The 72089-nt window shown below is 41.4% G+C and overlaps 1 non-coding gene and 1 pseudogene across 1 annotated transcript; one reads left to right on the plus strand and one right to left on the minus strand.

The window, feature by feature from the left end:
- The first annotated feature begins 12631 nt into the window (after window positions 1–12631).
- On the plus strand, window positions 12632–37713 carry LOC122121604 (annotated as a pseudogene).
- Window positions 16362–16525, minus strand: LOC122121607. The gene has a single exon (XR_006149975.1). It is a non-coding gene; the product is annotated as a U1 spliceosomal RNA (small nuclear RNA).
- Window positions 37714–72089: the final 34376 nt, after the last annotated feature.

Here is a 72089-nt window from a genome sequence, read left to right on the forward strand (position 1 = left end):
GTTCATGGGGCTTAAACTCTGGGCTTAGGTGCTGTCCCAGCGCACTTCAGCTCAAGGCAAGCACTCTACCGCTTGAGCCATAGAACCACTTCCAGTTTTCTGGTGGTTTATTGGAGTTAAGAGTCTCACGGACTTTCCTGCCCGGGGTGGCTTGGAACTCTTCCTCAAATATCAACCTCCTGAGTAGCTAGGATTACAGGCGTGTGCCACTGGTACCCAGCTTATTTTACTATTTTTAACCATCTCTTTCTTGCCTTCAACCTCAATACTTTTTTAAATTTTGTCCAGTAGACTTGATCTTTGGGCCACATTGCTGTTTCTTAGTTATTTTGAAGGGAGGTAGGGGTTGAACTCTCAGCTTGGGTGCTGTCTTTGTGCTCTTCAGCTTAAGGCAAATGCTCTACCAGTTTACCCACAGAGTCACTTCAGGTTTTCTGGTGTTTAATTGCAGATAAGAGTCTCATGAACTTTCCTGACCAGGCTGGCTTTGACCCATGATCTTCATATCTCAGCCTCCTGTGTAGTAGGATTACAGGCTAGAACCAGCAGTGCCCTTCTGTTTCTTAGCTTTCTGACTCAAGGATGATGTTTTACAACTTCAACTACAGCTCCACTTCTAGATTTTTTTGGTTTATTGGACATAAGTTTCAAATGTACTTTTCTGGGTAGTCTGGCTTCAAACCATGATCCTCAGATTTCAGCTTCCTGAGGTGCTCTGATTATACATATGAACCACAAACCCATTGATCAATTAAAAATATTAATATGTTTTATTCACTTTTATTTTTAAAATTTTCCTTGCTTTTATTGTTGTATATGTTCTAGTCCTGGGACTACAAATCAGGGCCTGATACAATGCCAGAGATTTATTTCAAGACTAGTAGCTTACCACATGGGCCAAACTATAATTTGTGGCTATACTTGTTTTGTCTTCGTGCTTGACCTAAAGCCCTGGGTGCTGTACTAGAAAGTGATTGCCCAGTTTGCATCTTTGGTCACAGCTCAACTCCAGGTTTTTGTTTTTTTTACTTCTTGGTAGTTAATAGGAGATGAGTTTTATGCAAAGCCCAGCATGAATCAGTGGGCTGAATTCTGAGGATCATGGTTCAAAGCCAACCAGGGCAGGAAAGCCCATGAGACTCTTAGCTCCAATTAATCAATGAAAACCTGAGAGTGGTAGAGCTCTGTCCTTGAACAAAACAACATAAGTTCAAGCCACAAGATAGCACACAAATGCACATACAGAGAAAGCTTCATGGACTTTCTTGCATGGGCCAGCTTTGACCCATGCTCTCAGATTTCAGCCTCTCTTCATCCTCTCTCCTTTGAAAATTTTATTGGTCCTGTAGCTTGACCTCTGACTCTAAGGCCTATATGTTAGCTTTTAAACTCAAGGCTGGTGCTTTACCACCTCATCCACAGCTCAAGGCTTTGTGCCATGTGGCTAGAGATAAGAATGTCAAGCACGTTCCTTCCTAAGCTGACTTGACTCTTCAATGCTCAGTTGTCAGCCTCTTGTGTAGTAAGGATTACACACATGGCCATCAACATTTGGGTCATTTTAAAACTTTAATATGTGCTTGCTTCCACCTTTTTTTCTTTTTCTTTTTCCATTTTTGCTTGTCCTGGGAGTAGAAATTGAAGCTCAGATGTTGTCTCATGGCATACATGGGACCAACCATAACATTTGGCTTTTGAGGGGAGGTTAATTGGAGAGAAAAGAATCATATAGAGCTAGGCCAATTTCAGGAGGCTGAAAATTTAGGAGAGTTCATGACACTCCTATCTCCAAGTAACCACTAAAGTCTGAGAGTTGTAGACCATTGAGCAAAATAGTGCAAGTTCAAGCACCAGGACTGGCAAACCCACACACACACACACACACACACACACACACACACGTATCTTATGAACACCTATACCTGAGCTGCGCTTTAAAGAGTACCCTCATATGTCAGCCTGAGTATATAGAATTACAGACATGAGCCACCAATGATTGTCTCATCAAAACCTCTGTTACTTGGTCTTTCTTCTTCTTCTACCCTTCTTTTCATTTATTTCACTCCTTTTGTGTGTGTTGGTGCTGGAGCTCGAACTCATGCAAGGCCTGGCCTAATTCAGAAGCCTGAAATCTGTCCATCATGGTTTGAAAGCAGCCTGAGCAGGAAAGTCCATGAAGCTCTTATCTCCCTTCAATCAACAAAAACTTATCCCCAGTGTGGCCACCACACACAAAACAGTTTACTGTAATTTCTTGATTGGGTTTGCCTTTACACAGGATCTTATATTTCAGTCTCCTGCATTTCTAGAATTACAGACATGAGCCAACAGTTCTTGGTTCTCTACTTCCAAGCATTTAATTTTCTTATTGTGATCCTGAGGCTGAATCTCTGAGCCAGGGCACTGTTTCAATAAGTTATTCTTTCAAGGCTGGTGCTTTACAACTACAACCACAGCTTTATTTCTGGCGTTTTTTGCTGGTTAGTTGGAGACTTATGCGCTTCCCTGTCCAGGCTGGCTATGAACAACAACCTTCAGATTTCATTCTTATGAGTCAGTAGGATTACACATATCGACCAAATATTCTTACATGGATCATTTTGAAAATTTAATTGGATTTTCTCACGGGGGGGGGGGGGGTTCGTTTTCCTAATCCTGGGGCTTGAACTCAGGCCTTGGGCACTGTCCTTGAACTTCTGTTACTCAAGGTAAGAACTCTACTACTTGAGCCACTGTGCCACTGCTAGCCTTTTTTATTTATGAGGTACTGAGGATACAAATCCAGGGATTAAAACATGGTAGGCAAGCACTCTGTCACTAAGCCACATTCCCAGCCATTCTTACACCTTTCTATTTGTATTTTTATTTTCTTGTGTATGCTGGTCCTGGGTCTAAAAATCAGCCCAGTTGCAGTCCCAGAAGTTTTTATTCAAGACTAGCACACTAAGACATGAACCACAGCATAACTTGTGGCTATTAGTTTTTGTTTTGTTTTAAGTAGCTACTTAGATTTGAGTCAATGAATTCTCCTACCGGGGCTGGCTTTCAACTGTGATCCTCAGATTTGAGCCTCCCGTGTGGCTACCATCACAGATGTGTGCCACCTATGCTTGGCTCATTTTAAGCTCTGGAATTGGTCATTTATTCTCCTAACTTTTCTGCAATTATTTATTTTATTGTTTGTGTGTATGTTGGTCCTGAAGTTAATATCAAGATCTGGGTGCTGTCCCAGAAATTATTTTCTCATTTCTGCCATTGAAGCCACAGCTCAATCACCAGGTTTTATTTTTCTTCCTTTTGGTGGTTAATTGGAGATAAGAGTATCATGTAAAGCCCAGCAAGACACAGGAGGCAGAAATCTGAGGATTGAAGTTGAAGCTATCCTGGATAGGAAAGTCCATGAGACTATTTGCATCAACTAAATACTCAAATTCAAGCCCTAGGCACACAGTAAAAAAGCCCCATGGACTTTCCTGTTTGGACTGGTCTTAAAATGTATCTTCAGACTTCAGCTCCATGAATAGCTAAAATAATAAGCAGGAACCACCAGCCCCAGGCTTATTTTCAAATCTCAAATGGTCATTTCTCCTCTTCTTTCAGTTTTGTTTTTGGTCGACTTTGGGCTGAATTATGGACCAGGGAACTATTTCCCAGTTTTTTTTTTCATGAAATTTCAGTACTTTACAACTACTATCACACCTTCATTTCCAGCTTTTACTGGGTAGTGGGAGAAAAGAATTTCAATCACTTTCCTGCCCAGGCTGGCTTTTAGCGGTGATCCTCATATTTCATCTTTCTGAGTAGCTAGGAATACACACATAAACCAATAACTCATGACTCATTTTGAAACTATAATTTTCTCATTCTCCCATCTTTTATAATTTGTGCTTTTTTTTCTTTTCTTTGTAAGTGTCTGTGCTAGGGCATCAGCACCAGGGTCTGTGTGCTGTCCCAGAGCTTTCTGTTTAAGACTAGCACTCTACCACATGTGCTAGAGCACAGCTAGTGGCATATTTTTGGTGACAAGTGAGACATAAGAATCTCAGGGATTCTCCTACCTGGGCTAGCCTTCAACTGTGATCCTAGGCTTTCATTCTCCTGAGTAGCTGATAGAACATCAGTGAGCTACCAATGTCATTGGATCTGTCATTGAACTCTGTCATTGGATCTTCCTTCTGCACTTCTACCCTCCTTTAATTCTTCTGTGATTGTCCTGGGGCTTGAACTCAGTGCTTGGTTGCTGTCCTAGAAACTGATTGCCCAATTCTGCCACTTGAGCCATAACTCAATTCCCAGGTTTTTTTTTCTTTTATTTTTGACAATTAATTGGAGATAAGAGTCTGAGACAAAGCCTAGCATAAATCAAGCTAGCCTGGGAAGGAAAGTCCATGAGACTATGACCTCCAATTAACCACTGAATAGTTGGGAGTGGTAGAACTCTATCCTTGAACAAACCAGCACAAGTTCAAGGATGGCACACACAAGCTGCAGGATGGCACCGAGATGCACACACACAAAGTCTCATGGATTTTCTTGCTTGTGTTAGCTTTGAACTCTGATCCTCAGATTTCAGTCTCTCTTCTTCCACTGTCCTTTTTATTTATTGTTTTTATTTGTAATTTTTAGTGGTCCTACAGCTTGACCTCTGGCTCTGGGGACTATTTCTTAGCTTTTTAAACAAAGGCTGCTACTTTATCACCTCAGCTTCAGCTCAGGGCTTTGTGCTAGGTAGCTTGGATAAGCATCTCAAGCACGTTTATGCCCAGGCTGACTTGATATCACAATCCTCAGATGTCAGCCTCTTGTGGAGTTAGGATTATACACAGGACCAACAACCCTTGTGTCATTTTAAAACTTTAATATGTGCTTTCCACTATCTACTGTTGTTTACTCTTTTTTTGCATGTGTGTGTTGTTACTGGGTCTACAAATTGGGGCTCATATTCTGTCCCAGAAGTTTTTATTCAAGGCTATCCTCTATTACATGAGACACACTATAACTTTTTGTCCCTTTTTTGGGGAGGGTGATTAATTACAGACAAGATTTTCATGAACTCTCCTGCCAGGGCTGGACATAAACCATCATCCTCAGATTTTAGCCACTTGTATAGCTAGTAGAACATGTATGAACCACCAATGCTTGATTCATTTAAGCCTTTGTCACTCACTCTTCCTTGGTTACTTCTACTCTTCTTTATTTCTTCTGTGCATGTCCTGGGGCTTCAACTCAGGGTTTAGGTGGAGTCCCAGAAAATATTTTCCCAGTTCTGCCACTTAAGTCATAGCTCAAATTCCAGATGAATTAGGTGGCTGAAATCTGAGGACCACGTTTCAAAACTAGCCTGGGCAGAAAATCGATGACACTCTTATCTCCAATTCACCACCCAAAATCTGATAATGCTAGGGTACTAGCAAAGTATGGTACACAAACACACACATCACAAATACAAACACACACACACACAAACAAACATACACACACACACACACACACATACACCCAAAGTTTCCTGGATTTTGCTTCTTGACCTGGCCTTGAAAGTTGATCCTCAGGGGTTGGGAAGATGGCTCAGAGGTAGAGCGCTTGCCTTGCATGCATGAAGCCCTGGGTTCAATTCCTCAGCACCACATAAGCAAAAAGCAAAAAGCCAGAAGTGGCGCTGTGGCTCAAGTGGTAGAGCCTTGAGCTGAAGAGCTAAGGGACAGTGCCCAGGCCCAGAGTTCAGGCCCCACGTCTGGACCCAAAAAAAAAAAGAAAAAGAAAAAAAGAAAGTTGATCCTCAGATTTCTGCCCCCACGATCAACAAGCACCAGGCTTATGTTTCAATTTACAATTGGCCTTTCTTCTCTTCTCCTACATTTTTTTAGCACCAGGAATTGATCCCTGGATCAATAAACAATTTTTTTTTTTAGCTTTTTCAACAAATACAATGTTTTACAACTACAATGATATCTACACTGGGTAGTTGGGTATAAGAGTCTCATGTACTTTCTTGCCCAGTCTAGCTTTGAACCTTGAATAGCTAGGAATACACATATGAACCAAAACCAATGCTCATTTTGAAACTGGCTTTCTCTTTTCCCATCATTTTTAGTTTGTGTTTTTTTTTTTTGTTTTTTGAAATATGTGTCTAGGATTTCAACTTAGTGCTTAGGTGCTGTTCCAAGCTTACTGTTTAAGACTACCACTCAACCGCATGAGCCAAAGTACAGCTTGTAGCTTATTTTTGGTGGCAAATTAGATAGATGAGTCTCATGGGTCTCATGGACTCTCCTGCCTTGGCTGGTCATGAACTGTGATCCTTAGATTTCATCCTCCTGAGTACCTCGTATAACATGTGTGAGCAACCAATGTTTGATTCATTTCAACCTCTATCACTGATAGAGGTTTTGTACTTCTATCCTCCTTTTCTTTTATTTCTTCTGTGTTTGTCCTGCAGCTTGAACTCAGGGTCTGAGTGCTGTACCAGATACTATTGCCCAGTTCTGCCAGTTGACCACAGCTCAATTCCAGGGTTTTTTTTTTTTTTTTTCTGTTTTGGTGGTTAATTAGAAATGAGTAGAGCCAGTCCACATTCATGAGGCTGAAATCTGAGGATCAACGTTTGTACCAGCCTGGGCAGGAAAGTCCATGATATCTCCAATTATAACAACTAAAAAGCTGAGAATAATAGAGCCTTGAGAAAAACAGTACAAGTTCAAGCAACAGGACTCTCACACAGACATACAGACACACACACACACACACACACACACACACACACGTGTCTTATGGACTTTCCTAATTGGTCTGGTCTTTAAATATTATCCTCATATTTTAGCCTCCTGAGTAACTAGAATTACAGTTATGAGCCACCAATGATTGGCTGATTGGCTCATTGAAGCCTCGGTTATTGGTTCTTCTTCTACCCTTCTTTACATTTATTCATTTCATTGTTTTGTGGGTGATGGTCCTGGAGCTAGAACTCATGCAAGGCTTGGCCTGTTTCAGGAGGCTGAAGTCTGACCATCATGGTTCAAAGCCACGCTGAGCAGAAAGTCTAAGATCCTTACCTCCAATTAACTGCCACAAATCTGGGAGTAGTACAGTTCCAGCCCTAGGATGTGCCACAAAGAACTGTCTTCTGGGCTTTCTTGCTAAGTTTGGTCTTTACACTGGATCCCCATATTTCTGCCTCCTGAGGTTCTAGAATTACAGGCATGAGTCACCAGCCCTGGGTTCTATTTTTCTTATCTTTTTTTTTGTGATCCAGAGGCTGGATCTCTGAGGCACTCAGGGCACTGTTTTGTAGCTTTCTCACTCAAGGCTGGTGCCTTACAACTCCAATCACAGCCTCACTTCTCTTTTCTTGTTTGTTTGTTTTGTTGGTGATTTGATGATGAGACACCATAATCCTCAGATTTCATCTATCTTAGTTTCTAGGATTACACACATGAAACAAAAACTCATGGCTCATTTGGAAAATTTAATTGGATTTTCCAATACATTTTTTAATTTCTATTTTTTATTTCTATATGTATGCTGGGCTTAGGGCTATAAATCAGAGCCTGGGTATTGTCCCAGTACTTTTTGTTTTTGCCGGTCATGGGGCCTGAACTCTGGGCTTGGGCACTGTCTCTCAACTCTTCAGCTTGAGGCTAGAGCCCTACCACTTGTTCCACAGTGCCACTTCTGGCTTTTTTTCTTATTTTTTGCTGAGGAATTGAACCCAGGGCCTCATGCATGCAAGGCAGCACTCTACTACTGAGGCAACTTCCCAGCCCCGTCCCAGTACATTTTTAATACTAGCATGCTAATACGTGAGCCACAGCACAATTTGTGGATTTTTTTAAAAACTGTAGTTGACTAATTAGAGATGAGTCCATGGACTCACCTGCCTTGGCTGGCCTTGAACACTGAGTCTCAGATGTGTGACCCTTGAGTAACTTTAATAACAAGTGTAAGCTACCTCAGTTTTTATTTTATCCTCTGAAATTTGCTCTCCCTTTTCTTCTTCTACCTTTCTTTTCATTTATTTATTTTATTCTTGTTTGTACTGGTCCTGAAGCTTATCTCAAGATGTGGGTGCTGTCCCAGAAATCAGTCTCATTTCTGCCATTGGAGCCACAGCTCAACCTCCAGCTGTTTTTTTTTGTTCTTTTCTTTATTTTTTTGGTGGTTCATTGGAGATAAGAGTCTCATGCAATGCACAGAATACCTCAGGAAGCTGAAATCTGAGGATCACAGTTTTGAAGCCAGCCTGCAAAGGAAATTCCATGATTCTCTTTATCTCCAGTTAGCTGGTAGTGATCCCACCAAAAAGCTGAGATTGATAGAACTCCAGCCTTGAATAAAGTAGAACAAATTCAACTCTCATGACTGGCACACACAGAAAAATGGCCAATGGGTTTCCCTGCTTGGGCTTGCCTTTTAAATGGTATTTTCTGACTTTAATCCCCTATGTAGTTAATATAACATGTGTAAGCCACCTGTGATTGATTAATTTAAAACTCTGTCACTGTCTATTACTTTTCTTCCACACTTCTTTATTTCTTTTGTGGTGGTCCTTAGGCTTTAACTTGGGGCTTTGGTGTTGGTCTTTTTATGTCTTCTATATAACTTGTTCCAGTTTTGTTCTAATGTTTCATTTGTTTATATTGCTTTTTATATCTTGCATAAGTAAATTTTTATATCTCACAAAAGTAACGTTTAGCTGGTGGCTCATGCCTGTTATCTTACTCAGGAGGCTGACATCGAGGATCACAGTTTGAAGCCAGCACAGGCAGAAAAATCTTGGAAATTCTTATCTCCACTACACTACCAAATGTACTAGAAGTGAAGATATTACTGAAGTAGTAAATTGCTAGACTTGAGCAAAAAACTCAGAGCCCAGGTCTCAAGTTCAAACCCTTGGACTGGCACAAAAAGAAAACTTTCATTAACTTATATTATACTAGGATTACTGGTGTGAGACACCAGTTGGTTTTAAGAACCAACTTTTGTAGCAGCTGCCACTTTTGATGTTTTCCCTAGGAACTTTTATGTTGTTTTTTTCCATGCCTTACATTTACATTCCATTAAATGGCATTCTTACTTCTTTTGTTTGGAGGGACATATCAATAATTCAATGACAAATCAAAAAAGGCATGTCTTGAATTTTTCTTTAATTTAAATAGGAAAGGGAAACGCTGAGTCTAAACCTAGCAGAGAGTGAATGACGGTTTGTTTAATGTATTCGTGAATGTGGGAACCTGCCATTTTGGGTGCTTTCATGGTGGGGTCATCCTGCAGCTTCACAATAACTTCTATGATGTCACAACCTCTTTTTCCATCACAACGGATAGGTGTCAGCCACTGATCTCACCCTTATGTGGACTTAGATACACAAGGAGGAAAAAAATAATTAGAAGAAATGACTATTAACTACAAGACCACAGCTTGATGAGTTTTCCTGACTGAATTCTGATATTACATGAGCAGAGCAGGCTCACCTCTATACAAGAGTACTAAGCACTAAGGCTCATCTCTACACAAAGCTACTAAGCCGTAGGCAACTGGAGAAACATGTGAATGCAGCTATAAATGGCTTTCTCCATGCAAATTTCATGCTGAAGGAGAAAACCAGAAATCCCAATGATAATATCAATGAATCAGAAAGATGGTAATCTGGGGAGACAACTTCACATTGAGGATGGGAGGAAGAGACATATGATCTAACAGCAGGGGACTTCATCCATGCTGGCACCAATCTCAATCCCAGATCTCATCCTTCTGAGTAGACAATTATAGGTATGAAGTACCTGCAGTGGGCTCTTTGATATCAATATCTAACCAATGTGTGCTAAGTTTCTTGGAAGTTTCTTGAGAGGAAGGTTCAAAATTAAGCATATTATGTATCCTAAACATTCATTTCATTATCTTCTAATTATTTGAATATGAGCTGTATTCCTCACTTTTTGGAAAAACCAAGACAATTTTTTTTTCATTGTTCAAATCCTGGGGAGGGAAGGAAAATCACAGCTTCTTTGCCAAACTAGAAAGTAATAGTCATTTCAACTTAACAGTTTTTCCAAATAGTATGTCTTGTCCTTGATGGATTTTTCATCTTCAACAATGTTAGATGGATGAAATTATAAATGGGAGAAAAGCAACCACATAGTAGCAAGTTTATCACAATGACATATAATCTGTCCACTTTCTATCCAATGAAAACATTTGCCACAAGAATTAAAAAACTTGAATAAAAACTTGGAGATTCTACTCTTTATACAAAGTTGTTTTTTTGTTGTTTTTTGTCAGTCGTGGGGCTTGAACTCTGGGCCGAGGGGCAGTCCCTTAGCTATTCAGCTCAAGGAAAGCACTCTAGCACTCGAGCCACAGCACAACTTCTAGTTTTCTGGTGGTTATTTGTAGATAAGCTTCATGGAGTTTCCTGCACAGGCTGGCTTTGAACTGCAATCTTCATGTCCCAGCCTCCTGAGTAGATAGGAATACAGACATGAGACATCAGCACCTAGCCAAACTTGTATTTTCTTCAGTTTTGCTGGCTTGAATGATTACCAAGGAAAAAATAGAACCTAAAATTATTATTTTGTGCTAAAATTTGCAATAGTTTTACCACGAAGAATAGTGAAATATTTAGAATTACATATTTTGAGAAAATGTAGCTTATTAGCTTTTATTGTTCTAAAATAATAGAATTTCTTTTTTTGTAGACACTGTACTCTGCGTTCAGAACTTGTACATGTTGACAGACACTCTATTCTGTGAGCCACATCCTTCTCATTTTTAAATCAATCATCATTTAAATAATTTGAAGCTCACAGGCATCTTTTGTTAAGATTAAGTAAAATAAGCCTAAACTCCTGCCTTTTGAGTAACAGAAGAAATCCTAATATCTAGAATATATAGACAAAAAATGAAACACCCTAAGAACAAATAATCTAATCAATAAATAGGCAAGTGAATTGACTAGATAGTTCCCCAAAACTGATGTAGGTGTCTAAGGAATACATGAAAATATTCAACACCGTTAGTAATCAAGGAAATGCAAATCAAATCTATGTTGAAGTTCATGTCTGCCTAATCAGAATGCCTATTAAAAAAGAAAACAGAAATACTTGCAAGGAGGTGGGGAAAGATACCCTACACAATGATGGCAATTAAGTGAATCATTGCAGCCCCAACAGAAATCAGTGTGGAAGTTCCACACAAGAAATCCTACATATACACCTGAAGAAATGTAAGTCAGCCTTATAGTACAGCTATTTGCACACACATTTTTTACAGCATGATTCAAAATAATCACATTCCAAAATTGGCCACCACAGGCAGAAAAGTGTGTAAAACTGTTATCTCCAATTAACAATTAAAAATCTGGGAGTAGGACTGTGTACCAAGTCGCAGAGTACCAGCCTTGATGGAAGGAAGCCAATCAAGAGATTAATGTCCTAGGTTCAAGCCTCAGGACTGGCAAACACACACACACACACACACACACACACACACACACACACACACACACACACACACACACACACAATGCTTACTATATTTTTTAGCCAAGTTTCTTATTCCCCTAAGATTCATACATCTATGACAGATCTAAATGTAATGGGAAAGAGATATTTATAATGATAAACTTCTACTGAAGAACCCAATTTTTTCTTGTTTTTTTTTTTGTGGTCTTTGGACTTGAACTCATGGCCTGAGTGCTGTCTGTGTGCATTTTCCCTCAAGGTTGGTGCTCTACCACTTAGATACAGTGCCACTTCCAGGTTTGTGATAGTTTGTTGGAGATAAAGAGTCTCAAGAACTCTGTCCTCCACACACTGATTTCTAACTGCAATTCTCAGATTTCACATTCCTGAATTGGTAGAATTAGAGGCCTGATCCACCAATGCCGGGCTAGAACCTGAGTATTTTCACCTTTGCTCATTAGAAGAGTTCAATTCTTTTTCCTCCAGAACACTTACCAAGCACAGTTCTCTCTCGATGGTAATCAAGCAAATACTGAGGCACCAGTAGCTCACACCTGTAAATCCTAGCTACTGAAAAGTCTGAGATATGAGGATAGTGGTTCAAGGCCAGCCCAGATAGGAAAATCTGGGAGACTTTTAGTCCCAATTAACCACAAAAAAATGCCATATGTTGAGTTGTGGCTCAAGAAGTAGAGCTCTACCTTGATCAAATACCTCAGGGATAGACCTCAGGCCCTGAGTTCAAGGCCCAAGACCAGTGCACATGCAAACACACACAATTTAATAACATGGTTCTCAAACCTAGCAAGGTGCCATCCTAATCCATTAATGTCATGCTTTGTTATGAGAACTGGAAAAGTCTAACGTCTGGCGTGGGCTGGTAAACAGCATCTGGACATAGTAATTAGCTCACAGCCAGTCAGACCAACCCAGACCGGAAGCAAGATTGAGTTGGTACAGGCACATGGCCTCTACTCCTTATTCACCCAGACTGGAATCAGGAGTGAGGTGACACAGGCAAGCAGCCCCCACTCACCAAGACCGGAAGACAGAGTAAGGTGACAAGGGCACCAAGCCCAGACTTATCCAGCCAGGAAGCAGTAGTGAGGTGATGCAGGGACATGGCCCCTACCCACCCAGACCGGAGGTTGTCGTGAGGTGACACAGGCAGCATGGCCCTTACTCCCCCACTCATGCAGACCAGAAGCAGGAGTGAGGCGAAACAGGCACGTGGCCCCCACTCACCTAGAGTGGAAGCAGGAGTGAGGTGAAACAGGCATGCAGCCCACACTCACCCAGACTGGAAGTGGGAGTGAGGTGGTGCAGGCACACGGCTCCTACCCACCCAGACCAGAAGCAGGAGTGAGGTGACACAGGCATGCGGCCCCTATTCATCTAGCCAGGAAGCAGAAGTGAGGTGATGGTCGCATGCCACACCAGAGGCATGATCCTAGCATTCCATGGCAGCTCTCTTCTCTCCCAGCCTTTGTGAAGGGCTGCTAGGTTCCATGATGCACTCCGGAGGTCAAGGGGCTGGAGCCAAGGTTGCTGCTGCCTCCCCCAACTGTTACTCCACCTGCTGCAGCTATGGTAGCAAATTTAATAAGTTCTAATTCACAGACCATATACTATGAACTATTAGTGTCTTCATGTACCATGTTCCACTTGCTAGTCACTTAATTGTATAGTTGCCAATGTCTTAAGTGTTCACTGACTTGTAAATATGCTGGAATGGAAATCCTAATATCACTGATGTCTTTTAATTTCTAGGAATGATGATTTTGAAATGACCCTTTCTGAAGAGAAGAGGAGGGGACATAGACTCAACTGTTCAAGAGTGCCTTTGGTTGACATTATTGGCCCAAGAATGAGTCGACACAGCTGGTATCCAGTTGTTTTGTGTTAGTCTTTGGGTCATGTTTTCTGTTTGGCCTTGGAGTCTTAGGCTTCTCTTTGTAGACACAGAAGATGGGAAAGTAATTGCCAAGGCTTATATAATCAGGAGCCATTTACTTCCTGCCCTTCTGAAATGGCATCTCACTACATAGCCAAGATGGCCTTGAACTTATTTTGCTTCTGCTTCAGCTTCCCAAGTGATGGAATTACAGGCTTACCATACCATGCCGAGCTATCTCTCATGGACCATTTGAAATAGAAAAATCATGACATGTGCGCTGTATCTACTAAGAGACTTGTGCAAAGACCAAATAATTTACAACCCTGTTGTTAAGAATATAGACTCATATTCAACTGAATTTCAAATTCAATTTTGGTTTCTTACCTGCTTTGGGTTAAAGAGGTAGACACTATATCACTGAGTTTTATTCACTTGTACAGAAATGTGGATGGTGCCAGGGACAGGTGGCTCATGCCTATAATCTTACTCAAGAGGCTGAGATGTAAGGATTGTGTTTTGAATCCAGCCCGGGCAGAAAAGTCAACATTAGAATAGGAGGGCAAGAGCCAAACTGATGAGCCAGATACTCTTCTGAAAAATGGTTTAATATGGTACAATGTTTCCCATATGTCAGTTTGTCATTCTGCTTCTAGTCAGAAAATTTATAAGGCTCAGAAAAGGATTCAAGCTCTCTGTTAAACCATACTGTAGCCATTTTGATTTGTATTAAAGGAATAATCAATTTAGACATTGGTAGCTCATGCCTATAATCCTTGCTGCTTAGGAGGCTGAGATCTGAGGAACATGATTTCAGGCCAGCCCAAGCAGAAAGTCCATGAGACTTGTCTCCAATTAAGCAGTGATAAACCCAGAAGAAGAGGTATGCCTTAATACAGTATTATTCCTAAGGAAAAAGCTTTATTTAAGCTGGCTTAAAACTTTGGGTCATATGTTGGGACATTGCCACGTACAATGCTGCTGGACCCTGCCTTCCTTTGGTGTGTTTGCCTAGAGCCTGGCTTTCACTCCTGTGGATATAGGCTGTTTAGCCCACAACCTTGGGGGTGGCATGATCCGTGTATGCCATATACTGCCCAGACAAAAACCTATGATGGAAGCAATGATTGACAAGGTGTTAGTCCAAAGTTACAATGGTAAGGATGTATTCTGTTTAGCTTTTTTCTTTAGTTAATTGCTTTTTAAAGTTTATCTGCTTATTTAATGTACTCTAGGAAATCAAAAGTTAATATTTGGAATTTTTGGTGCAATTTGCAACTAGGCAAGTAAGAGCACCCATTGCCCCCAAATTCAACATTTAAAATTATTAAAACTCTGTTCAGATGTTTTAGTCATCAGAAATTTGAGCCAGGGATGGGAGCTCACACTTGTAATGCTAGCTGCTGGGTCTTGACAGATACAGAGAGGATTATGATTTGATGTTAGCCCAGGAAAAACATTCAAAATATTGGATCTCAATCAATATTGAACCCAATGCATTGTGCTTCTTATTTCATCTACTCAGAAAGGGTAAAAAGAAGGATTATGGTCCATGCTGGTCTGGTCATAGACATAAAACCCTACCACAAAAATAGCTAAAGCCAAGCCAGGCGCAGGTGGCTCATGCCTGTAATCTTAGCCACGCAGGAGGCTGAAATCTGAAGATCACAGATCAAAGCCAGGCCAGGCAGCCCAGTGAGACTCATATCTCCAATAAACCACTAGAAAACCAGAAGTGGTACTGTGGCTCAAACAATAGAGCTTTCACCTTGGGCTGAAGAACTCAGGGACAACTCCCAGGCACAGAGTTCAAGTTACATAACCAACAAAAGAAAAATGAGGGCTGGGAAGGCGGTCAGTGGTAGAGTGCTTGCCTTGCATGCCTGAGGCCCTGGGTTCGATTCCTCAGCACCACATAAGCAAAAAGAAAAAAGCCAGAAGTGGCGCTGTGGCTCAAGTGAAGAGTTGAGGGACAGTGCCCAGGCCCAGAGTTCAGGCTCCACGACTGGACTCCCCCCCCCAAAAAAAAGAAAGAAAGAAAGAAAAATAACTAAAGCCAAAAAAAGCAGGTGTATGGCTCATCTGGTAAAGTACCTACCTAAAATGCATGAGGCCCTGAGTTTAAGTTCTAGGATAGAAAGGGGGAAAGGATGTGAAGGAATAGAAGGAAGAAAAGAAGGAAGGGAAAAGTTATTCTGTATATTGTACTTGCCTAGCTATTTCATTAAGGTGGCTTCTCATTCCTTTTTTTTTGTTTTTTGGTCGGTTGTGGGGCTTGAACTCAGGTCCTGGATCCTGTCCCTGATCTTTTGTGCTCAAGGATAGTGCTCTACCATTTTGAGTTACATTGTCACTTACGGTTTTCAGTGGTTAATTGGAAATAAGAATCTCATAGATTTTCCTTCCTAGGCTGGTGTTGAACCTTGATCCTCAGATCTCAGCCTTCTAACTAGCTAGAATTACAGGTATGAGCCATTGACTCTGGTCACTCATTTGTTTTCTTTCTTTTTATTTGTAAGTCATAGGATTTGAACTCTGGGTACTGTCCCTGAGCTCTTCAGCTCAAGTGAAGTGCTCTACCACTTGAGCCAGAGCCCACTTCTGGTTTTCTGGTGGTTAATTGAGGATAAGAATCTCATGAGCTTTCCTATATGGGCTGGCTTTGAACTGCAATCCTCAGATCTCAGGATTACATGTGTAAGCCACCTGCACCCAACTTCCTCATTTATTTTCTCATGGTGAGTTGTAGCTGATTTCCCTACTCCTTGTAGTTCCTAGCAACTACAAAGTAGTCCTAGAGGTACCTCATCCTTTATAGTAGTCCTTAGGACCAAGTGACTGCTGAGTGCAGGAAAGCAGATGAGGCCAATATAAAATACAATGCTATCTATCTATCTATCTATCTATCTATCTATCTATCTATCTATCTATCTATCTATCTATCTATCTATCTATCTATCTATCTATCTGTCTATCTATCTATCTATCTATCTATCTATCTATCTATCCAGTGGAGAGAACTAACACAGTCCCCCACTACCACAAATTATACAGTCGAATTTCCCACATTTGGGGAAATCTCAGGGGTCAGCACATCTGAAGTGCAATAGATAAGCCTGGCCCTGGGAAAACCATCTTCATGATCATAGTATCTCCCCTGCCAGGTAAGTAACAAGTGCCAGGTAAGTAACAAGGCTGACTTGGTATTTAAAAAACTAACAAACACATGAGAGTAGTTCACATTTGTAATCCTAGCTACTCAGAATGCTGAAATCTGAGGATTAAGCTTTAAATACTAGATAAATTTTGCTGAATTTTTATTAAAGCTCCTTTGGTGTTTTTAATTGAAGGTTTTATTTATTTTCTTATTTTACTGTTTCTTACTGTGACTACCAAAAAGCTGAGTGACTTCCGTGGCTTGTATTCCTGGATTACTTTGGAGGTGCTCTAAGACTTCATCAGAGGCCAGACTTGTTCTACTCAGTGGAGTAGCCAGCCACAAAGTTGTAAGTGACAATACTTACAGTAAGCAAAATTACATAAAATTAAAAATTCAGACACACATTTCCACTAGCCATATTTCAAATAAAAATAGAATTCAAGTTTCAGTGAATGTTAGTAAAGTTATAATGCATTCATTTTATGTGTCCCCTGTCACACTGCCACAGAAGAATGGAATACTTAAGGCATATCATGTGACTCCCAAGGCCTGGATGTACTTACTCTGTTCCTTTACAGAAAATGTTTGCCTGACCATGTACCCTAGTGAATATCATTTATTATGCAGAGCTACCCTCTTTTCTATATGCTGTTATTTCTCCCTATACTTTTCTCCCTCCCTCTCTCTTCCCTCACCCAATCCCTCCCTTTCCTTGTTTTAGGGATCAAAACTCATGCATGGTAAGTTGCTAAGCTGAATCTCAGCCCTGTGTATGATTTTGTGTTTGGTGAGGGGGTACTTTTTCAGGGTTTGAACTTTGGCCCTGGACACTATCTCAACTTTCTTCCTCCCTCCCTCCCTCCCTTCCTTCCTCCCTCCCTCCCTCCCTTCCTCCCTTCCTTTCTTCCTTCCTTCCTTCCTTCCTTCCTTCCTTTCTTTCTTTCTTTCTTTCTTTCTTTCTTTCTTTCTTTCTTTCTTTCTTTCTTTCTTTCTTTCTTTCTTTCTTTCTTTCTTTCTTTCTTTCTTTCTTTCTCTCTTTCATTTTGTCAGTCATGGGGCCTGAACTCTGAAATCTGGGCCTGGTCACTGTCCCTCAGCTCTTTAGATGAAGGATAGTGCTTTACCATTTGAGCCACAGCACCACTTCTGGCTTTTTCCGACTTATGTGGTGATGAGTAATGGAACTCAGGGCCTTATGCATGCATGACAATCACTCTACCCCTAAGCAACCTTCCCAGCCCTCATTTTATTTTAAAAATAAAATTCAAAACATGCCTTTTATGAATCTTCTTTCAATTTATTGAAACATAGTATATATTCTTTAAGCTGTTTTTAAAATATTTTTAGTGTAAAAATATTGTACAGAAGGTTTACAGTTACATGAGTAAAGTAGTGGGCACATTTCCTAGTGAGCATTGTCACCTCCTCCTTTCTTTTTCCCCAAACATCCCTTCCCTCCCCACCTTCCCAACACCTCCCATCCACCACAAATGTTGTAAAGTTTGTTTTCAACATAGTGTTTTGTACATCTCATTGTTACAATGGGTTAAACTGTATCCTTATTTAAACATCTTGTTATGTACATATAAGACGCAGGTCACCAGAAACAAATACAGTGAATACAGAGTAATACCCTGGAGGAAGAACATACCAGAGAAACAAAAAAAATCACATAGTACATTATAAATATGTTAAAAACAATAGCAAGAAAGAAAAAAGCACTTGAGTTACTATCTTGAGGTTTATTTCACTTAACATCATCCTATATGGTCATATGTACATAGCTTTTGATTTTTTCTTCTTGTCCTAGACATATACTAGATATTGAAAAAAAGGGAAACTATAAGACCTACGTTTTGGGGGGGCCTGGCCTACTTCACTTAATATAATTTTTTCCAAGTCTTTCTATTTCCTAACAAGTGGGGTGATGTAATTCTAATGGAGGCATAGAATTCCATTGTGTACGTGTGTATGTGTGTGTTTGTGTGTGTGTGTGTGTGTGTATTATATATATATATGTATATATACATATATGTATATATATGTATATATACATATATATGTCACATTTTCTTGATCCATTTATCTACTGAGGGACACCTGGGTTGGTTCCATATCCTAGCTATGGTAAATAATGCTGCAATAAACAATTGTGCTGGTAGCTTTAATATAGCCTTGTTTGCGATCATTTGGGTAAATGCTCAAAAGTGGTATTTCTGGGTCATAGGGAAGCTCTATGTGGAGTCTATTGAAGAATATCCATACTGCTTTCCAAAGTGGATGAACAAGTTTACACTCCCACCAACAATGCAGTAAGGTTCCTTTTTGACCACATCCCCTCCATCATCTGTTATTATTAGAGTTCTTGATTATAGCCATTCTAACTGGGGTGAGGTGGAATCTCAACATTGTCTTGATTTTCATTTTTATTCTTCATGTGTCTATTGGCCATTCCTATTTCCTCTTCAGAGACCTTTCTCTTTAAGTCTTTAGCCCACTTATTCATGGGGCAGTTGTTTCTTTGAGGATTGGTTTTTGGGGAATTTAATTTTTTGAGTTCTAAATATATTTTAGATATGAGACCCTTGTCCATTGTATGGCTAGTGAAGATCTTCTCCCAGTACTTGGGCTTTCTATTGATCTTGCTAGCTATGTCCTTTGCCATGCAGAAGCTCTGCAGTTTCACGCAATTCCATTTGTCCAACCTTTCTATGATTTTATGTGTTTCTGGGCCTTTATTAAGAAATTTTCGGTATGTGCCAAGGAGACCTAGAGGTTTTCCTCTTCCTTCCTGAAATGTTTTCAGGCTATCTGCTTTGACTCCAAGGTCTTTGATCCATTTGGAGTTGATTCTGTTGCAGGGTGCTATATAAGGATCTAGTTTTAGTTTTCTACAGGTGTGAAATATAGTATATATTTTATAAGTCTTTGTCCATCTCTCTAGAGGCCTCCACAAGTTTATATGTATTTGTAGCTTGGGAAGGGAAATAAGATTTAAATCAGGACAGTAGGAGGCTATGGTTTATAAGACTCATTTGAGACCCTTTTGGAAGAAATGTTGACTTTTTCCATCTGATATCCTACAGATGACAATCTTGGTACAGGTATTGAGTAGTCACAGGATAGGAAGCTTGTACTGATTTCTCCTGACTTTCCCCTGGGGACAAAGAAGGTGAAGTAGCCATAGGCATGAATCTGTAGGGGGATTGCAATTTATTTGTACTGACTGTATATTTCTAATTACTGTTGCCACAGGCCAGTGGGTGAAAGGTTTTTTTTTCCTTTCCTACTTTAGCTGTAACTAGTTATTTTTCATTTTTTAAATTTTATTTTATTGTAAAGAGTCTATAGAGGGGTTAGAGTTACATAAATAAGGCAATGAGTACATTTCTGGTCAAGCATTGTTACCCCTTCCCTTGTTTATCTTCCACTATCCCTTACCTCCCCCACCTCCCACACTCCTCCCCTCCCCACCCGAAGTTGTAAAGTTCATTTCCAACATACTGTCTTATGGGTGTCATTGTTGCAACGGGTCATCCTGTGTCCTTGTTTTAGCATTTTGTTATTTCCCTTCCCCTCCCCAAATTAGAAAAATGTATCTACAAGATGCAGGGTATCAAAGTCAAGCACAGTGACAACAGGGGATATACCACAGGGGGAAGAATATACAAAGGAAACCAAACACTTACATAATAAATCTAAAACAACAACAACAAATGAACCCCAAGATATAGTAATTTGTTTTTATAGGATATTTATTCTAAAACTCCCTAGACATCTTAAGTTTGGACTGTTTCTTTTTTTTCTGCCAGCCTGTGGTTTGAACTTAGGGCACTCTACCGCTTGAGTCCCAGAGCACCACTTTGAGCTTTTTCTGAGTAGTATATCTTATATAGAGTGTCATAACTTTCCAGCCTAGGCAGGTTTCAAATAATGATCCTTAGTTCTCAGCTTCCTGAGCATCTAGGAGTACAAGTATGAGCCACTAGGACCTGGCTTGAATAATCCCATAGTTTTAACTAGCTGTTTTCATATCCCCTACCAACAATGCTTTCTCATACTTTTTAAAGTTATCTCTAAATAGCTTAGGAAGGAGTTTGAGCATTGCTTAATCATTTTTTCACTTTCATTAGTATATACTAGTTGCACACACTGAGAGGTTTGATGGAGTTACTTCCACACACGCATATGATATACTTGCTCACATTCATCCTGACATCCCAGTGCCCAGCCCTTGAATTCAAGGCCCAGAACTACTGTGTACATGCAAACATTCACGGAGACACACACACACACACACACACACACAGAAGAACAATTAGCAAAGGTTATACTATTGATCAGGAACTGCAAGGAAACATGGGAAGGTAGATTGTCTTTTCCCAGTTTCTCTGTCTTCCTCCATTCTCTGCTTTTCCTCAGAACAACTCAAGCCCTCCACACCTCGCTTCTGTCTGTTTGAACACCCTGAGCCTGGCTTCCAGTATGCCATTCATAGGGAGCTGCCCTTGCCTGGATAGATGGTCCTCAAAGTAAGCAGAGTGTCTCAGGTTATATTTTATTTTTCCATTTGGAGTGTGAATGCAGGCCCTGGGACCATAAGCAGCATCTTGAAGTGTATGGACAGCTGTTTTGAGCTACAAAACTCACCTCAGAAAACAAGCAGAGGAAGTGGGATGCAAAATACACAACCTGAACCAATAGATCTATAGGTGACTGAGAGCCAATTTCCACATTAATGTGAATACAAGGGTGAGTCCATTTGAAGACAGGTCTCCAACGATTTAATGGGACCCCATGGACAAGCCTGGCAGGAAGACACGTGTGTGTGTGTGTGTGTGTCTGTGTGTGTGCCTGAAGGCTGGGCTGGGGCTCAGGCTGAGGCTGAGTGCAACCTGCCCTTATGCCTTTTTTGCTGCTCTACCACTTCATCCACAGCTCCACTTCTGGCTTTTTTGTTAATTGATTGGAGATGAGATTCTGATGGACTCTCCTACCATGGCAGGCTTCAACTCTGATCTTCAAATCCCCGCCTCATGAGTAGCTAGTATTAAAGAAGTGAGGCACTGGAACCTGTCAGGAAGCCTCTTAAATAACAGAGCTATTTTTAGGGAGACAGGAAACACCTCAGTCCAAAAGATGGTGTTGCGTTTTCATGTTTTAAAGGAAAAAATGCACTCAATATTGAAGTGTGAAGTAATATTGAAGGAAAGAAGACAGCAAACTTTCATAAATCTGGTGTTGTGAAAGCCCATCAGACATGAGTGTTTCATATAGGAATCAAAATAATATCCATGTGGCAACATTGAGACTCACCCATGTGGTCACTTGAACTGGTTGAAGACCTATTCTCAGACTGACTAACCTTCAAAAGTCTGGGATTCTGCTCTGTGGAAGATGTTTTCCAGTCACACTTGTAAGTCTCTTAGTTCTGTTTTTCACACTTCTCATCCCTCATTCTTAGTATTCACCAAGTATCTTTTCCATTGCTGCTCCAGAAGATGCTTTCAATGTCACTGTAAGAAGTGGCGCTGTAGCTCAAGTGGTAGAGCGCTCGCCTTGAGCTGAAGAGCTGAGGGACAGCGCCCAGGCCCAGAGTTCAAGCCCCACGGCCAGCCAAAAAAAAAAAAAGAATCTTTGGGGCTGGGAAGGTGGCTCAGTGGTAGAGCACTTGCCTTGCATGCCCGCGGCCCTGGGTTCGATTCCTCAGCACCACATAAGAAAAAAGCTGGAAGTGGCGCTATGGCTCAAGTGGTAGAGCACTAGCCTTGAGCTGAAGAGCTGAGGGACAGCGCCCAGTCCCAGAGTTCAGGCCCCACGACTGGACCCCCCCCCCAAAAAAAAGAAAGTAATATCAATGTCACTGTAAGGATTCATCTAATAAGAGAAACTTGTTTGAAGAACTTTAATACTTATATTAATAATATCATTACTAATAAAGAGTATTATTCAAGAACTACTTTAAGATAAATAAAACATGATTCAGAGCAGGTATGTAGTTTGGATATTAAATCTGATAGCACACATATATTCCTAGGCCATTACAAATCTGTAGTTACTTCAATCTTACAATACAAATGTTCTTAAGAAAGAAAGTGTTGATAATATAAGCAACCCAGTAGTTGTTGAATGATATAAATATAGTGAGGACTTCTGTTGAGCTAGTACACACTGGTTCTTGCTCTGAAAACATCACCTATCTGTTCTGAGAGCCAGTCAGGCTTAAGTAGGACACATGCTTCCGGATGACAGACCTGCCTGGCATTCACTGCCTAAGTCCATTCAGGCCCACAGCCCATAGGCAATATAGAACAATCTTCAGAACAGTCATCCTGACTTTAAAGTTCAAGCCTCTAATCCTAGCACATCAGCAGACTGATGTCTGAGGATTGTGGTTCAAAGTCACCCTGGGCAGCAAAGTCTGGAAGACTCTTATCTCCAGTTAACCACAAAAAAGCCACAGTGGAAGGGATAAACTGAGAGCAAGGGAAGGGGTGTAATTGTCCCCCAAAAATGTATTCATTACCTGACAACTGTTTAATTTAACTGACTTAACTGTTACCCCTCTGAACGTCATATTCCTAATAATATTTTTTTAAGAAAAGGAAAGATGAGTCTGGGAAGGTGGCTCAGTGGTAGAGTGCTTTCCTTGCATTCATGAGGCCCTGAATTCAATTCTTCAGTACCATATAAGCAGAAAGAAAGCTGGAAGGCACACTGTGGCTCAAGTGGTAGAGCACTAGCCTTGATCTGAAGAGATGAGGGACAGTGCCCAAGCCCAGAATTCAGGCCCATAACTTACAAAAAAAATAAAGAAAAGGAAATAAAAAAGGAAGAGTATTGCTGCCAGGCTCAGTGGCCAAGCCTGTAATCCTAGCTATTCATGAGGCTGAGGATCAGTGATTGAAGCCAACTTGGGTTGGAAAGCCTATACGACTTTTATCTCCAATTATGTACAAAAAAACCTAGAAGTAGAGTTGTGGCTCCAGTGGTAAAGCAGTAGCCTTGAGGGAAAAAACATAAACTACAGGGATAGTATCCATTTCCTGAGTGCAAGCCCCAGAAAGGCACAGAATAAAAGAAGGAAAGACACTATGAACTTGGTTTATCTGTACCTGAGATGTCCTTGTTAGAGACGATTATGGACTGAAACTCTGAACAGGGCATACTAGGTCTGGCATTTTTTCTGCACAAACTGTGTGCACAACCACCTTAACTCCTTCGCTATTCTATAGTTGCAGGTTGCATTATCTTCTCACCATGGAAGAGGTCCAGTATTTACTTTCCCTAGGGTACCTGTTTCCTTGTCTTCTGCTCTTTATTCATGGACAGCAGTATTTTAACTGAGAATGCAAGGAGGAGGATTGGCAAGGCCTTGAAAAAGAGAATTTGCTAGAAGTGGGTGAGACAGTGGTGATAATGCCCAGGACCAGGTGAGCATTTTGGTGATGATTTGGCATGGTGTGTCATTCTTTATCAATATGCTGAGGGGCCATGGGCATGAAGAGGAGGCCTCAATGCCTCCTGGGGTCATTCAGATTACACAGATATAAGCCAGCTAATCTTCCTCTCACTTTCCCAGCATGGAGTTATGGGTCCTGCCTGGAAGGGGACTCATGCCCAAGTATGGACAGCTATCCACACAACATCCAGTTGTGTCCTCTACATTGTTACTACATTGAGAGCAGTGCAGCACAAATCACATGGAGCATGTCTAAATCATTAAAGGGATGGGAAAGTGGTTCTATGTTATATGGACCAAGACAGACAGAGAACACCATATAAGTTCCCTTTCAGAGACCCCACTTCTGTTCAATGGCCAAGAGAACATACAGGAAAACCTCCAGAAGGAGGAGCTATGTTCCTAACCTGGACCTTCACTGCATGATTTCCCAAAGTTTATGGATACAATAAAACTAAATCTCTCCAAGATCAGGCATGAAGTCTCTCAGAGACCATTGCCCACATCTGTGAGGAGAGCATAGGAGGTAAAATGGACTGTCAGGGAGGGGAATAGCCACAGAGTGTCTCCGTGACATCTCTGGCATCCAGTATTCAGATAATTAGGGAAAGGTTACGAAAGCCTATTTGGTGTGGATAATGAATCATTGCAGCAGGTGGCACAGAGGATGGGAAAGCTAGTTGAAGAATACATGGGTCCCATCAAGTCCCAAGATGTGCAGATCTACCATCAAGAGAGCTGGACTATATGTTGGATATGTTACATGATAGCCTTTGCTAATGCCAGGTCTTAGACATGTGTTATACTACAGTGACTCTGCTGTCTACTACCACAAAGGCATGTAAGAGAGAGAAACTTGATACAGTTGCTGACGTCACCAAGATCATCCTAAGGAAGAACTTCGTAGACATTATCATCTGATTGTGTGTGGGGTCTGGGGAGGGGGGGGGTGTATGTGTGGACACTAGAGATTCAACTTTGGGTCTGGACAGTGCACCTGAGCCTCTTTTGCTCAAGGCTTGTACTATAGCTCTTAAGCCACAGCTCCACTTTCAGCTTTTTTGATATTTTATTGAAGCCTCACAAGTATTTACTTACAAGATAAACTTTAATTATGAGGTGATATGATTTTAAGGATGATATACTACTATGCAAATGCAATAAATAAAAATAGGAGGTAAAAAGACACTCTAAGGACTATATAGGAAGTTTTATGAAAGCCATGAAAGTATATCTTAAAAAAGTGTTATTAGTGACTTAAACAGCAGTGCTAAATTTTTTGTCCTGTATAAATGAATGAAGTCAGTTATTTCTGTTTAAATGTATAATGTTATTTTTCTCTTTTTACTGTTTGTAATCCATACTATTAATATTAATAGGTGTAGGAGACTCAAGCTTAGCTGTTGAACCTGGAAAAGGTTTGAGAGGTTGGAACATCACCTGAATAGTACTCAGAAAGCTGAGAGCTGACTATGCAAAGGTTAAAACACAGCTCTGTGAAGTAAGCCAGGCCCAAAGAAATATAAGTCCCATGGTTTCCCTTATTTGAAATAACTAGTATATGTCTGAGACAAACAGAAACTGTCAGACAAGTTGATGTTAGGTGAAATGAACCCCAAGATAAGGATTCAAATGTTTTTTTTTTTCTTTCTTGAGATTGTTTCCAACATATTTATAAAATGATTTCTTTGTTGCTTTGTATGTACCTCCCCATGGAATTAGCCCTGCTTTCACTGTAGTTGATGTTGGTATAATTTGTGGAAAGGAAGGAAAAAAAACAAATTGTTTAAATAGGGATACTGGTGGACCCATTGCATGAATGAGATGTACAACACGTTATGTCGAAAAGCGAACTTTACAACTTTGAGGGGGAGGTAGGAAGAGCTGGAGGGAGGGGTGGGGGGCGCGACATGGGGAGGGATGGGAGATGGGAAGGGATAGGAAGGGAAAACAAAGGAGGAGGCAGCAATGCTTGATAAGAAATGTACTCATTATCTTGCCCATGCAATTGTAACTCCTCTGTATGGTATTTTCACAATAAAAAAAAAAAAACAAATATATAAATAGGGTTACAGGTGACCCCATTAAAACAATGAAATGTATAAGATGTTATGTTGAAAAATGAACTTTACAACTTCGGTAGGGCGTGGGGATAAGGAAGGGGGGTTGAGAGGGGAAGGGATGGTAAGGGGAAACAAAGGAGGAGGCAACAATGCTTGATAAGAAATGTACTCACTATCTTGTCAATGTAATTGTAACTCCTCTGTATGGTATTTTCACAATTTTAAAAAAAAGCACAGCTGTGGAGAGTGTTAAGCTATTGCCCCCTTCCATGGTGCTTTAAAGGCCTTGAAGCCTGGGAGGTAAAAGAATTGACAACTTAACCTAGGAAGCTAGATAAAATAGACCAAATGTCTGGATTTTCTCTAGGTTGCATTCTCCTTTCTCAAAACAAAAAGGGAACCAGTGTTTCTCTCTCACTGTGGTGGTTCTGATTGCAATATAGAAGCTTCATTTTTGCATGTATCCATGGTAACCTTCCCAGTGTGAATCCAAATAAATATGATTGCTTGTATGACCTGGGGCCCAAGTGCCAGTAAGCCTTGGGACCCCAGGTCCTCATTGATTTTTTTTTCTTTTTCTCTATACCTGTCCGTGTATTTTCTAATTTTCTTCAGCTTGGTATCCTATTGCACTGCCTTGGGTTGCAATTAGCAACAAATATGAATATTCTTGAGTTGTAAAACATAAAGGACTTACAAACTTTCTTATCCCAGATGGCTTCAAACCACAATCCTCAGATCTAAGCCTTCTGAGTAGGATTACAGGCATAAGCCACTGGCAACCAGCATGCATCTGAAGACTTGATGTCAGTGAGATCTTTCTTGGGGAATGTCTGCACATCTCAGTCCTCCTCAGCTCTGTTCCTTCCTGTTACCCAAACAGAGTCAACATTTTCACTCCTTTATGTTCAAAATCCTTGAGGTTAGTGAACTGACTTGCCTGCCATGTACCTCCTTTCTATAAATACAATAGTGGGTTTTACTCCTTACCATCGATTAACTAAATTAACTGGGATCCACACAGAGGTGACATGTCCTTTTCTGGATTGCACACCGTACACCTATGTTTTACTTTATCTAATAAAGTTAACATAACTTACCTTGTTTGAGGGTTCTTAGTTCCCATATTTCTTCCTTCTCATCCCTCTTTCCCTTGCACAGAGGGAAGAACCATTTGGAATTGTGAAGAGTGAGTTTTTAGTCATTTTCTGAAAAGCTTTGCCAATGCATCCTGATTTCCAAGTCCTGAGTAACTGGCCTGTAAAGCCTTGTTCTTTAATCTCTCCTCAGCTGACACAAATGACCACATATATCTAAAAAAGGCTTTGGGAAATGAGTTCAGGTTATCAGTTAGGAATCCTTATTACCTGGTCACTGTGCATAAGTTGTTTTTGTTTTTTTGTTTTGTTTTGTTTGAATAGTGTACAATTAGTACCAGAATTAGACTTCCAAGTATTTTTTTTTAATTCAAAGCTAGCAGGCACTCTTATTTGAACCACAGATCAACTTCTGCCCCACACTCTTTATCTTCTGGTGGTAAATAGGACAGAAGTTTCCCACAGGAAGCCAAGGGCACTACACAGTATCCTCAAACCTGAAGACTGTGGTTCACAGCCAGCCTGGGCAGGAAAATCAATGAGCCTCCTATTCCCAACTAATCAGCAAAAAGAAGTGGAACTGTGGCTGAAGTGGTAGAGCAGCAACCTTGAGCATAAAAAAAGCTAAGAAAAAGCTAAGAAAAAAAGTTTTAAAAAAGGTAAGTGAAAAACAGATCTAGCACTAAGACAACCACAAAATAAATTTTTTTAAAAAGTGCAAGAGAGCACAAAGAGTCTTAAAAATGATAAAAATTAACAAGAAACTGGTGGCTCACACTTGAAATTCTAGCTACTCAAAACACTGAAATTGAGCATTACTATTCCAAGCCAACCAGGACAGGAAAGCCCATTGTGTGTGTGTGTGTGTGTGTGTGTGTGTGTGTGTATGAGTGTGTGTGTGTTCCTTTCTGGGATATGATCTACAAGTTTTTGCTTGACCATTTCCAATCTTTTGGAGGTTAATTTGAGATAAGAGTCTCATGAACTTTCCTTGTCTCCTGACAATGAACCGCAATCAGTATAAGTCAGGACTTTGTGGGAGTGTCTATACTTACCTCCTACTAACCACCAAAACCAAAAAATGAACCAAATTGCAACTGTTACTAAAGTTTTAGAGCATTCTATCCTTCAGCAGGATTGGTGAGGCCCTAAAAACAAGACAGAGAACCAACAAATAAATAAATGTATTTGAAGAAGAAAAGAGCCAATTAGTTTTTTATAATATAGACTCATATCTTTAATCCAAGCTGAAATGTAAAGATCACAGTTCGAATCCAGCCTGGGCAGGAAAGTCCAACTAACTTCTTTTTGAGTGTGCTAGACATGGGCTTGAACTTGAGGGTTTTTACTCAAGTTTAAAAATACTACTTCCTGTATCATGTGCTGAATTGGAGATGAGACTGATGGACTTTCTAGCCCAGGCTGGCTTTAATCTGTAATCCTTAGATTTTAGGATACTGTGTAGTGCCTTGGTTCCCATGGGACTCTTATTTACTATTAACCACTAAAAGAAAAATAGAGGCGGAAGTTGAGCTGAGGCTCAAGTAGTAGAGCCTGCTAGCTTTGAAATGAAAAACAAAATACCCACAACAAAACAAAACAACCCTCAGCGAGAGTCACTAGGCCTTGAATTCAAGCCTCCTCTCCCCCCAAAAAAAGACCTCAGGAGTTGAGTTTTTGTTCCTGCTAGCTTTGAGCAAAAAACAAAAGGCCAAAAATCTCATGGACAGTGAAGTAGTGTGGCCTAAATATAGAGCCTGCTAGTTTTGATCTAAAAAAAACAAGCCAGGTGCCTCTGGCTCATGCCTGTAATCCTTGCTACTCAGGAAGCTTAGATCTGAGAATCACATTTGGAAGCCAGCCTCGGCTAAAAGGTCCCCTGGTGACTGTTTTTTCCAACTAAGTAGAAGTGGCACTATGTCTGAAAATAGTAGTGTCCCTGCTGTGTCCCTGATGGACAGTTCCTAGGCATTGAGTTCAAGCCCCAAAACTGACAATATCAATAAATTGATTAACTAAATACTGAGCATAAATGAGTAGGCCCTAATAATAAAGGACATGAACTTTAAAAAAGGGGGAAGGGACAATCAAATAAATGAAAAGGTGGAAAGGGAGCATATTAAGGCCTTCTAAATCAAAACTGTAATTCTACCTGCTCAGATTACTGAAAACTGAGGACTTTGGTTCAAGCCAGCCCAGGCAGGAAAGTACAGGAGACATATTTTACTGTGTTCAGTATGGAGGCTTGAACTTGCTATGTTTTGCTCATGGCTACAGGTCTACTTCTTCCAACCTCTAGGTGGTTATTAGAGATAATTGTCTCATTGACTTTCTTGCCCAAGACTGGCATTGAAACATGATTCTCAGATTTCAGTCCTTTCTGTAATGCTCTTGACTTTCTATTGATATTCTAATCTCCTATTAACCATAAAAAAATGCAAAAGTTGAGCTGTGGCTCAAGTAGTGAAACCAGCTACTATTAAGGTAAAAATAAATAAACCTCAAGGAAAGTCATCATGACTTAATTTCAAGACCTAAGAACCACCACTCAATTAAAAAAAAATAGAACCTCAGTCACTGTGACCTGAGTTTAAGCCCTAGAAAAACAGCTGCAAAAAAGAAAAACAGCCTGTAGTTTACCTGTGGTCAAAGTTGTAGGTCATGGTAGTTTCAAGGGAAACAAAAAATCAGCATAATAGCTAGTGCCTAATAACAAATGCCAAAAAGAAAGAAATAATAAATAACTGAAAAGGTGAAAGAAGAGGTAATTAAAGATTTGTAAATGTTGACTCACACTTATAATTCTGAATGCTAAGGAAACAGAAATCTGTAGGTCATGGTTCAAAGCCATACTGGACAGGAAAGTCCATGAAACTTGCTTCAGTATGTTCAGTCGAGGGACTTAAAATTGAAGTGTTTTGCTCAAGGCTACAGCTCTACTATCTTCCACCTATTAGGTTGACTGGAGATAAGAGGCTCATTGACTTTCCTGCCCAGGCTGACTTTGAACTCTGATCCTCAGATTTCAAGCCTCTCTGTACTGCCCTGGACTACCCATGGAATTCTTGCCTCATATTAATCACTTAAAAAAGGCAGAAGTTTAGCTGTGGCTCAAGTAGTAGAGCCATCTACCCTTCAGTTAACTAAGTAAATCAATAAAACCTCAGAAAGAGAGGAGAGGAATGAGAGTGAAAGACAGAACGTCTTACAATAAGCAAAAGGAAAGAAATGTATATATCACCTGGAAGAAATAATTGTATTGTCAAAGCTTATAGAATTGTATTGTCAAAGCTTATAGAATTCACAAACTTTATCGACCATAATAATGACAATTTGCATTGTGAAGGTTAAAGTATGTTTGTGACTTCAACTAAATATCACTATTCCACAATATTCTGAAATAAGAGAAATTTAGGTAATCACCTAATCTCAATAATAGTAAAAATCTCAGAAAGAGTCACCAGGCCTTAATTTCAAGCCCTAACACCAACGTGCCTAACTCCAGCCAAACACACACACACACACACACACACACACACACACACACACACACACACACACAGAGCAGGAGCTGAGTTCTCACTCTTGGAGCAGAAGCCAAATGAAACAAAAAGTAGACTGTAGTAGACCTATGGCTTAAGTAATAAAGCAAGCTGCTTTTAAGAGAAAAGAAAAGAAAACTTGAGTATGAAGGCAAGGCCCTAAGCCCCTGACTCTTCCCAGAATGGAAATCAGTCATGGAATCCAACAGAACGTGCCCCTTCAGTTCTAGGCCCTCCTATCAAAAATAGATGGTAGGCTTGTTCTTGGCTTCTGGCACAAGTACCTTGTGTAGAGGAAGCCCCTCCTCTTGCTTCCTGGATCCCAGGGTTCAGCCTCTCTTGTGAGTCAGGGTGGGAGGTGGATGGCAGTGTGGCAAGAGGTTCCAAATAGAGTGGCAGCTGTGCTAATTGACTTGAGGCTGACAGCTGGATGCCAGGGCTAAGTGATAACAGGTAGCTATCTCTGATTACCCAGCAGTAGGCAGACTGAGTTGGAGCACCTGCTGGCTCTGCCTATCAAGTCCACCCCATCTCCTCTGCCCCATAACAACCAGAGGTTTAAATGGGGATCTGAGTTGGCTGTGTCAGATTCCTGCTCCCCAGCCCTACCTGTTTTCCTCGGTGTACACCACTGCTGAGGACACGCATCCAACTGCTTTGCAGCCCTACACCGTGAGGGAGATCGTGTACATACAGGCAAGCCACTGTGGCAACCAGATTGGCTCAAAGGGGAGCATGACACTGGCCTAGGATCCTAGTCTCAAATTTAGGGGGATAAGGAGGAAGAGGACGGGGTTGGAGGGTGCAGGTGGTGGTGGTCATGTCTAGGCTGAGGTAGGTGGGGCTCCATAGTAGTCCCTAACCTCCTAGAAATCAAGTCCCCCAGATAGTTTCCCCAATTTCCCTAATTTGTGTGGCCCAGGTGGGTGTGGTTTTTTAAGCAAGGCTGGGGTGGTTTCAAATCCCTTGCATGTCTTAGTCTTACCTGAGACTCAAGTCATTGTACTTAGTTTCCTGGGAATAGACTAATGCATTTTTGGTCTGATTTGAAAGAAAGGAGTGCAGTGTCTTTGAGCTGACAGATACAGAGGATTCCCTTTTTGTCAACTGATGAGTATTAGATAATTGAGAACAGTTCATCAACCTTAATGCAAATTTCTCTGAGTTTTCATGCCCTATCTCAGTTCCCTTAAGTTGGGTGTTTTCTAAATCCGTGGTTGTCGGTGTATGCTCTGAGGACCCTTGGGGTTCTGGAGACCCTTCTAGCTGAGTCTTCAAGTTACTGCTTTGGCAATTTCATGTCCATATAAGGCCAGGTTCTCATCATAGAATCCAAACAGAATATTGTATCCCGTAAGATAGAATAAACATAGGAGAACCCAGATGTCTTCTATTCAGCCAGATAGCAAAGAGATTAACAAAACTAAAATACCATCAATTTTTGTGCTTTTTTTAATTTAAAAAATTAATTTTTTTACAAAAATATTTGTGTCAACAGGACTTGGATTTCTTATAGTTATTTTAAAATCCATTGTTTGGACAGTTAACATTCTAGGCCATAATACACTTCTAGTTCCATCTCAGTTTTGGGAAATGCTAAGCGATGAGCACAACATTGACTGCACTGGCAACTATTATGTAGACAGCAGCTTAGAGAATCGAGGTATATTACAACGAGGCAGCTAGTGAGTGTCTCCTGTCTGGCTTCCAATACTGTGGCAGAATAGGTCCCTGGGGAATACTAATGACAAGGAAGGAGTTCCTGCCTTTCTTAGGGTGGTATTGTAGTTCGAATTTGGGGCCTCAATCTTGTAAGTCAAGTGCTGTATCCACCTGAGCCCCTCCACCATATATTTTGTTTTAATTTTTGAGTATACACTTGTGAATTTCCTCAGGAAAGCCTTTTACTGAATTCCCCCTACCTGAACTTGCTGACTAGCCACACCTGGATTTTTTTTTTTTTGTCATGGGGCTTCAACTCTGGGCATAGGCATTGTCCTTCATCTCTTCAATCTTTCTTTTCCTTTTATTACCAGGGGTTCCTTTTTTTAGAACTCTCTGGGCTTCTGGGATAACTCCTTCTAGCTTAGTTTAATTCATTAATTCTGCTTGTTGTAACATATTTGGAAATTTTAAGTTTTTATGTTTACTATGCGTGAGCCGCAAAACCGCTTGTGAAGTTGTAGGAGTTTTTGGAGGCAGCGTCACATCAGATGATTGATTGGGGCATCGCCCACATTTAATCTTTGGTCCTAGTCTTTATTATTTAGAGAAGTCATCTCTATTGGACTGGAAAGAAACAACATGCTCTGTTCACGGATCAATAGAAAAATAGCCAAAACGAGAATAAAAGCAATGAATGTACAGCCAAGAAGAATATAGTAAGAATAAAGGTAGAGGCTATAAAGGTGCAGCCAAGTGTATGGGAAGCCTTGAACCAACACCCCCTTCCTGCAGGCATGCTTCCTTAAAGCTCTTTGTCTAACGCGATCTCATGCAGACTCCGCAGGAGGTGGCATGACACCAACTATTTCAGGTAGTTTCTTGGAAATGAGAGTCTCCCAGAATTTCCTGCCCCAGCTGGCTTCAATCTGCGATCCTAAGATCTCAGACTTTTGAGTAGCTAGAATTTCACCCTTCAGCAACCAGAGCCCAGTTGCATTGCCCTCTTTAAAATACAGATTAAATTTCTAAAAAAAAATTTTGAAATTGAAAATTTTAAAATTTTAACGAGGGATGTTCAGTCACTAATATATATGTGAATAGTCCAAATCATAAAGCATAAATAAAGTGTCTCACCCTGAAATCTATAACACTTCTGGACTTTAGCATTTTGAATATGAATACTTAGCCAACAATAAATTCTTTTTAAGGTTTTTAAAGTAAAAAACATTGTTGTGATGTAGAAAAACCCAATAATAATGTGTAAACACTGCTTTTAAGTGATATATATTGTCTTTCCTAACACAAACAACCTTACTGAAGTCTACAGAGTAGATTGTCAGTTTTTGTAACTGTCAATGTGAAATTCATTTAATTTTATATAAAGAGTTTCCATTCTACATCATTGTATACAAACAGAATCGTAGATAATTGGTTTTCCTGTGTAATAAACCAATGAAAAAGTGCAAACAAAAGGACAGAGCTATTTAATGTATTTGAGTTTTATAGATCTACATTTGGGGATGTCCTCACCTTCGTATTTTGTGGTGATATTGCTTAAGTAAGATATAAGACTTTAATCTTGTGGTTCCTTGGTTGAGAGTCGTTGTGTGGAATTGTATCACTGCTATGAACAGTATTTTATGTTGTGTCTTTATTAGATCCTGTATATCAGGCAGGATGGCCAGTTTTCTTCATGTCATTGTTTAGGAAGGGGGCAGTCTCAAACTCATGTTTATATCATTTTAACTGATATCCCTTTTGAAAAATCAGGTTAAATGGCAAATTGCAAGTAATTGCCCAAGGTTGCTCTGAGTATTTGAATACAGGGAAATGTGCTATTTGATAACAATTATTGAAAAATTATAACACAAGAAATATGAATTTTATGTATTTTCCCCAGGAAAGCATTATACTTGAATTTCCCCTACATCTACTTGCTGAAGAGCCACACCTGGCTCTTTTGTTTTATTTGTTTGTTTTTTTGTCGGCAGTGGCACTTAAACTCTGGGCCTATGCACTGTGCCCCAACTCTTCTGTTCAAGACAAGCAGCTCTACCACTTAAGCCACAGTGCCATTTCTGGTTTTCTATCAGTTTATTGGAGATAAGAGTCTCACAGACTTTCCTGCCCAGGCTGGCTTTGAACAGTGATGATCTCCAACTCCATAGTTGCTAAGATTATAGGCATGAGCCACTGGTGCTCTGCACCTAGCTACTTTTAATTGGGGAATGGAAGGGATAGTGGGAGAACAACAAAGGAGTGGGTAACAATGTTCGACAATAAATGTTCTCATTTCCTTACTCATGTAACTGTAACTCCTCTATACAGCACCTTTACAATAAAAATAAAATTAACAAAAAAGAGAAAGCTTCTTGCTGATAGGCAATGATGACTCACACCAATAATCCTAGCTACTCAGGAGGCTGAGAAATGAGAATCATCGTTCAAATCCAGCCTGGGCAGGAAAGTCCCTGAGACCTTTATCTCTAATAAACAACTCAGAAAACTGAAAGTGGGACTGTGCCTCAAGTGATAGAGTGCTAGCCTTGAGCTGAAGAGCTGAGGGACAGTGCCCAGGCCCAGAGTTCAAGCCCCACCATGAACAACAACAACAAAAAAAAGGTGTTGTCATCTTTCTTTTGCCCCATTAGACTCAAAGCCTGATGCTCATCTTTGCCTCCTGAGTAGCTGAGATTTCAGCCACCATGCCCAAAGCAAAGGAATAAAATGCATGGAAATAGACAACTGCAAACGTCCTTAAAGTTGCTGAAGCCTCTTGCATGGTGATTCATTCTCAAGATATCTTTTCTGTTTCCATGTCTGAAATGCTGTAATTTCTATAATGAATGCTGAGAGCCACTTAGAATCATAAGCTCTGCTCCTAAGTTCCTTGTCAAGTATAGGCCCAAGTCAACTCTTGTTCCCACAGGCAACAAATATGTTCCTCGGGCCATCATGGTGGACCTAGAGCCTGGCACCTTAGACTTAGTAGGATCGGAACCATAGAGTTTCAGACCAGACACTTCATATTTAGTACGTCAGCATGGTCCATAGAAGATGGCTAACAGGCACCCCTCCTTCGTAACATCCAGACACTCCAGTTCCCAGAGCTGAGCTGAGCCTTTATTCATCTAGATAACATCCTCACCTAACCCACCTATTTCAGTCCACGGGAGTCATGTCCCTGTCCACTCAATCAGCACAGATAAATACCAGTCTGCAAACAGCCTCTGAAGGGAATGAACAGCGAGCAGGGAATGCCTCCAACAAGGTTTCAGCGCTGCTGGCCCTTTCAAATACCTGGCAATAACAGGGAACCATTTCAGGACACCAGAAATCAAAGCACAGCTATATGTGAGCAAGGTGCAGACAAGTGCCTTCAGCTTAGCTTCCCTCTGACCATTCTGTTCTCCTGTTCCTCCTGTGAAAGTAAGTACTTTTCCAGTATTGATGCAGGCTCTGTTCATTTTTTTTGGTCGGTCGTGGGGCTTCAACTCTGGGCCTGAGCACTGTACCTCAGCTCTTCAGCTCAAGGCAAGCACTCTACCGCTTGAACCACAGCATCCCTTCTGGCTTTTTCTGTTTATGTGGTGTTGAGGAATCGATCCCAGGGCCTTGTGCATGTGAGGCAAGCACTCTACCATTAAGACCCCTTCTCATCACCAGGCTCTGTTCATTTTTAGAAGTACGTGGTTTGGGTTAAAATGTATCTTCCTCCACATTGTCTTTACTTTCTTTAGAACCTGGTTGATTTGTAGGGTCCCAGATACATTGAAAACATTTCCTGGGGGCGAGGAAGGTGGCTCAGCAGTACCGTGCTTGCCTTGCATGCATGAGGCCCTGGGTTCGATTCCTCAGCACCATTAATCAGGAAAAAAAGCCAGAAGTGGTGCTGTGGCTTAAGTGGTAGAGCACTAGCCTTGAGCTGAAGAGCTGAGGGACAGCTCCCAGGCCCAGAGTTCAGGCCCACAACTGGACCCAAAAAAAGAAAACATTTCCTTTATTTCACCAGTGTATCTAAAATAATAGCCAAAGTTGCTCAGAGGAGCCTATAGTCTTCACAATGCATATAGCAAAGTCATTATTCCTGGAGTATGTGTCTCACCATGTCTTTGTGTCTGATAGGCCAGAACAGAGCAGGCAATAACTGGGCCAAGGGCCACTACACAGAGGGAACCGAGCTGGTGGAGTCAGTGCTGGAAGTGGTGAGCAGAAAGGTGTGTCTGTCTCCAGGGTTTCTAGCTGGCCTACTCCCTGGGAGGTGGCACCAGGTCAGGCATGGGCACCCTGATTCTCAACAAGATCCGAGAGGAGTTCCCAGACAGCATCATGAACACCTTCAGTGTCATGCCCTTGCCCAAGATGTTGGACACTGGCACCTTAGACTCAGTGAGATTGGAACCATTTGGCCAGTGTTTCAGACCAGACAACTTCATATTTGATACGTCATCATAGTCCATGGGAGATGGCTAACGGGCACCCCTCCTCCCTAACATCCAGACACTCTAGTTCCCAGTGCTGGGCTGAGCCTTTATCCACCTAACCCTATCATCCTCACCTAACCCTACAACACCATCTTGTCTGTCCACCAGTTGGTGGAAAATGCAGATGAAACGTTCTGCATTGACAACAAGGCCCTGTATGACATGTGCTTTTGCACTCTGAAGCTGCCCATGCTCACCTATGGAGAACTGAACCACCTGGTGTTGGCTACCATGATCAAGGTCATCACCTGCCTGCGCTTCCCTGCCCAGCTGAATGCAGACCTGCGCAAGCTGGCTGTGAACACGGTGTCCTTGCCCTGCCTGCGCTTCTTCATGCCTGGCCTTGCACCCCTGACTAGCCGTGCCAGCCAGCCATACAATGCTCTCTCAGTGCCCAAGCTCACCCAGCAGATGTTTACACCAAGAACACGATGGTCACCTGTGATCCCCGCCATGGCTTCTACCTGACAGCGGCTGCCATCTTCCGAGGCCGCATGTCCATGAAGGAGGTGGATGAGCAGATGCTCAACTTGCAGAACAAGAACAGCAGCTACTTTGCAGAATGGATCCCCAACAACGTGAAGACACTTGTGTGTGACATCCCCACACATGGCCTCACGATGTTGGCCACATTCATTGGCAACAACATGGCCATCCAGGAACCCTTCAAGCACACCTCAGAGCAGTTCAGTGCCATGTTGCAGCACAAGGCATTCTTGCACTGGTATACAGGTGAGGGCATGGATGAGATGGAGTTCACTGAGGTTGAAAGCAACATCAATGACCCGGTGTCCAAGTACCAGCAAATCAAAGATGCCACTGCTGATGAACAGGGGAAATTTGAAGAAGTCTTGTGGAAGAAGAGGTTTAAGACTTCCCATTGCTAGCAGTGCAACAGGAATGCCAGAGCCTGCCTACTGCTTCTCAAATAAATGGTGCTTTCCTGAGCTACTGTTGTCCTGCAGTGGGACCTTGCTATGTATCATCATGCTCAGCCTTCTCTGTCAGGAACTCACTGACAGTGAATGTAAAAATGCAGATTTCTTTTAAATATGATTGTTTTAAAACCCTATTTGTATAAATAAAGAAGTATACATTTTATACCCTGAGCCCTTATTCTTCTTTAGAATCCTTTTTATTCTTTCAGTGTATTTGAAATATAAATTTGGCCAGAAGGATTTAATCTTAGCAATATAGGACTGGTGCTCAAGAGGAGTATTAAATTCATGGTTTTTCTGCTATTTTGAAGAGGAGGATGACAAGTGCCAAGTTGTTGTTTTTCCCCCTGGCCCAGTTTTATAGTTTTCAATCTCTCAAAAGCATGCAAGTAGCAAAAAAGCAGTTTGAAGAGAAAGAAAACTAGATCCAGATGCTACTTCTCCTTCAGACAACCACAGGTTCTTGTCTCATGTCCCATCAGAGGGATTTCAGTCACATTCCCCAGAAACAGTATCAGGAACACTGATCCCTGTGTTTAGAGTTCAGTTGGCAATGAAGCAGCACTCACAGGATGAGTGCAAGTTCCTGGTTGCCAGGGTAGTTTCTCAAGGTGTCTGGCAGCTTTAAGTACAGAAGTGATTCTAGCTGTTTGAGGGAGTGAGAGGCTGAGAAGCTGACCAATCCCATAGTGTATCAAGAACTGCTTGACACAGTACTTCCAAGTCAAACAGAGGAGGGGAGACATGGCCTCTCCCAATGACCCATTCTCATGTTCATTTTTCCAGCAGTCAAAGCTGTCTGAGGCCCACAGGGTGTTGTAAGGATATAAGGGATGGATGGATCTAGCCTGTTGGGTATGTTTACTTTACATGAGTGAAACAGAAATCTCAATTGCTTAGAACCTACAATGGCCAGGAAGAGGGTGAACACTTCTGTTTTCACTGGAGGCCAAATCAATCACTGGTTCTTTTTGCCAGAATCTTTCACTCTTCTTTCAGTGAGGCTCCAGGCAGGTTGTCTGTGCCAAGCATTCCTCCATGGCCACCAATAACCTGTAAGAGTACCTTTTTCTTCAGAAAAAGGGCTATGGGAATACTGCAACTTATAGAAAGCTCTAAGGAAAAGGTACTTCTGGGTGAGGTGCAAGTACCTTGTTGCTAGTAAAGTTGGGAGATGGTAAGTTCCGTAAGTTTTCCTCTACCAGGCCTGAGGTTGGGGTAGGGTAGGGAGGGGTGGGATAGAGATCTTTAAGCCAAGCTGGTCTCACTCATTAGAAAGTAAACTGTCCCAGAGAGTGATCTGTGACTAGAAGCAGGTTATTTTGTGTCCTTGCCCCAGGGAGATCAAAGTGCAAATAGCTTCCATTGTGGGAGTCCTATGGAGTAAGTACTGATACCCCTGGGTCTCTAGTCCTAGAACTGACCAGGTTGGATGAACCCAAATCTTCTAAGGCTGCTGGGTCAGAACTGAAGGCAGGCCTGGCCAAGGCACTCTCATTCCTCAGTGGGTTAAGGACTGAGGCCAAGCTGTGATGGAGGCACCACCCATCCTATCTACCAGTGTTTGACTAAGAACATTTTTGTTTTCTCTTAAGTACCCATTTATGAGTCTTTTCATGAGTCTTTTCTGGTGGCTTTGGCTTATTTCTTTACACTTTTGAAGAAGTAGTTCTTGGTTCATAATTAATGACTCATGCCTCACTCCTTAGAAAACTCCTGTTGATAATTTTACCAGTAGACCACCATGTATTTCTCAGGCATGACTTTTGTTTTCTCCTAGCCAGAGCTCTGCATTCATTGCCACACAAGCTAATGTGGAGGTGATTCCTATAGATCAGTGATTTTTTGTCCAATTGCTAAGTGCAGCATCTCCCTTATTCTCATGTACCTTAGTAATTGTATCAAATACTTAATAGAGTTCTTGACAAGTATGATAAACAAAGTTCAGAGGTGAAGATGCAGCTCAGTAGTAGAGTACATCCCTGGCATGCACATGACTCTCAGTTCAGTCCCTAGCACCAAAAGGAGGAAAGGCAACAAATGTTAGGCTCAGGAGAGGATACATTAGGACTCATAGAACAGCAGCACCTAGATTGGCAATGAGGAGTTGTGAAATGAGGGAACATTGGTAGAATATTTGTAGGGGGAAAGAAGAGAGCCCCTTGATGTGTGTACCCTTTTAGAAAGCAGAGGTAAAAACAGGGAATGAACCTCTGGTAGTCAGCCTAGGCCGTGGAAGGAAGAAGCCATGACATGTATGTTACTCTATTGGGACCAGAGTGTAAAGTGGCACCACCATACCAGGTCATGGCCCAACAAGAACAAGTTTGTCAGAAACACATTCTTGCATTGGAGAGATGTCTTTTGACCACTTTGGCCATGTTAATATTTCCTTATGCTGCTTCTTTTTCCTTCCAACTTGTCATACCTATAGCAGATCCTGTCCAGGAGACCCATTCTCTCTAATCTTATTCTCTAAGTCTCCCAGTTTATAGCTCCATATATCCTAGACCAAAAAAGTAGGGGGTAGATACTCTGTCAGACATAGATTGAAACTGAAAGGTATCTTTGAAGTAGACTTTGACAAGGTTCAGGTATTGACAGTCTTGTGTTGATATGTGCTGTGATTGCAACCAGCTTCTGGTCTAATTCTGAGATGACAGTGGGAGAGAAATGGTGATAGGACATCATGGACCACTATGGTTTCAAAACCTTCGCAGGTACATCTCCATTCATGGATGTGCTATCAGCCAACATACAGATGTCTGTTAAAGGGATGATGGCCGGGAAAAGGAAATTTATTGGCCACAGATGAGACCAGCCTTTGGACAAGTGGTTGCCTTTCAGTGTGAGGCAAAGAATGCCTACCTATACAGAGATATTTTTCAGGAAGCAAGATGATTCACTCACATCTTCTTATCCACAAAATAATCTGAGAATAACTCTGGAAGACCAGGGGTGAGAGTCATGTGCTTTGTGTTTCTACACGACTGCTTTGCTTCATGGCTCTTTATGCTCTTCTGAAACCTCCTTCTGAGCTGGCCCACAATGTGCCCAGGAGGCAGGAATCAAAGGGGACTTGGAAGCTTGGCTGCTAATCACTCTGGCCACACTGACTTGGGGCTGTAGGCATGTGCTGGGAATCTGCTCCATTCTAATGGTATGGGCTCCAGTGGGAGCTTTGGTTCTTACCAGGAGAAGATAACAGTGCCTCTGTTTTTGAGCCATCTCCCAGGTCAGGATGTCTTTATCTGCAGAGGCTGGAGCTTTGCCATATCTCTCATCATGACAGGTTTTTTTCTTTCGACTTTTTCTTTTTTCTTTCTTTCTTTCTTTCTTTTTCTTTCTTTCTTTCTTTCTTTCTTTTTTCTTTCTTTCTTTCTTTCTTTCTTTCTCTCTCTCTCTCTCTTTCTCTCTTTCCTTTTTCCCTTTCTTTCTTTCTTTCTTTTACTTTTTTTTCCTTTATTTTGTCAGTCATGGGACTTGAACTCTAGGCCTAGGGGCTGTCTCTCTGTTCTTCAGCTCAAGTCTAGCTCTCTATCACTTGAGCCACAGTGCCACTTCCAGTTTTCTGGTGGTTTCTTGGAGATAAGTGTCTCAAGGCCTTTCCTGCCCAAGCTGGTTTTTTACTGGCATACTCATATCTCTGCCTCCTGTGTAGCTAGGTTTACAGTCAAGGGCCACTGGTGCCCAGTTTGACAGGTTAATTATTTGCTAAACATAACAATGGCCACATTCTGTCCTGGGAGAAGTTTCCCCATCATCCTACAACACTGATGGTCTTAGTGTTGTGGCAGAGCACACAGCAAGGGGGCTTTCTATGCATGCATATTGACTAATACCTGAAAAGGCAGCTTGCAAAGGCCAAGGAGATTGTTGTTGGAGAGATTGTTGTTCAAAAGCCCTTAGTGCTAGGAAGACTCTAGAAATGCATACATCTCAACTTGCACTGGGCATTTCCAAATTTTAAGTTCTAGTATTGTTTCTTTTCCTTTGTACACAGCTTGAGTAGGTTGTTCCAGACAAGGAAAGCTACCTACAGAAGGTCTGTGTGCTAGCTACACTCATACAGAACAAGTTCAGGGCTTGATTTTTGGTACATTTTTAGACTGCAATCTGTTCACTGGTGAGGTTTTTTAATGTTTCCAAGATCATTTTAAATGATTTTGTGCCCTCTCACCATATCACTTAGGTTTCTATCCTAAGCTAAATCAGCAACAACAATAACAAAAACAACAACAAACAGACTGGACTCACTTGTAAAGTAGTTAAAAGTGCCACCTGCTGTTCAAACTGCAGAAATACCCATTTCTTGTAACCTTCAGAGAAACAAAGGCTTTCTTCTTCTTCTTCTTCTTCTTCTTATTATTATTATTGTGAAAATACCGTACAGATGGGTCTTTCTTTTCCTATGCTATTCCTCTTGTTTCATAGTTACAGTGTATTTTGTCCCCAGCACATATGTCTCTCCTTCCAGAAAATAAGCAATGTACAGACTGTTTATTGCTGTTCTATGCAAAGCAAAGCACATCAGTCTGGGCATGAGTTTTCTGTAGTCTAGTTTGTCGACTAGTAAAACGCTTATAGTAGTCTGTACCCAAAGTGGTTCTTATCATTGGAACTTATGGTGACTTCCAGGTGATAAAAGAAGTCCAGAGTGCCCTGAAAACAGCCACTGCCGATGACAGCAGGTGTATCTCAGTGCACTGGGCAGCGTCTTCTATTGTGGCCTGGATTTAACTTACTTCATAGACCATCTCACAGATGATAGAAAGAGAAAAGGCACCAAGATGGCAGATGCAATCAGGTTTGCAGAGCCAATGTGTTTGCATCAGGGTTGGGGTTAGTTTTCCAAGTACTAGAACTGAAGATCACAGCCCTGCATAGGCTTCAATGTCAGTCATTTAAGTCAGTTGACTCGATTAACTCATCTGCTCTTTCTGTGAGTCTGATATTAATGACTGCTTATCAGAGCCCAACAACTGAAACCCAGCAAGTGCTCAGCATGTTGGCTAAGAGTGCTGTATAGATAATGTACAGCTGCATGGTACTTGTGCTGTACACTTCTCCTATGCTTCCCCAAATTCTAAATATTTCTAGTAGAGAGGAAAAAAGCTGAATCCAGCTAATGAGCACATCTTACATCTGTTGGGTTGTTTTAATAGTATTATCGTTTGATTGGACTCAAAGCCTCATACATGCTAGCATGCATTCTACCACCTCCTGCCCCCTTCTTGCTTTAAGTATTTTAAGTAATTTTTGGGCTTTGCTCTTCCCTCACGTACACCTCCCACAGAGCTGGGATTTCAGGAATGAACCACCTAGCCAGAAGAATTTGTTGAGATAAGGTCTGCTTGCTAACACATTGCCTAGACTAGCCTTGGATCTCAATCCCCCCCATCTCTGTTATTCCCCAGAATAACATACCTATGGTCTGAAATATTATAATCCCATTAAATATTATAATCCCATTATTATTCTGAGTTCTCAGATTGGAGTTTTGTGGTGCTAGAAGGCACTGCTTTCTTACTTGACTTGAAATTACAAACCTTCATCAGTGGACATAATTCTGCTCTAGATTATCAGAACCTCATATCAATGTGTGACACTGCTCATTGTTAAATCATAGTTCAGGATATGTTGCATGACTTTAAGCCTCACTTTTTACACACACACACACACACACACACACACACACATACACAAACACACACACATGCCATTGTCTTCAGTGGTGACTTTGTACATCTTCTGTGAGACCACCTGAGTCCTCTCCTGTGCATCTTAGAGCTTTTTTTTTTTTTTACCAATCTTGCTGCTCTCCAGTCTGCTCCCTCCTCAGGTATCCAGTCTCTGCCCTTGACAGTGGCTGAGGCTTATAGTACTAGTATTAGAGAAAGAGAAAAGATAGATACAGATATTTAAGTAGAAACTTCATCTCTTGCACTTTTAGGTGATTTTAGATGCTTGTTTTCATCAGATCCTCACTCCTATTATTTCTCCCAGCCTCACAATGCCATGTCCTTCTCCTAGATCCCACAGAAGGCTCAACTGATATTATAGGAAACCAAAACATTGTGCTTCTGTGAAACCTGCATTGCTGCTGCTTTGAGTAAATGCATTTTTATCAGTGATAATTTTGCTTAATGGAATATGGGAGAATCAGAAAAAACTACTTATTTAAAGCTGTTTCACTTAACCTTTCTCTTACTCAGTTTATTTAAATTAACTTCATATGCCTATGAGGGACATTACACAAAACAATCTTTCTATGCATTATATTTTTGCCTGTTTCTGTGGTATCATGACTCAAATTCCTTAAACTTTTTGAGGCAAAACTCTTCATTGTGGCAAATATTCAGAATGGAAGGAAAGGGAAGTGAGAATGGAGATCAATTAACATCTTACATCATCCACTGTCCAGGGCTGCTATTTCCACTATTGGAATTGATGATACCCAGTTTGCAGATTCATTGTCATGAAATGGCCCTTACATCATTGATAAAACTGAGTATCTTGGGTTCCCTTTATAGCATTGGACTTTTGATGTCTGCATACTATGTGTCTGAAGGACCCAAGAGCAAGCTTATCTCCACAGAAGTGAGGTCTCCTCTCATGATAGAGTGAGATAATGTGGGGACTTTCCAAAGGAAGAGGCTATTACTCAGCACTCCTATCTTACAGGATTTGGAGAGAGAACAAAACAAACCCATAAACTGGCCCTAGAACTTGACCTCTTCCTACTCATTCCTTTCTTCTTCAGATAATAAAGCTGAGTAAGCTAAGGAAGGAAGCACATTACCTCCTAATTCAAATTTTGTTGCCTGGTTTCCCCAGACAATTCCTACACCATTCCATGAGGGTTTGACCTAACATCTGATCTTGTCAAGTGTCTTCTCAGAAGGAATTCTATTGAATAATAATGTCTTCAAAAACTAACTTTGTGGAAAATCTTTCCTTCCCTTCCATATCTAAGACAGCCTTTAACTCAGTTCACAGATGATCCAGTGGGAACAAATACAAATTGAGTATGCTGCATTGTACACCTCTTAATGTTTATGGGCTTTCATTTTAAGTTTTAAAGGATAAGTATAAAAACCAGGAGCCTGCTGGTTCATGCCTGTAATCCTAGCTACTCAGGGGGCTGAAATCTGAGGATTGCAGTTTGAAGCCAGCTGAGACAAGAAAGTCCATGAGACCCTTATCTCCAATAAACTACTAAGAAAAAGCTGGAAGTGGTGTTGGGATTTAGTTGGTAGAACACTAGCCTTGAGCACAAAGAGGCTGAGAGACAGTGCACAGGCCCTATGTTCAAGCCCCATGGCTAGCAAACACAACCACATGTATACTTACTTAACAAAACTGTACACATTTCCTCTTTAGGTCCATCATGATCTCCTACCACTAGCCACACTGCCGCTGGACTTTTGTAGTACATGATCGTACAGCTTTGTGGACCGGAGAGGTCTCTCCTGACAGGTCATTTCTACAAAGATTTGGTGGGTGGCTGTGTTTTAACAAACTGAGTTTCTGTTCAACTCATGTTTACAAATGAGTTTACACATCATCATTGCACCCTTCCTCTGAGCAGGGCTGCTGGTGAATTTAGCATGGACCTCTGAAATAGAGACATAATTTCATTTGACATTATTACCATTCCAGGCAAAAATTGAAATTCCAGTTATAAAACAATATATCAATCCTATTGAAATCCTCGTATTGATTTTCCTCAAAGACTTTGAAACCAGAATTTTTTTTTTAATCTTGAAAATGTAGTACAGAGGGGTTACAATTACATGAGCAAGGTAATGAGTACATTTCTTTTTTGGGGGTTGGGGAGTCCGGTCGTGGGCCTGAACTCTGGGCCTGGTCACTGTCCCTCAGCTCTTCCCCTCAAGGCTAGCGCTCAACCTCTTGAGCCACAGCACCACTTCCAGCTTTTTATTTCTGCTTCTGTGGTGCTGAGGAATCAAACCAGGGCCTCATGCATGCAAGGCAAGCACTGTACCACTGAGCCACCTTCCCAGCCCAAATGAGTACATTTCTTATCAAGCATTGTTCCCTCCTCCTTTGTTTCCCCTTACCATCCCTTCCCATCTCCCTCCCCATACCACACCAGAGTTGTAAAGTTTGTTTTTCGACATAACGTCTTGTACATCTCATTGTTGCAATGGGTCCATCTGTATCCCTGTTTAAACAATTTGTTTTTTCCCTTCCCCTCCACAAATTATAGCAACATCAAATACAGTGAAAACAGGGTTTATACTGAGGAGGAGGGACATAAAAAACCACAAAGCAATCATCTTATAAATATGTTTAAAACAATAGCAAGAAAGAAAAAAAATGTGAGTCCTTATCTTGGGGTTCATTTCACCTCTGAACATTTCTGCTTGTCTCAGACATATACTAGTCATTGCAAATAAGGGAAACCATGGGACCTGTGTTTCTTTGGGCTTGAGATGAGAATTTTTTATATATGTACAAATATATCATGGGAGAAGCATGGAATCGTGGACAGTTTTTGATTCTTATGTGTTCATGTACCAGAGCTTTATCGTTAAACTCCATTGTGAGCTTTCAAATAATGCCTTGGGCCATCTCATTTAGAAACCTTAGATATTAGTGCAGCTTGTTCTTTTAAAGGATCAATTCTTGCATAATGCAAAACATTACTTACCTTGGGGGCAATTGGCAAGGCTGAGATGAGGTCGGCCTCACCTAACAGACAACATCTCACACCAATTGCTGGAATCTGCATCTGTAAGCCCTGTTCTCCTGTGTTCCTTACAAACCTCCCAACCTCCCTCCTTACAATATAATCTAGCTGGAAGCATTGACTCACACTTGTAATTCTAGCTACTCAAAAGTCTGAGATACATCCAGAGGATTTGTGTTAAGACCAGATCAATTAGAAAAGTCTGTTAAAATTGGGCCTCCAATGATTAGTACAAACAGAACTGAAAGTGTGATTCAAGTAGTCAAGTGCCAGCCAACTAAGCAGAAGACCCTGAGTTCAACTGCAGGACTTGCAGAGGGGAGGGTGGGGGAAGGGAGGGGGGAGGGGAGATGCAGCACTATATTCCATCTGATAGTATTCAGAGGATGAGGAACTAGTAGCAAGTGCTTCAATAGCTGTTGTCAGTCAAGCCCTGGCTTAGAACTCTGCATATGAAAAGTTGTAGTTATTCTTCAATGGTCAGGCTCAAACTACCTATAAAGAATAACTTTATATGTATGTAGGTATAAGTTTATGCTTTGATCTACTGTGTGAAATCAGAACAAGAAACTACCTCTGAAAACAGAATCAGCTGTATGGTAGGGAGGAAGAAGCAGATTCCCTATATAGTATAGCATCAACCTCCCTGGAACTACAAAGCCTATAAAACAAATTCCAGCACAGCATTGGCTGTGTTTTATGGCAAGTGCTTGTCCCCTGCAAAGGCCACCCTCTCCCATGTCTGCTTTGCTCTCCAATTTCCTGTGGCAGTAGCATCCACCAACACATAATGGGATACAGGCATTGAGATGCTTGCTGATCTTTCTTTCCAACCTTATGTCTTAAATTAGCTTATCTCCATGTCCATAAGTTAATTTAGTCCAGTTTATAAGACCTTAGAAAATACGTGTTTCCAATTCAATGTGTAAAGTCTCCTTGCAGGGGCAGGTTATATCCCTTGGTCAATAACCCTTCAGTCAGTACCAGACAATCTTAGTGCCAAGTTCACTCTGAATTTTCCTTTTTCTTGGATACAAGAACTCCCTAAAAAAAAAAAAAGAACTCCCTGAAATCAGTATGATCTTTGGGTCTTCAAAGAGAAAAAGTTGGAAAGGCTATATGCAATAGTCAGAGTGGCCAAGAGCCACTGTAAATACGAAAGCCGTTCTGGCTATGTCACCTACAACCGGTGGTAGCAGCCACACCTGTGTAATATCCAGGCTGTAGGTAAGCCTTTACAACCTGCAGCAGGTAGATCCACAGTCTACCTTTTCTGGGAGGAGGCTTTTTAAGAAATCTTAGTTTTTATGATTTGCACAGTTTCTGCTTGGCAACTTCCAATCTAGAATATATTTTTGTCATCTGCTCACATATGCAATGTTTTTACTTGTTCCCTGTGTATTGTTTTTAACTTTAGAAACTTAGTGAATACTTTCATCCAGTCTAAGAAGCCTAATTTTGTAGCAGTAAAGGGCCCAGCCATTGGACTAGAAGCATCCATATTGTCTCTTTGTGATGTGGTTTGGACTAAGGAAAAGGCTTGGTTCCAAATACCCTGTACACCCGTAGGACAGGATTCAGATGGCTGATCTACTGGTATCTTTCCCAAGGATATAGGAGGCACATCTGTGAGTACCTTGGTTAAAAACTTATTTTAGACAATGTCCTAAGAACCTGTGCTTTGGGTGTTGTTCCACTCAGGGTATCTTGTGTGTTCTCTGGGGACATTTCATCAAACCTACTTGGTTCATGTAGTGCTGTAATACTTCCAAGGAGAAGGCCTTTCCTCCCATGAGGAGCCTCCAGATTTACCTAAATCACACTGATATCCAGTTTTCAATCAAGAATTTTCTTTTACTTCACTTTAAAAGCTGCCCTTTTAAAGTGGCAGTGGGAGGCCATGCACTAGTTGCTCACACACACCTGTAATACTAGCCTTTTGGGAGGCTGATACCAGAATTGCAGTTTGAAGCCAGTGTAGGCAGAGAAACCCAAGAGATTCTTATTGCAATTAGCTTGGAAAAAGCCACTAGGGATCAGTGGCTGGAATGGTAGAGTGCCAGCTTTGAACAAAAAGAGCCAGGTTAAGAGCCAAAGGCCCTGAGTTCAATCCTATTATACACAATGTCCCCCACACCCGTACCCACACACCTTCCCCAACAAACACACAAGAGCAATTAGGGAGCAAACTTGCACAAATAAAAGAAGCGGGGAGAGGGGTTCAGTATAATTTTGTGGTTCATTTTTTTCACTATTTAAATTGGTCCATTCATGATGAGAGATTGTGTTTGTGGTTTCTCAATTACATATACCTTGTTCCTTAGTTCTAGAGACAGACTGAGAGTGTTGGCAGAGAGGAGAATGCACAGAGATTGAATTCTGTTGAAGGGAGGGACTGGATGTCAGATTGGATAGGGGACAAGTGCAACTCCTCCAGCTCCACCACTGAGTGTCCCATAGTTTGACCTGGCCAATTGGCATGATGCTGTCTTTGTACCCATCAGTGTGGGGAGTGTAGGAAGACCATTGTGTCATGGAAAATGACTGTAGCTGAGGGAGTTGCAGAAGGAACTGACAGCCCACAACTGAAATAACAGGATCTCCCTTTGGGGTTCACAGCTAAGTTTACCTCCTCATGTAGAAATATCCAGTATCCAAAGGTATCACTTCCTTGGGGAGCCTACAATGAGGGGAGATAGTACAATTTCAGGAGCAATCTTGGGAGCAATTAGGGTACAATGAAAAAGAAAATGCGTGACTCCTCTCTGAAATTCCAGAGGGTAAGAGTAACTGAGGAGAGCAAGCTGTCAGTCACTGCTGAGTTGGTAGGGTTGAGAAGGAAGGCACATTGGAGCTGGAAGTCACATGTGTATTCCTAACTATTTAAGATGCTGAGATTTGGATGATCATTATTCAGGGCCAGCCCAGGCCAAAAACTGGGTGACATCTCCTCTTAAGCTAGCAATGAATATCAACTTCACTACAACAGGAAGCTTAAAATAGGTGAGTCCAGGCCCAGGCATGTACCTGGATAAGAAGCAAGACCATAACTAAAAAATGACCAGCACAAAATAGGCATATAGCTCACCTACCTAGCAAGTACAGTACTCTGAGTTCTAACACGAGTACCATGAACAAGGGTAAGCATGGTGATCTCGGTGCCCCAGTGTGATTCACTGAGATGGCTGCAGCATCTGTTGCTCTGTAGGCTCCTGCCAAAGAGGAACAGTCCGTCGACATCCCTCAATCTATGTCTACCAAGACAGCAAATGCTGAGCAGAACCCCTCACAATGGCCAAGGATGGAGGTTTGGTTGGAACTTTGGCCCCTCAAAGGGGAGGAGAGCAATGATCTGCAGGACCAGATGGCCTCCTGAGTGAGAGAAGGGCAGAAGGAGGCAATGTTGAGGTTGGTATGAGGTTTGTGTTTAATGACTAATATGGCTTCAGTGGAAATGTTCTGACTTTGAATAATATGTTTTATGACATGTGAATCAAGGGAGAGCTAGGGCAGTGAGGGAAACACACTTGTGTAAATTTTCCATAGGTTGAAACTTACTCTAACGTCTAAGTTGTTTTTGAAAACTGAAATGTGGAGAAGTTGATAAAAGAGCACAGCTCCCCAGTACTGGCACTGTTGTCTGTAGATTTACCTGCCCTATCCATCCCTCTACTGGTGGGTACTTGTCCCCAGGGTGCCTCATACCCCATCCCAGTGTGCTGCTCAATCCAGAACAGCTGCTGTTGGGCAGGGAGGATCAGGAAGCCCTGATGCACTCATGTGCCAACAGTGCCTCCTTCCCTTGGAGGCACAACACAATCCAGAGCTCTGCATCACCCTATCATTGCTATGAATTGGAGCCTCCAACACTTGGGCTTTGCCTGCATTATTCCCCCACACTTCCAGACCAGCCTTTTGGGGACTTCTGAGACCTTGAGAATACGAAAGGGAGGCCTGGAGGCAGCATCTATTCCCATTGGAGCACTGAGTTTGCCACAAGGACCTAACAGGCTGAGAATCTTGGAAATGAACAGTGCAGGGTGGCTAAACCTTGATTCTCTCTGCTAACATGTAGGCATTTACTGACATTTATATTCTAGCCCTCTGTGTCCACCAAACCATGGCCATTTGTGGTGTGTGTGTATGTCTGATAAGTCAGAAAGTGATTGGCTAGCAAACAAGAATGACCAGTGCTAATGGGTTCACATGGTTGACTGTATTGGCCCTTTATGAGAGATCTCTGGTAGATCTGAATGTGATGTTGCAGTTGACAATTCTTTCCATCAACTCATCCCTCTATCATTCAATTCACATCCTACTCCCTACTTTTCCAGCTCTCTGACCAGCAGTCCAGGTTAACACTCAGTATTGTTCAGCCCTAATACTTTGACATCAAGTAGATGACCAGTGCAGTCCCATTTGGGGTTATTTTCCTCTTCTTGTCACTATAGGATGATACTGTAAGGAAGTGGTCAGTCCCCTCCTTGGCTTGCATACCCACACTGTCTGACCACAACCAATCCATTTCTATAAGCTCATAAGTTCTTAGTAAGTATGAAGGTGTCTTCTCAGAAATTGCATGCTACGTTTTAGGCTCCTGTCTTTCTTCACCTGTAGCCTAGCATACCTTCCTTGGGCAGATTACTGAGTTTTTCTGAAACTTCGCCAGCAATTTGAGAAGAGTAAGGGTTGGACTCAGGTCTCAGCCTCCTACTTTCCTGATATCCAGGAGTCCCATAAGTACAAGAGGGTATTCTGCCCTCACCTTGGAGGTCCATGTTTAGCACATGATGGTATTGGGTCAGGTCCCATAGTGCTCCACCTGGCATTGAAATGCTGTTTTGTCCATTTTACTATGCTGTGTCCACCTATCCCTACCTGATTAAGGGTAGATCTTTAAGCTCATTGTGAGTTATTACTGAAGAAGGTGACTTGCTAACAATTAAATGCTAATTCTACCACTAAAGAATCTTTATTTCCAGGAAACTGTTAAGATCATTGTAAACAATAATCTGGGGGAATGTGTGGAGGTGCAATGGTATGGGAGGATGAGGGTCAACTAGAGGAAAGACTAAGTAAATATGGATAGGTAAACACCATCTAACCAAATGGCATTTTGGAAGTGGAATCTTTGTACTGAATGTTTCAGTGGTAGAATTCTTGATGGTTCATTGTGTTTGGAAAGATTCAAATTGGTTTGAAGTCTCTGCAACATAAGCACGTGCAACTTAATATTATCAGTGTACACAACAAGTGCATGAGTATGTGAAGTTGTACACATACACACTCATACATAAAGTTGGAATTGAAGAGATGTTATTAGTACAGACCTGGGACTAAAGGGCCTGTGCTACCAGCAGCCCAAGGTGACCTACACTATGATAGCTCTTGCTCAGATTGTATGCTCACCGTAAGCCATACTTCCAGCCCTTCTTTTGTGATTATTTTGAAGGTGGGATCTCAAGACTTTTCTGCTTAGGCTGGTCTAGGAGCCACCATCCTCCAGATTTAAGCCTACTTATTAGCTAAGATCACAGGTGTGAGCCACCAATCCTGGCCCACTGCTTGTGTGTTTAAGTGGAAAATAGTTAACAGCCTTGAATCAGCCATGTCATTCACACTCTTGGCAAAATTCAGGAACTCCTTTTATTGTCTTGCACATCCAGTCATTTGGAAAAGTGAAAAGCACAAGTCAGGAAAGACTCCCTAGTAACAAACAGATGTGTATGGAGCTAGCTGGGAAGAAGGAAGATGGACCACCATGACAGTGTGCTGGCTAGAGACAGATGGCTCCAGTTAGACCAGATGGAGAGAACCAGATAAGGACGTGAATAGAATGTAAATGGAAGAGAGCGATGTTAGAGCTATTGGCTGACTTTCAAAGGGAAGAAAACAAAAAGAAGTAATGAGGCTAGTCATGGTGGTACATGCCTATGATCTACATACACAGGGAGCTTAGCCCAAAGTCCTACTTAGATTAGACCCTATCTCAAAAAAGAGAAGAGAAGTTACTGAGAGAACAGAGTGGAACCACTATCACTGAGTTCTCTGGACCTAAACATGTTGGCATATACTATTGAGAATATATTTCTATTGGCTAGCTGGACTAGGCTGTGGCTTCCCTACTGTATGTTGAGAAAGAAAATGATGCTCTAAGATGGGAAAATTCAGTGGTCCTAGGGCCCTTCTCCTTTATCCATTCTCACTTGTCTGCCTTGAAGGACTGACTTAATATAAAGAACAAGGTTTAGTGAGATTTCTGATAAGTGTTTACTTATAGTAGATCCTTTTCCCCCAAGGAGAGGCTGCTTAGTCAACCTGTGGATTAGCAGAACATTCCACACTCTTCAGATGCTCATGACCTGTCCAAGACTGTGCTCAAATGCCAGCCTCACTTAGGGTGATGTTCAGAACCTTGCAAGGCTTTCTGCTGAGGAACAGGTCCCCTGCCACTGTGTTCATCTTTTTTGACTCTCTTGAAGGGTGGTGAGTCAGCCATACCTGTGCCCTCCAGCATTTGCTCGTGTGCTCTGTGCACTGCGTGGAAGTAAAAAAGCAGTGGAAACTGTAGTGTCCTCTGGGCACTTTTCATGAAGATTTCATCTCTTGAGAAGGGAGACTCTATCCACTGCTTGTTTACCTGAAGCCCAGAATCTCTGGGTCTGGTTTTCAGCACTGCCAGGGAAACACAGAAGGAAGTCATCATTTCAACCCATTCTCCCCTCTTCACCCTGCATGAGCATCTGGGAGCCTGTTGCTGGAATGGTAAATCCAGACACTTTCCTCTGAAACCAAAATGAAAACCTGGGACAAAATTAAAGTCAGTGTAAAGTGAATAAGCATGTATCGATGTATATACTATTACATATTGTAAAAACAAAAGAATGTCCACTTCCTTCATGCAGTCATTCGAAGTCATGTGTCAGACTCACTCAGCATGGCAATAATTTTGGGAACATCAAAGTCCTGGCTGCTTTGTCTCTTTTAGTTATATCCACATGGTGAAATGTGATATCCAGCAGTAATAGCTCAGCCATTAGAACATGGGCTCTGTGTCTCAGGAACAAGTCACTTTTTGTAACTCAGAGAGGAAAAGAAACCCCAGACAGCCATTCTATGCCTGGCTGACTTCCATAAGATTAACAATTACTTGGCCTTATTTATGGCTCATTTTCTGCATATGAAGAGTTCACACATGGGAGCTGGCTTTAGAGGACAGAGTGCAGATAAAGGAAGTTAAAACAATAATCTCAAACACAAAGTAGACCTTTTCTAGTTCACACTTTTGGAGTCCATATGATTCTGAAGGAGGTTATGCCTTTCTCATAGTAGCCCAGCCCATCTGCCCATTGGATCATGACTCCACACAATTCATAATTAGTGTCTACTAGCATGTGTGCCACAGGGTCTGGGGTTTGTGAGTACCCATCCTCAGTGTTGACAGTGGGGGATGAGGCCCCCTCTGTCTGCTTGCATCATGTTTCACATCTCAAAACTCTCCTTCCTTTCAGGCCAATGAAACGATGCTCAGTGGTTGGAAGCTGACCACACAGGAGACTTGTGGCAAAGGCCTGGTCTCCCAGGTTTCTGGCCAGGGAAGTCATGGTTCTAGTCATGGAGCTCGCCTCCTGTAATACAGTTGTTCATGTACTTGGTTCTTTTACATGTTAGCATTTAAAAAATAAAATCTTGGGCTGGGAAGGTGGCTTAGTGGTAGAGTGCTTGCCTAGCATGCATGAAGCCCTGAGTTTGATTCTTCAGTAACCACATACCCAGAAAAAGCCGGAAGTGTTGCTGTGGCTCAAAGGTTAGTATGTTAGCTTTAAGCAAAAAATGCTTAGGGACAGTGCACAGGCACTGAGTTCAGGCCCCAGGAATTGCAAAAATGAACAAATTGTTGATCAGCTTTTACCACTTCAGGCCATAAAAAAGGGTAACAAGGCTCAGTACTGCTGCTACAAGAGCTCATGTCTTCCCACAAACAGAGGGATAAGGCTCATGTCTCTCACTTTCCAGTACCCAGAAAACCCTCATATGGTGAATGGATCAATAAAATGTGGCATACATGGATGAGGTTACATATATATATATATATATATATATATACATGTATGTATGTATGAGGTTACATACATGTATACCACATTTTATATACATATATGTATATATAGATATAAATATATACATATATGTGTGTATATGTACATATATATACATATATATAAATGTATGTATAAACACACACACAAACAGAGAGAAATCCCACTCATCCATCAGAGAGCATGATGCACTACCATTTGTAATAATGTGGAAAGACTGGGAAAGCATTATATTATGGGAAGTAATCCAGACCCAGAGAACACAAGCTTCATGGTTTCCCTTATTTGTGGCTGCTAGAATGCTCCAATAAACCCAAAAGCAAATTCACTCAGTTGTATACTAATAGTTACAGATGAATTAACTGAAGTATAGTAGACTCTATGAAGAGAAGAAATAGTGTGGTATTTTTTCCTCTAAAGAAATGTTTAATGGTTTGCCAAGAAAACAAAAACTCTCAAAGTTTGCCTGGCAATCCATTCACTTGTTAATAACTTAGTAATTAAGGATGCTCTCACCAGAGTGGGCAAGAGTAAGCATAGTAGTCACACACATTTTAGTGACTAAAATTCCAAAGCCTACTGACATCACAAATAAATGTATCATGTTTAAAATTTTAATCTATTTCTATTTCCTAACTTTCCACACCAAGAATTATTGTCTTACAAGGGAATATGAAAATAAAAACATCCATTTGTGGAAATGAGCATGAGGTTAGTTGTTCTTTCTCAGAATTTTGTCTCAATGAAAACAAAGAATTAAACTTAAATGCTGGGGAAAATAAATGTTATTACTTCATTATACCATAAAAGAATGTAAACTGTGAGCAAGGTAAATATGACAGGCAAAAATAAGGCAAATAACCGAGTTTCAGTGAAGTAAATTTCTTTTTTCTCATTGCTATCTAAAACCCTCCATCTCTGTGTTCTTCTGGTACACAGCTGAGAATCTAGCAGACCTCTTAAGGACCAGAGCAGAATGGACAATCTCCACACAGGCCAGATGAACACAGTGAGTTGACAAGTACCCAAGGAGTGGGTGTTTCAATATGGGAAACTGTTGGAATAATTATTCTTTCCTCATAATCCAGACAAATGTTCATGCCAAGGTCCAAAAATGTCCAAGTCAGGCTTATAAAGGCCACAGGTGAAAAAGAAATAATCTAACATGAAAGTTAAATGTTTCAAACAGAAATGTGGTTATGCATGACTGTAATCCTAGAACTCTGCAATGTGAGGCAGGAGGATCTTGACTTTTAGTCCAGCTAGGCAATAAAGCCAGGTCTTGCCTTAGGAAGCTCAGGTTTCCTACTATCACTTGCCAAAGAATAACTACTTGCAGTAGAAGCACCATCTGAGATTTCCATGGCACCCTCTCCATCTTCACATTCATTGCCTTTACTGGTTTCTTCTCTGCCACCATTTTCTAGTCAATCAACTACAGTTCATCTTCCTTGGCCCTATCTTCTGCACACAAATTGTTCCTGCCAATAGTGCCAATCCTATTGTTTCTCTGTATTTTAAACAGTGTCCTATCTTCATCTGATTGATCATTTTCACTGGATCTCCATGGTATACTTGTGAGCTCAATTACTAGATGTGGTTGTTTCTTTGGTCTTGGAGATAATTCAATATTTCAATAATTCAATATTTCAGATGTCCTGAAATCCCTCTCCAAACTTGAGCCATGCTTCAGAGAGGGAAGCAGCAGCTGTGCCCACTCTCCTAATACTTGCTCTTCTGACCTGTGGTGGACTCTTGTGAAAAGGATGGGTACTCTATGTCCCACTTCCTTTTCCACTTGGATCTGCTGATGCCATCACCAGAGACGTGGTATCAACCCATGATAATATACTTGTTTGGAGAGAATAAGACAAAAACCAATAAAGGAAGCACAAGGAAAGTATATGGTGTTCAGTGTGAAAATAGAAAATTCATAGTGAAGCAAAATTTATGCAGGTTAAACCTTCATTTTCAGAGGCCATGAAGGTCAAGCCATCATACTAGTTCTTCATGTCTGTGTGTAACGTTTATTCTCATGCTCTTCTGTGGTCATGTAGATCATACTGACCACCAGGAGACACTGGAAGTACAGGATACATTTGGAGCAGGGGTGCAGGGGTTCTCCTGGAGGCCTTTTTTGGCACTGACAGGCCAGTGATGAGGGCAAGAAGGAAGCAGCAGTAGTTGCAGGAATTACTGCCAATTATTAGATATTAAATTATGTCTCCAGCTGGGCGCTGGTGGCTCATGCCTGTAATCCTAGCTACTCAGGAGGCTGAGATCTGAGGATCGCAGTTCAAAGCCAGCCCGGGCAGAAAAGACCGTGAGACTCCTCTCTCCAATAAACCACCAGAAAACCGGAAGTGGCGCTGTAGCTCAAGTGGTAGAGCGCTCGCCTTGAGCTGAAGAGCTGAGGGACAGCGTCCAGGCCCAGAGTTCAAGCCCCACGACCGACCAAAAAATAAAAATAAAAATAAATAAATAAATAAATAAATAAATTATGTCTCCATTTAATGATGCGTCCCAGCTGAGCAATTAATAAAGCATTAATTAATAATTACTCAATATCCTGTTATTGTTTATTATATATGTACATATATACATATATTTACATATTTTATAGAATGAGACAGATGTCTATATATAATTAAATTATGCATCATGTGTCACTACCTATTATTAGGTATTTAATTATGTCTCCATGTAATTTTTATTCTGGTAATGCTTAATAAAATATTAATAAAACTTAACACACTTCCTATAATTGTTGCATCTAATTTAATCTAGAATGATTCACTAATTCAACCCTTTATCATTTATTGTAGTGACAATTATTCCACCTATGCCATTTATTACATTTATGACATCCTATTACATAGCATATAGATTTGCATCCAAATTATACATCCTACCTGACACTGAGCACTTTCAAAGAAAAAGAAAACGTGTCATGCTCAGCTTCTCACTCCAAGATTATACTTTTGGCAGTGCTGGGATCTAAATTCATGGCCTAGAAGTTCATGAATGAGTGATTGTAAGCACAGCAGCCAATTCAGCTCCTAGGCAGTTCCCAGGCCCTGAAATCAAGCCCCATATGTTGACTCCATATTGTGCTTAGTGTATCTATTCACTAATTTTTTTCTTTTATGCATCTATTTGCCATTTATTTTATTGACTGTTATTACACATGGAAAATTTATTACATTTATTACAGAGGATATAGATTTACCTTTGTATGAAACTTCACACCTGACATCCAAGACTTTCACAGAAAAGGAAAACATGTGTCACCATGGGCTTCTTACTCCATGATTCAATTTTTGTGAGTGCTGACATCTGAACTCACAGCCTACAAGGCCCAATGCATGAATGGGTGAATGTCACCATGCCAGCCTGGTGCATATTGAGCCCACAAGTAGTTCCCAGCACCTGAGATCAAGCCCCTGGGTTTGACAAAATAAGAACAGATTGACATGCAGATGGTAGTACACAAATAAATATAGATCTTTATAGAGTGCCAGAGATGTCTATATAATATTCAGTTATATATGCTACCTTCCTACCAATTATTGGGTACTTATTTTGCCTCCATGTAATTAATATTGTTTTCATCCTTAATGAATTATTAATTAAATCAACCACTGTCCCAAAATAATTGCGTCCATGTAATTAATAGTATTCATTTAGTGTGCCAAAAATATTCATTAAACTCCATCGGCCTCCTAAAATAACTCTAATTTTATAGTAGTATCATTCAGGAACAACCAATTCAACCTTGAAATTCATAACCTTCCATCGGTATTCCTATGAATAGGAACAAGACTCTTAGGATCTCCTGCCATTGGTAAGGTCAGGACCGGGCTTCCCACCCAGAGCGTATGTTGCCATGTTGGCCTATGGCTTCCCTGATAGTCTGCCAGCCTTCAGCAATGCTAGGTTACCAACACTTTTCAACTGTGTCATTCCGACCCAGGAAGGTCACCTTGCAAAGAAAACAAATGTAAAACTTTCAGCCGTATGCAAGTTGCCAGGGTTTTTTTTTTTCTTGTGTTATTTTTTTTCCTATCAGCCTTTGGGGCCCAGGAACCAAGGTTCCGCTGTGGGTCCAGTGGCTAGAGTAAAAGAAGCTGAGGCAGAGTTGACGGACCTGAGTTCAAGCCTTGTGCTTGACAAAATAAAAATGCATACATACATACATACATATATGCATACATACATACATTAAAAATATATAAAATATTTTGAGGCTCCCTGGCTTGGAATTCAGGCCATTTTTTCTGCCAGGCCTGGGATTTGAACTCAGGGTCTGGGTAAATCCGCAGCATTGTGGGGAAGGGGAAGCTGACCATGCTGGAAGACAAGAAAGTCAGACCTGTCTCCAGGGCCGGAATTCAAGTCCTAGCACTCATATACATTTTAAATCCATGGTTTATATTTACATACACGTTTACTGCATATTGCAGCTAGTGTAGTTATTCATTTTATTCTGTTTTATTTATTTATTATGTATTTTAGTGAGTATGATTACACATATAACATTTTTTACATCCTATTTCGTAGGACATAAATTTGCCTATGTATTGTACATCATTCCTGAGACCCAGGACTTTCACCGATAAGGAAAATAAGTGTGACAATTGGCTTCTTCCACCAGGATCAAGTTTTTGGCAGTTCTGTTATTTGAACTCTGGACCTAGAAGGCCCACTTCATGAATGAGTCAATGTTAGCACACCAGTCTGATGCAAGTGAAGCTGTCGGGCAACTTTGAGGACCTGAGATCAAGCCCTAGGGGTGGCCAATATACAAACACATAGATGTGTAGATTTCAGTGTGTGTGTGTGTATTTACGTATGTATATGCATCCATAAATGTATACAGAGACAGATAGACATTTATGTAGATTTTAGTGTATAACTCTATATAAAGTGATGTCTATATCTTACTTTTATATATTCTAATACTACCAACTATTTGGTCTAAAATTATGCCTCCATTAATTAATCACAGTACAAGACTTAATAAATATTAAATTATCAATGAGTTGTATTTATTGCATACAAACTTATAGAATGACAAGCTAATTAGTAATTCAGTTAGCACATTTCAAACATCCTATTAGTGTTTCTATACATAGGAACAAGTTTCCTAGGATCTTCAGCAGTGTGTAGGTGCCAGTCCCAGAATCCAACTCAGGGCCTAGATGTGTCAGTTGAGCTTCACTAATAGCCCACCAGCTTTCAGCCATGCAAGGTCACGTTCAATTTTCAAGCCAAGTCATTGAGACCCAGGATGGTCACAGTGCAAAGGAAACAAAGGTAAAACAGTTATGTAAAACTTCCTGGTTTTTTCCTCCTCCATTTGTGTTGGTTTGATTTTTTTTTTTTTTTTTTTTTGCCAGTGCTGGGAGTTGAACTCGGATCCTAGGATCCCTGGATCATCTGTGGGTGTAAAAGCTGCACCCCAGCCTAGAGTAATCATGGTTTAAGACACAATAAAATGCTTCCTTGAGCAAAAAGAGCACAGGGAAAATGTCTAGGTTCACAGTTCAAGCCGCAGGACCTGCCACACAATAAAAAAGCCAGTAACTCCATGTGTCTGTGTATGTATGCATGTATTTCTATTGGTGAACATCCAGATTCTCTATGAAGAAAAGCACCCAGCTAGGAAATTTGCTTTGAATAGAATGATTTCATAGCACAGAGAGTGCTTTCAAGACAGTGCATGTTCCGGGGCTCCCCTCACTGTTCCCAGTGTAGCCTGAGTGTTTCTGTGCACCCCAGGCAGCTGGAGGAAGTCTGCTTCATTGTTGGAACAGGCAGAACAAAAGCCTCACTCCTGTACAGCGTTGTAGCAATTCATCTGGGGGCAATTGGTGAGGATGAATGTGGGTGGGCTCTGAAGTCCAGGAGAAAAAGGCCTCTTTGTACCCCAAGCTCTTTCTCTCCCCAGTGCTCTGTTTTGACAGGAAGCCTTCATTTGTGCCACTTCCCATGTCAGGCCTGGTTTATGTCTCCGAGCTCTTCAGCTCAAGCTCTACCACTTGAGCTACAGCACTCCTTCAGGCTTTCTGGTGGTTCACTGGAGATAACCATCTCAAGGAATTTCCTGCCCAGGCTGGTTTGGAATGTGATCCTCAGCTCTCTGCCTCCTGAGTAGCTAGGATAACAGGCACGAGTCAGCAACGCTGGCTTCCACTTCAAGTTGCTAAGTGGTGAGTAGGAGATAATAGTCTCATGGGACCTTTTTTGTCCCGGATAGTTTTGAACCCAGATCCTCAGATCTCAGCTTCCTGAGTAGGCAGGATGACAGACCTCAGCTACAGATGCTTAGGGTCCTTGGTTCCACGTGATAGGGCACTAGCCATGAGCCCAACAGGGAAGGGTCACAACCGAGAAAAATAAGCCAGGAGACAACTCATTAGAGTTCAATACATACTTAATTTTGGCCCTGATATGGGGACATATTTGAGCTTCAACTTTCTTATGTGCACAATCATCTTATTTGTGGACCAGATGAAAGAATGCACCCTGTGGAGAGTTCCGGGAAGATGGCGGAGGAGCAGCTGGAATCTGAACAAACTCTTGCATAGAAAGCAGTTTCAGAGTTCCAGTGAACAGTCCCAAGCCAGAGAATCACACCAAGTGTGCCATCACAGGACAGAGAGTTAGTCAAGAGAGGGGAAGCCAAGCAGACACATCTGAGCGCCTGCCAGCAGCTGCCGCTGCGGCGGCAGGGTCACGGTGGCGACCACCGCCACGGGGGCATACCTGAGACACAGTCCGGGATGAAGGAGCCAGAAGCAGCGGACAAGCGGATTCTACTCAACACCAGCAAGAACCGACAAGGAGCGGACAACTGCATCCTGCACTTTGCAGACCAGAGACAACCCAGGATCCAAGACTCGGCATGAGTAGAAGCCCGATTTCCTCACTCCTTCTCAGGGAGCAGAGGAGGGAAGGCCAACCCTCCCGCCCCGCCCCAGCACCGGTGATCTCCATCTTGGATACCGACAAAGCTCGGAGGAGTGGCTAGCTCCAGCTCAGGACTTGGAATAAAACAAGTCATTTAGCAGGTCACAAGAACTTAACGGCGAAGTGACCTCACAGACTCAGTTCCATCCAGGGAAAAGTCACCCAGCTCAGGCGCCAGCCATAAGAGTGGCTCTCCTCACCGGGTAACCAGAGCCAGAGGCTGCCCCTCCCTCAAGCAGCCATCACAATCGATTGAAAAACAGAAACCTTGAGATGGCTCCAGGCTGGGTGCTGTGAGTTATTTTTTCACAAAATAGCCCCAGGGAAAAGCTACTGTTTGTTGAAAGGCCTCAACTCTACCCAGAACCTAGCCTCATCACTGCATCCCCCTCTTTTGTGATTCTCAAAGCAGATCACCCTCCCAGTAAACTAACCTGGGAGGGGGATCTCAAAATCTTGGGTGAAGCAGAGCATTTTTCTGCCTGTTCCAACAAACTGACTTAAGAAACCAATCAAGCCACAGGACCTCAAGCTGACCAGAGACTCCAACCAGACTCTGGTTACAGACAAAAGGGAGATACAGGACTCTTCCCACCCCTCCCCCCCAAAAAAAAATCAAAGAACTTTTTTTTCTTCTTCTTCTTTTCTTTTTTTCTTTTTTTGTTTTGTTTTGTTTTTTTTCGTTTTTTGTTACCTTATATATATAAAAAAATTTTTTTCCTTTTCTAAAACTTTTATTAATCTTTAATTTTTGCCTCTTCTGAAAAAATAATTGTTTTCCAGTAACTTTTTTTTTTTCTCCTCTTATAATTTTTATTTTAGGAATACGTGAATGTGTGTTTTCCTTTCTTTTCTTGTCTTCTTTCTCTTTTTCTTTCATTCTTAATTATCTTTTTGTTTTTTGTCTAGCTCTACTAAACTTCTGATCTTTTATTCTCACTTTCCTATCATTTCCACATTTTCCTCGTTTGTTCTTCTTTATGTGACTTAACTCTTGTCCTGCACATCCTCTGATAAACCCGTAGTTAACTAGTAGACCCTATCCCCCATTGTGTACACACTTAATCCACAAACTTATTACTCAATTCAAAACCTCTGAGACTTAAATTCATTAATAGCAGTACTACCTCTTTATACCTATATAATATTTTAAGCATATTTTTAAAGTTTTTCACATCTCCTCTATGTCCCTCCCTTTCTCTCAACATATTCACATTCCTCTCTAAATAGATGGTCTTTTAATCTCTATAATAACATTAATTTTTACGTTTCTATTTTTTTTTCTGGTCTCTTTTCATTCCCCTTTCCCTTTCTTCTTTTTCTCTCTCTCTCTACTTGCATCCTGCCCAACCTATTTCCTGCATTGTGATTAGGACATAGTTAACTCTCCCTGTGCCTCCCCACACCAATCTATTCCTATTTTTTACCCACATCTCTCCCTCCCACATCTAAACCTCCTTGAAAAAGAGCAGCAAGATAAACCGCAATCGAGTAGACAGAAAGAAATAATAAAAATTAAATCAGAATTAAATGAATTAGAATCCAAAAAAACTGTAGAAAGAATCAACAAAACAAAGAGTTGGTTCTTCGAAAAACTTAACAAAATTGACAGACCCTTAGCAAATGTTATCAGAAAAAGAAGAGAACACACCCAAATTAATAAACTCAGAGATGAGAATGGAAACATCACCACGGAAACAACCAAGATTCAGAACATTATAAGGGAGTACTTCTCAAAACTTTTTGCTAATAAGTTTGAGAACTTGACAGAAATGGACCTCTTCCTAGCAAATATTGACATGTCAAAACTAAGCCAAGATGAGTTAAACTATCTTAACAGGCCCATATCAAGCACTGAAATAGAAACAGCCATAAGAGACCTCCCAGCTAAGAAAAGTCCAGGACCAGATGGTTTTACAGCGGAATTTTACAAGGCCTTCAAAGCAGAGCTCACACCAATTCTCCTCCAACTCTTCAATGAAATCGAAAGAGAAAGCTCACTACCGAACACATTCTATGAAGCCATCATAACCCTCATTCCAAAACCAGGCAGGGACTCATCAAAGAAAGAGAACTATAGACCCATTTCTTTGATGAACATTGATGCAAAACTTCTCAACAAAATTTTGGCCAACCGACTTCAACAATTCATCCAAAAAATCATACACCACGATCAAACAGGATTCATTTCAGGGATGCAAAGCTGGTTCAATATCAGCAAATCAATTAATATTATTCATCACATCAACAGGAGCAAGAATAAGAACCACATGGTTATCGCAATAGACGCAGAAAAAGCATTCGACAAGATCTAACACCCCTTTATGATGAAGGTTTTGGAAAAATTAGGAATCCATGGAACATTCCTCAATACAATAAAGGCTGTATATGACAAACCTACAGCCAGCATTATACTCAATGGTGAAAAACTAAAGCCATTTCCTCTTAACTCAGGAACAAGATAAGGATGCCCACTCTCTCCACTTCTCTTCAATCTAGTATTAGAATGCCTAGCTACAGCAATAAGACAAGATGCAGACATAAAGGGGATCCAAATAGGGAAAGAAGAAATAAAACTCTCCCTCTTTGCAGATGACATGATCTTGTATTTAAAGAATCCCATAGACTCCACTCCCAAATTACTCAAGCTGATTCAAAACTTTGGCAAAGTAGCAGGTTATAAAATTAACCCCCCAAAATCAATGGCTTTTCTGTATGCCAACAATGAGAAAAGTGTGGCTGAAATTAGGAAAGCAACTCCATTTGTAATAGCCCCACAAAAAATAAAATACCTAGGAATTAACTTAACTAAACAAGTGAAGGACCTCTATGATGAAAACTTTAAAATCTTGAAAAAGGAAATCAACACAGAACTTAAAAAATGGCAAAACCTCCCATGCTCCTGGATTGGAAAGATTAACATCGTGAAAATGGCAATACTTCCCAAGGCTATCTACAAATTCAACGCAATACCTATCAAAATTCCAACCTCATTCTTCAAGGAAATAGAAGAGGCAACCCAAAAATTCATATGGAACAATAAAAGACCCCGAATAGCAAAAACGCTCCTCAACGGAAAGAACACTGCTGGAGGAATATCAATACCAAATTTCAAACTCTACTATAAAGCCATAGTAATCAAAACAGCTTGGTATTGGCATAAGAACAGACCTCAGGACCAATGGAATAGAATTGAAAACCCAGAAATGAACCTACAGACCTATAGCCATCTAATCTTCGATAAGGGAACTAAAACAATAGAATGGAAGACAGACAGCCTCTTCAGTAAATGGTGCTGGCAAAACTGGTTAACTACATGTAGAAAACTAAAGCTAGATCCTTATATATCACCCTGCACCAGAATCAACTCCAAATGGATCAAAGACCTTGAACTCAAAGCAGACACTCTGAAAACATTACAGGATGGAATAGGAGAAACCCTGGGTCTTCTTGGCTCAGGCCGAAATTTTCTGAATAGAGACCTGGAAACACAACAAATCAAAGAAAGGCTGGACAAATGGGATTGTATAAGGTTGCAGAGCTTCTGCAGGGCAAATGACATAGCTAGCAAGATCAATAGAAAGCCCACGGACTGGGAGAAGATCTTTACTAGCCATACAACGGACAAGGGTCTCATATCTAAAATATACTTGGAACTCAAAAAATTAAACCACCCAACAACAAATCCTCAAAGAAACAACTGCCCAATAAGTAAGTGGGCGAAAGACTTAAAGAGAAGCTTCTCTGAAGAAGAAAGAAGCATGGCCAATAGACACATGAAGAAATGTTCAACATCCCTAGCCATAAAAGAAATGCAAATCAAAACAACATTGAGATACCACCTCACTCCATTTAGAACAGCAATAATCAAGAACTCTAACAACAACAGATGCTGGAGGGGATGTGGACAGAAAGGAACCTTACTTCACTGTTGGTGGGAATGTAAACTTGTTCAACCACTTTGGAAAGCAGTATGGAGGTTCCTCAAAAGACTTCACATAGAACTCCTCTATGACCCAGCAATCCCACTTTTGGGCATTTACCCAAATGATCACAAACAAGACCACACTAAAGCTACCAGCACAACTATGTTTATTGCAGCATTATTTACCATAGCTAAGATATGGAACCAACCCAGATGCCCCTCAGTAGATGAATGGATCAAGAAAATGTGGTATATATACACAATGGAATTCTATGCCTCCATCAGAAAGAATGACATTTCCCCATTTGTTAGGAAATGGAAAGGCTTGGAAAAAATTATATTAAGTGAAGTAAGCCAGGCCCAAAGAAACATAGTTCCCATGGTTTCCCTTATTTGCAATATCTAGTATATGTATGAGTCAAGCAGAAAAAGTCAGATAATGTGATGTTAGGAAAACAAACCCTCAAATATGTATTTTAATGTTTTTGTTTCTTTCATGCATGTGTTTCTAACGCATTTATAAGATTATTTCTTTGTTGCTTTGTATGTCCCTCCCCCACAGTGTAACCCCCGCTTTCACTATATTTGATGTCAGTATAACATGTGGAGGAGACGGGGACCAACAAGTCGTTTAAGGATTCAGGTGGACCTGTTGCAACAATGAGAAGTACAAAATGTCATGTCAAAACCAGCTTTACAATGTCGGTGTGGTGGGGGGGAGGGGGGGTATGATTGGGCGGGAGGGAGGGGGGAGGCTGGGAAGGGAGGTGAAGGGTAAACAAAGGAGGAGGCTGCAAAGCTTGTAAGAAATGTATGCATTATCCTGCCCATGTAATTGTAACCCCTCTGTACAGTATGTTCTCAAATAAAATAAAATAAAATTAAAAAAAAAAAGCATGCACCCCCTGAAAGACAGCACAAAACACCTCATGAAGGTCTCATCACATAGCTGTATCCCACAAGCTGTCATTAGAATTAGGGTGTTTTCATCAGTATCACCATTCTTTCAGAAACATGTCACAAACTGCACAAAGTTCACATCTAATGGTTTAGAGGGGTGGGTTTTTTTTGGGGGGGAGTTAGCCATGGGTATTGCACTCTAGAGTTGGGGCTACTGTCCTAAGATCTTTAGCTCAAGGCTAGAGCTCTAAAACTTTGAGCCACAGCTCAGACTTTTGCAGACTTCCTGCCAGGGCTGGGTTTTAAACCCACCAGTGTCAGATCTCAGCCCCCAGGTATCTTAGATGACAGGGGTGAAAGAGCCAGCAGCATCTGGTTCCATGGAGCTAGCTGGGTTGCAGTGGTTTACTTCTGGCTAAGTCAGGTTAGATGGCAGTTGTCAGTACCAGACTCCCAGCTTGCTCTGTGATGAGGTATTTGCAATCCTATCCTTATATCATTGTGCTCAGAACATTCTTTTTTTTATTTTTTTTTTTTGATGCCAGACAGCACGACTTCCGAATTTTTCTGTGCATGTGGTAGTGAGGAATAGAAACCAGGGCTTTGTATGTACTAGTGGAGCACTCTACACTGAGCCCCAGCAGTGACAAGTATATATACAAATAAAAGTGTAGATTGGTAGATAGATAGACAGATAGATGTATATGTATAAAACAAGAGAGATGTCTATATATTATGAAATTGCATATACGATAGTACTACAATTGGCAACTAAATTATTCCTTCCTTTTTTAAGTATCATGATTGAATACATAATAAAGTAGTAATTGAAAATTAGTTAATGTAGTATAATAGTGTATAATTTTATAATATGAAAATCATACACTAACTACTAATTTAATTGTTACTTCTATAACATTCCATTTTTATGGATGTATCATCAGAATGGGTTTCTTAGAACCTCCCACCATTCATTAGTGGTAGTCCTGGGATTTGACCTCCAGGCCTAAGTTGCCAGTTTTGGCTATGGCTTCCCTAATAGCCCACCAAACATCAGCAATGCAAGGTGCATTTTCTGGGCCTTGTCATTTAGGCCCAGGATGGTCACAACACAAAGGAAAAAAAATAGTAAAACCACCTCCTTGAACTTCTCAGTTTTATCCTTCTCCTTATTATTTTTTTTTTTGCCAGCCCCAAGATTTGAACTCGGGTCCTAGGATCCCAGGGTCAGCTGTGGCAGAGGTGCCAAGACCTAAATGCTTGGCCAAAAAATAAATAAATAATAAGGCCCTGGCTTGGAATTTGCACCATTTTTCTGGCAGGCCTGGGATTTGAACTCAGGGTCTGGGTAATTCTGTGGCATTGTCCTTAAAACAAGAAATTCAGATCAGGTCCCAGGGCCTGAATTCAAGCTTCAGCACTGGAAAAAATAATATTCACATATGAGATCTATTTACATACATGGGTTTACTGTGTATGACGTTTACTACCCTTATTTATTTAGTATTGTTACACATGTAACACATTTATTACATCATATCACCTAGATTATATTTGCATATGGATTATACATTATACTGAGACCCAGGACTTTCACGCAGAAGGAAAAAAAATGTGTCAAAGTTGGCTTCATACTCCACGAATAAGTTTTTGGCCATGCTGGGATTTCAACTCATGGCCTACAATGCCCAATCCATAAATGGGGGTCACAGTCTTAGCACACCAGCCTCCAGAAAACTGAGCTGCCAGGAAGTTCTGAAGACCTTTGATCAAGCCACAGTAGTGCCCAATATATACATTGATAGATATGTATATGTATATGTGTGTGTGTGTGTATATATATATATATATATATATATATATATATATATATACTGAAAGAGAGGGAATGTGAGGATATTAAATTATATATACATATATAATTACCAATTATTAGTTATTACATTATGCCACCATTTAATGAAGTATCATGGTTGGATACTTATACAAGCATTAATTAAAAATTAGTCAATATCCTTCAATTAGGGAAATCATACCATAGTGCTAGAATGGAAGATATAAATCCAATAATATTTGTGTGGCATTCTAAAATAGAATCATGAATTAACTGCAAATTTAATTATTATTTTTCTAATATTTCATTAACATTCACACAAATAGGAATGAGTTTGTCAGGATCTCCCTCCATTTGTGGGTGACAGTCCTAGCAATCAAGCTCCAGGGTAGTTTACTTCAAATGCAAACCATTGAAATGACACGGTGAAGATTTCAGATTGTCATGGTTAAAAAAAGAATAAGAAAAGAAAGCTAGGTGTCAGCGGCTCCTGCCTGTAATCCTAGCTTCTCAGGAGGCTGAGATGTAGAGAATGCCAATTTGAATTCAGCCAGGGCAGGAAAGTAGGTGACATTTATTTCTAAGAGATCACAGGAAAAAAACAAAAACAAAAACAAAAAAAATATGAGTGGGATCGTGACTCAAGTTGCAGAGTACTGCCCTTGAGCAAAAGGAGCTCAGGGACAGGGCCTAGGTTCATAGTTCAACCCCAGACCTGCCCCCCCCTCCAAAAAAAAAAAGGCAGCAGTAACTCCATGTCTCTGTTTATGGATGGATGATATATGAATGATGGGCATTCAGCAGGTTGTCCATGCTCAGCCCACCCAAGCTGGGCAAGCTGGGACAAGCCCTCAGAGTTCCTAGGCTGTAGGAGTGGTCGAAGGTTCTGGATCCATATTCTGTATCCCTCCGTAGTATGTGAGCCTAGACCTCTGGGGCCTGGTGACTCTCACTCTTTCATCATTCCTCATTGCCGAGTCACAGACTGGTCCCAAATCTCGGCAAAGATATGACATAGTCAGCGATTTCTATGCTGAATGGGGTAAGCCAATAAATCCCACCCTCATAACTCCTGTTACAATTCAGCCTTGGGCTGCGAATGTGGCTTAGCGTTAGAGTGCTTACCTAGCACACACAAAGCCTTGGGTTCTATTCCTCAGTACCATAGAAACAGAGAAAGCCAAATGTGGCACTGTGGCTAGCCTTGAGCAAAAGAAGCTCAGAAGCAAGCCCAGACCCTGAGTTCAAGCCCCAAGACTGGCAAAAAAAAAAGTGAGCCTGGTGAGACATATTCTTCTGGGACTCAAGTGGTAGAGTGCTAGCCTTGAATGAAAAAAACTGAGGGACAGAGCCCAGGACCTGAGTTCAAGCCCTAGTACCAAGATGCACCCACACACACAGGAAGGTGGTAATGATGAGCTGAGCCAGAACTGGGGGCAGTCCTGAGGCATAGTCATAGTAAACTCTCAAGCCAGATCATGTGGTTTCTCCCTAAGTCCTTCTTGGGCTGAGGGGTCTGGGGCATGGCAGTAAGTTCCAGGGAACCTGCCCCTCCATCCGTGCATGGGGCCACAGGACCTAGGGAAAGAACACTACAGATGCGCCTTTGTAGTTGGCCCATGATTGCAGACCTTCATTTGCCCCCAAGCACTGATGAGGAAAGAAGGGCTCTGAGCCCTGGGACTCCACGTGCTGCTAGAAGCAGCAGCCAGCCAGCTGTGGATTTGTGAGCACACAAGTCTTTCATGAGCCCAACTCAATACCCACCCGAGGTGTGCCTGACAGATTTGCACTCTTGTGATCCCTAGATGAGTGGGCATTACCTACCCTGCCATCTTGCAGCTTCTGCCCCTCCTTGCCCAGATCTCAGCCTCCTGAGTAGCTAGGAATATGAGAGCATGAGCCATCACTATCCTTCTTGGCGAAAACCAGAGTACCTCTCTACCAGCCTAGCACCCATCTACAGTTACCCCTCCTACTCCACCCCTACTCCTCCAGGCTTCAGAGGGATCATACCCTTCCCTGAGGACAAAGAAATATGATCAGGTTTGAGCTTTATGTTCTCCACATAGTCAGGGGCTTCTGGGAGCTGAAGTGTACTGTAGTTCAAGTGGTAGAGCACCAATCTTATGTAACCAAGCTAAAGAATACCACCTAGGCTCTGAGTTCAAGCCCCAGTAAATTCATAAACACAAACACAAACACACACACACACACACACAAAACACACACAAAAACATCCTTAGCAGATCCCAATGGCTTATACCAGCAATCCTAGCTACATAAGAAGCGAGCCCAGGCAGGAAAGTCCGTGAGACTCATCTCTCCACTAAACTACTAAAAAAGATGAAAGGTGAGCTGTGGTTCAAGCGGTAGAGTGTTAGCTTTGAGCAATGGAAGCTCAGGGACAGTGCCTAGGCCCTGAGTTCCAGCTCTAAAATTTTTTTAAGACACCCTTTGCCCCCACTCCACCCCCAATTAGGCCATAAATCCAGATTTTGGTCACCCTGGATCTCACTTCCACTCCTGCCACTTTCACAGCACTGGCACAAGTGGCCGGTGTGGGGCCAGCACTGGATTAAGAAGTGAACGTACAACAAGGGGAGCAGAGCCAGGTCAAGGCTAATGCCCCAGAACATTGAGGTATTGGCCATACTGGTCTCTTATCTCCCAGTTGCCTGGACTTAGAATCTAAAGTGTGTGCATCTGTATTCTGGGCATCCAAATTGTCTAGAAGGGCCTGAGCGGCCAAGCATGGGGGGGGGGGGGGTGAGATAGACTTTCCTGCAACAAGGTATGTTGACATTTCCTAGACACTGACGGATATTTCCAAGCCACCTTGGCCTCACCACACATGTAGCTCCGGATCCTCCTTGCTTGAGCGGCCTTCCGTCAGCTATCAAGCTCGAGTTGGCCAGAGCCACCAGAAAACTTCCATCCCCCACTCCACTGCCAGCGTGCAGGGAGGGACATGCAGCCAGAGACCTAGCTAAGGAAAAGGACAGGACATCGCATGACTGAGGCCCCCCAGAGGCAGGGGAGACCCTATGCTAGCTGGCCATGCTGACCCAGAATCCAGAATCCCCTGGAGGCGCCCAAAGATTTGGACAGGCCAGACTTGGGCCCCAAAGAAAAACTGGAATGCAGGCCTCTGGCAATTTAGGACTCGTTGTAGACCCTGACAGGGGGCTAAAGGGCAAGATAGGTGTGGAGGAGGAGCACCATCCAAGGTCAGAAAGAGGCAGACAGGCACCCAGGAAGGAGACAGAGAGAGATGAAGGAAACACACACACACACACACACACACACACACAACACACACACACACACACGGTAGCCCAAGGCCTCAGCAGTCCCTGAGCACCCTGAACATCCCAAACCCAAGAAGATGGCACTACCATTCTCAGACCAAGTGTAGACAAAACTCAGGACATCTCATACATCTGGAATGGCTCATAACATATCTTGGCATTTCCTAAATGTACATACAACTATGCAGAAAACTCAGCTACTTTATTTTTGGTTTTCAGTCATGGGGTTTGAACTCTGGGCCTGCACGCAATCCCTTAGCTCTTGAGCTGAAGGTGGGCACTCTACCACTGAAGCCACAGTACCACTTCAGGCTTTCTAGTTGTTCACTGGAGATAAAGTCTCACAGATTTTCCTGCCCAAGCTGGCTTTGAACCACGATCCTCAGATCTCAGCCTCCTGAGTAGCTAGGATGACAGTTGTGAGCCACCGGCAACAATCGGCTTCAGCCACCTTCTAATACCAAGGGAAAACCCAACTCATCAAGACACAAACCACATGTAACCCTACACTTCAGACTTTGTCACCAGCATCCAAAACCATTCTTCCATGAGTGGAGAGCATATAATT

The sequence above is a fragment of the Dipodomys spectabilis genome, unplaced genomic scaffold (genome assembly GCF_019054845.1).
Source record: "Dipodomys spectabilis isolate Male_0828 unplaced genomic scaffold, ASM1905484v1 ptg000191l, whole genome shotgun sequence".
NCBI classification, from domain to species: Eukaryota; Metazoa; Chordata; class Mammalia; order Rodentia; family Heteromyidae; genus Dipodomys; species Dipodomys spectabilis.